Source organism: Acomys minous (genome assembly GCF_964271855.1).
Source record: "Acomys minous genome assembly, chromosome: 5".
NCBI lineage: Eukaryota > Metazoa > Chordata > Mammalia > Rodentia > Muridae > Acomys > Acomys minous.
The window spans coordinates 9,756,133-9,828,221 of NC_140494.1; the positions used below are offsets into that span (position 1 = coordinate 9,756,133).

General features: G+C 40.4%; 1 long non-coding RNA gene across 2 annotated transcripts; it reads right to left on the bottom strand.

Annotated features, from left to right (window-relative positions):
* Window positions 1-4,480: 4,480 nt before the first annotated feature.
* Window positions 4,481-38,747, bottom strand: LOC311597460. Of its 2 annotated transcripts, none has more exons than XR_014779244.1 (5): window positions 38,642-38,747; window positions 15,348-15,396; window positions 14,351-14,419; window positions 12,756-12,887; window positions 4,481-4,993 (listed from the first exon to the last, which is right to left on the bottom strand). It is a non-coding gene; the product is annotated as an uncharacterized lncRNA (long non-coding RNA). The 2 variants fall into 2 exon arrangements; XR_014779245.1 differs by having other exon boundaries at window positions 14,115-14,419.
* Window positions 38,748-72,089: the final 33,342 nt, after the last annotated feature.

Genomic DNA, 72,089 nt, shown 5'->3' on the forward strand with positions numbered 1-72,089 from the left:
CCCACTGCTCATGCCTTGCTGTCCTTCCCCAGTAGAAAATCTCTTCTTTAGTTTTCTTTGAAAGAAACTGCTCCCTCAGATGGGGCTTTTATCCTCTAGTCGATCGGTCACTGTTGCAGTCAGGGACTCTCCCAGTCTTAGAGTCCTAACTACCTCCTAAGCTGGAACTTTCCTCTCTGCCCTTTGCCACCAGCTTTTGGCAAAAAGGTAACTTTTTCTCTGTAGCAGTGAACATGGCGCTGGTCGCTGCTTACCTTTCCTCAGCCACCTACCATGCTACCACCCCGAGACCTCACTGCTTAAAATCCTGCCTTAAAAAGGTACTATGGGTGGATGGGTGAAGTCTTTACACTGAATTGCTTTATAGCTAAATACTTAATTTAAAAAATAAATGCATAAACTCTTTGGATAATAAAAATAAACCATTTCCTTGTCCTATAATTTTACTTTGATTAGTGTATTATCGTGAAACATCTTTTCCCAGTTGATTATTTCTTATCTATGTGCATCTTTGAAGCAGGATGCTTTGTTAATTTTTCTTTTCTAATTGCTCTGAAAAAAACAAACAAACAAACAAACAAACAGATGATAAAAGCAACTCCAGGAAGGACTGGTTTATTTTGGCTCACAGTTTGAAAGCACAGTCTCTGCTGATAGGGAAGACATGGCTGCAGGAGCTGAGGGTAGCTGGTCACATGTCATCCACAGCCAGAATCAGAGAGAGATGAACGTTGGTGCTCAACTCATTTCTTCTAACTTTTCAGTCTAGGACCTCAGCACATGGGGATCCTGCTGTCTACATTCTGAGCAAGTCTTCTCTTCTCAGAAGGACCCTTCTGGAAATACCTTATAGATACACCCAAAGTTGTGTCTATGGCCTAGGGATACTTATTTTTTTTTTTTTTAATACCAACGACATTAGTTTTTCTATACTATATGCAGTTCCCTATGGATCTCAAGGCTTTCTGTTCTGGCTCTCAGAGACAGGCATTATTCCTGACCCTGTTTGAATGTCAGACATTATGACTTTCAAGTGCTTGTGTGTGCTTCTTTGCCTAGCATGGGGCGTTTCTCATAGGCATAGGCTGACCACAAAGAGGATGGATATTGTCAGGGGCTTGGCATATTTCTGGCATTTAATTTATGCTCAGCTCTCTTTGATATTCTGTACTTGGAACATTAGCTGCCTTTGTCCCTCAACACCACAATTTCATACCCCCAACTCACGGATGAAGCTGCGCAGTACCCATACTGTGCTGCTCAGCACTGCGGCCTCAAAATGCTCTGCAGGAGTTTCTGTAAGTTTCAACTCTGTGTTTCTCTTCTCTCAGGGGAGAAATGGTTCTGTACATCACAGAGTTTTGTCCATTTCCATTTCTTGTTGTTTTTTATTGGAAGGAAAGCTGGTACCATTGTTCCATCTTGACAGGACTAATTTATTTAAAATTGTAGCTCCCACATTTCTCTGAGAATATGTGATTATTACGCTAGACTTAAGTCCAATATCCTTGTAATACTTTTATCTTTTAAAGTAATTTCCCCTCCTTTGAGGAAGATTGCAAATTGCTAAAGAAATGTTATTCATCCAAATTATAAGCTGATAGTCCTTGCATGGCTTTCCTTTCACCTGCTCCACAAAGTGTTAGGGTTATTGTAATAGAATTTTAATCCTGGTCTGCAAATGTCCTTGGCAAATTGTGGACTACCATATATCTCATTACATGTCACATGTTTCATGGCATGTAGCACTTGAACAGACCAGAACTTACGGGGGAGGCTATTTGAGAAGCTATGAGTCACGTATCTAATGTTGTGTCCTCAGGGACAATGTTACTTACTGTCTCCCCCCATTGGATTATTTTCTCTTCTTCTCTTTTGCCCTATTGGATACCAAATTGTGTTAACTACATCTTTATAAATTTGTCCTCATCAGTTTCTCTTTTGCATTACTCTTTCCTACTTTAGGCCTTAATAAGATATCTTTTAAAATAGCCTAATGTTAAACACACACACACACACACACACACACACACACACACACACACACACACTATTACTACTAATTGGGAACCACCATACAGTGCACACAGCGCATTAGATCACTAAAACATAGTCCCTATTCCAATGGAATCTTTGTGCCTTTGAGCAAAATCTCCCCCTTTCTCATCATTTTCTATCATTCATACTCTCTGGTAACTGTTTTTGTATAGTAATGGTTTTCTTTTATCTGCCTCGTTTCACTTAGTGTCGTACTCTCTAGTTTCATGTTAAGAGTGACAGAAGTTTCCTTTTTTATGATGTCTTTCTCATTCTTTCATCCATTCACTCATTCATACGGCATTTTGAGGCAGGATTAGGATGACTTGCATCTCTCTGTTCTTTTACTGGCTTTGGACTGGGTGACAGAAGCATAAGTAAATATGGAAAATGTGTGACATGAAGATGATAAATCATTTAAATCAACTTCACCAAAATATTTCTATATGAACATAAAAGTTCGCCAGCTTGATTTGGCACCCGCTTATGACCACAAAGAGAAGAAAATCATGATTCATGTTTCATGGGCTTGGGAAGGGAGAACAAAATCATGTAAGAATGTTTTTGATGTTTTCCCCTTGAAAGTACAAGTTTTTATGGTATAATGTGTCAAAGGCTAGCCTTGACCTTGTTATGTAGCCAAAGATGACATAAAGTTCATCCTCCTGCCTTCGTGTCCTGAGTGTTGGCATTACAGGCATGTGTTGTAGTATCCAGTTTACCAAATGCTAGGGACGGGACCCTGTGATTCCTACATGTTAAGCAAGTACTCCAAAAACTGAGCATATCCCCAACTCCTGAAGATACCTAACTAAGAACTTTGGGGAAAGCCCATGATGCTTGCTGTAGTGGTGCTATGTAGCTTAACCTAGATCATAGCTGGATCATTTCAGGCACTGAGCCAAGAGCAAGGAGCCATGATAACAAATTGAGACATTGTGTGGCATATTGTAATGAAAATGGACTAATTTTTCTTTTAAATAAAGGTCATCACTTGGTACCTTAAAGCCATAGAAGTGGGAAATATTGAAAACATTTTAAAAAGCGTTCACATCTCATTTAATAAATGCTCTTCCTGCTCCTTCATTTTCCACTTATAGGACTCCGAACAAGCAGCTTAACTAAATCTCAACTTTTTCCTCAGAAAAATGAGAGCAATGGCACCACAGTGTTATCTCAAACAAAGATTTAAACATCAGGCTTTTGTGAATCGAGAAAGTACAATGTAACTTTTCAGTTGTTATACATTATAGAACATTTATGCTTGACTCTTTCCCTTGCTTGGCTACAGGCCATAAGAAATAACTTAGCCCCATACTCTTTGCATGTTGGAAGTACTCAGACTATAGCTACTCATCAAACGAGTGCATCTAGGTCCTGTGTACTGAGAAGAATGCATCAAAAACCTTGTTACCGGGAACACAGACTGGAGAGTGGCATGAAATACCCCAAGGAGAGTGAACGAATCCTTTGACTGAGATCTTTGGGATTAGGAGAGTAATTCTTTGGGATTAGGATAGTCTGAGTCATTTTAGATAGAATCTGGTTGGAAGCTTTGAGGAAGCTAGAGGGCAGACAAAGTCATTTCCTTCCGCCATTCATTTAAAGCTGCAAATATCAACAGTCCAATGGCACAAGCAATGTGTATTACTCATATCTGAGATTCGGCGACTATTGACCAAGCACCTTGATGACATAGCATTTGCTACACCCTACCAGCTTCCTATTTACTATCAGTATGTAAACTATAAGCCAAAAGTGAACAAAAGGAAACAAAGAAAATAAGTACACAAAATAATCAATAGTCATTTAAAATGAGAGTGTCTAGCCAGCTCAGCCTGCATGGTGAGAGTTCACTTTGTAGATAGCTGCCCCTTTTGTATCTACGTAAGGTGGAGTTAAGAGAAAAGAAAGAAAGAAGGAAGGGGAGAGAAAAAGAGAGAAAGCCAATAGGAAGAGAAGGGGAGAGAAGTTCTCTGGTTCCTGTTTTGTTTTGTTGTCCTTGTTTGTTTGTTTCAGGACATTATCCCTACTCTGAAGCTTTACTCTCATAACCCCGTTACCGCTCGAAGACCCCACCTCTTGGTAGCACCACAGCGCAGCGAGTGGTTAGAATTTCAACATCTGAATTCGAGGTGAACAAACATTCATTCTCAACACCACCATATTGGCAAATGCACTTCTTTTTGAGTTGCCCCAATGCCTGCATTTCTATCACTATGGATATTTTGGGGGAGGTGAAAGGCCTCTTGAGCCCTTCACAAAACACAGCACTCACACCGGAAGTGAAAGGATTTGATTAGTCTTACTGCTTCCTCAACCACTCTCCTCTCCGACCACACAAATACGCTTGGCGAGAGGGAGCAGCAATGATGGGCAGAGACTGTGTTCCGTCCTTTTGCTATTGCTCTGACAAAATACCATGTACGAAGCAATTTGGAAAGGAAGGATTTATTTTGGTTTACATGGCCAGGAAAAGATGGCAGTGGGTCTGACAGGCTGCTGGTCACGTTGCACAAGCAAGTAGGCTCAAGTTATGAAACCCCAGTGTCTCTTCCAAGTCTCCTACTTCTTCCAGTGAATCTCCACCTCCCAAAGGTTCCATAGCCTTCCAAAGCAGCATCTTCATTCGAGGCCCAAGCAGTCAAATGCCTGAGCCCATGGAAGACCTGTCATACTGAAGCCATAGCAGAGCCTTGGACGTCAGCTATTGTGAGTTTATAGAGTATCCCGTGTCCTTACATTTGCTGACTTTCAAGTACTACACATGTGGTTGGCGTATGGAATCCTGGTGCGCATTTTCTCCAAGGTCACACCATCAGCTAAAGCATGCTTGGATTCGGTGAATCATCCTCCAGGTAATATCCTTCCCTATGCATGTGCTAAATTCATCAATTCAAGATTTACGAGCACTCGTCTTCTCGGCAACTTAAAACCACTATGCAGGTAGATGCACCTGGGATGTGATAAATTGAGTCAATTATAAACACAACTCGGGAGAAGCAGCACAAACAAAATTTAGCACCTCTTTCTCACTTATCTCTTTCTCTCGAGTGACAGAGGTTTTAGGGTCTAAATTATCTACATGAATTGTATCAGCATTTTTTTTCCATTTCTATATGGAGATACCCCCAAATTATGGCCAACATTACCGTTGCCCCCAATCTCTTCTTGGCTTCAAGATAATAAATATCCTCTTACAACTTAAAAAAAAATCGAGATGCCCTTTTCACTTTGACCATGCAGATGGAGGAATTGTAAATAACCCATCCTTGACACTCTTCAGAAATAAAATGCGATGAAGAGTTCAGTTGTCTGATTACATTCTCCCAATAAAATCTCACCCAGCCTATTCTCTCCCCAGGGATATGGAGCAAGCACTCAATCGACATCATTTCCCCTTTGAACAGACTCGTATCTTGTCAAGATGTCATCAATACAAATACTTTGACATTTTTAGTACCATGATGGGGAAGCAGGTTGAATTTTTCAATGCCCCCCCCCCAGCCAATATAAGTCAGTCTGAGATACTTAATTTCTATTCAAGATCCTTTGCTTCTATTATAAACAGATCCCGCAGTGGGAGATAAATTTCATGGCAACAGTTTGGACTTTTTTATGAACCACCTGCAAGTTTTCTGCAAACAACATGTTTTATGGGAGCTCAAGGCAATGCTCACCCATCAAGGCCTGACAGTCAGGGGAGGATGGATGAGGCCTTATCTCAGGCACACACGTAACCTTCCCTGTCCCCTGGCCTGACCTCCCTCTGCACTCATTTATGAAAATGATTCATCTTTAAAGAGCTTCCTCGCTCTGCCTGGAGGCAGTAGATCTTTTTGCACTGGACTTGTGTAGGCTGAGGTTATAAACTTCGATGTGTAAGCTATTTGGAGGGGCTTAATTTTGAATATTGGGAAAAGAAGAGTGTACCATCCACGTATTTCCTTAAAGAAACAGCCTCATTCCGGCACTTCCTTCTACAGAAATATGGTTCCATGAATTTCACGGAGAAGGCATTGTCAGGGTTCAACTTTTATTAAGTTTTGCCGCATACTAAGCACATTGAAATAGTGGTTTGGCAACTCTTTCTACCACTGTGCTGACATTTCACCTAGCTCGCTGGTTAAAAAAAAAAAAGATGGCTTTTGCAGTGTAGATGTGTTGCTGTAGGGGACAACAAGAAGGGCACGATTTGTGTCAATATTGGTAAATATTGCTAGGCAGCTTTTGAATATTTCTTAGAGCTGAAAACACTTAGCAGGAAAACAATTGAAACTGAAATGAAGGATCCAAGATCTCAAAGTGTAAAGGGAGGAGATGGCTTAATTGCTCACAAGGGCAAGGACCTGAGTTCAGATCCCCAGCACCATTAAAAAGCAACATCCCTGTAATCTCATCATTGAGGGGCACAGAGATGGGTAGATCTGTATGGCTCATTAACCAGCCAGCCTAACCTTTGGGTGAGCAAATTTAGCCTGGTTCAAAAAGTAATGTGGAGAACAATGGAGGAAGACACCTAAGGTGTGACCGATGGTCTCCACGCACCTGTACACAGATGCCCACACCTGTATACAGTGCTTACTCATGTGACCAATGGTCTCCATGCACCTGTACACAGATGCCCACACCTGTATACAGTGCTTACTCATGTTACCTGCCTCTCCTCATACACATTTTTCAAAGTTACAGTTTGAGAAAAGAGAAGATAACACAGATTGATCCATTCCTTCAGGAAGAATTTGTGGACTAGAACAACCGGCTTTATTTACAAACTACTTGAGGACCGAATCTGATGTTAGAAATATTGTAAGAAGATGTACCTGGGTCATAGTTGTAGGAAAAAAAAGAAGAAGAAGGAGGAGGAGAAGAAGAAGAAGAAGAAGAAGAAGAAGAAGAAGAAGAAGAAGAAGAAGAAGAAGAAGAAGAAGAGAAGAAATGTCTAGGGATGTAACCCAGGGTCAGAACAACTACCCAGCATGCAGGAAGCCCTGAGTTCAGTCGTCAGCACTGTAAATAAAGTAATAAGTAAGTAAGAAAAAAAAAAGGGAAGATAGAAAATCTTTAGATAGTGGTTTTTTTTTAATTCAAAACTTTATGCAGCACAATTTAAGAACAAATAGGACATTCTAAAACAGTGGCAGATAAACATTGTTTTAAAGGGCTGATGTTAAGTTTTTAGTTTTCATGGGTCTTATGTTCTCTGTCAGAGCTATGAAACCACCAATAGAAGCATTATTTAAATTTTGGCTGTGTTTTAATTAAGGTTTATCTTGCTAGAAGAGAATAATAACTACGGTCAGATGGCTGGGAAGGTGGCTCAATGGGCTGGAACACTTGCTGCCAACCGTGGTAACCCTGGAAGAAGAGCGCTCACTTCAGCAGGTTGTTATTTGACCTCCACATGCATGGCATGGCAAGTGCATGTCCGTGTGAATGCACATGCACAATAAATACATGTAACAAAATTAATGAGTTTAGTTAATATGTTAATTGCTAATCTCTGATATTCCCATGGTGAAGTGTGTACTGGTGACTGTGAACAAGCCTGCATGGAATGTTTGCTTTTAAAACATATTCACAACCTCAAAGTGGGTGATAATAGAGGGAAACATACCCCAAGCCTACACAGAACCTTTGTACACATGCTCTTTACTGTCTGTTAAGGTTTTATTGCTGTGAAGAGACACCATGACCATGATACTCTTATAAAGGGAAACAGTTAATTGGGATTGGCTTACAGACCAGAGGTTTAGTACATTGTCTTCATGGCTGGAAGCATGGCAGCAGGTAGGCAGACAAGGCACTGGAGAGTTAGCTGAGAGCTCTACATCTTGATGCACAGGCAGCCGAAACTGCCTGCCACACACTCAGTGTGGCTTGAGCATATGAGACCTTAAAGCCTGCCTACAGCAATCACTTCCTCTAAGAAGACCACGCCTACTCCAACAAGGCCCCACCACATAATAGTGCCACTCTTGCTCCCTATGAGCCTATGGGGACCATTTTCTTTCAAATTACCACACTGTCCTATGTTTGAGACTTCAGGGTTCTCTGCAAGATATTAGCAGTTAAAATTAGCTAAGTCACTTTAACTTAGCTCCCTCAAAATTCCATTTGTTAAAAGTAACCATGCCCAGTTCTACGGGTCTGGCTTGGTGATCCTTGAGGGTACATCTACCTAGAAGGTGTCAAATGACATCTTACAATAGCAAAGGCTGCCCATGCTTCTGGTTGGCAGTGATCAAACACTGTGGCTGTGGAAGCCCATATAGGAAGGTATTTGCTGTTCTTTGGAGAACTGAAAATTCAGCCCATCTCTTCTTTAACCTTTATTCTCTGAGGAGATTAAAACGAGGCAGAGGTCAAAGGATTATAGGTGTGGGCTAGTTTCCAAGTTGGAAACTCTGAAAAGTCTTTGAAGGATATATATACACAGACACACATACATATATACATACATACATACACACACACATATTTCTCTTCTTTTGTTTCTTACTGTCAAGAAGTAAACAGCTTTGCAAAGTCTTACATTTTCATTATTATATTCCAACTCACTACTGGACTAGGAAAAAAAATGGAGCCAGACATTTGTGAACCAAAACCTCTGATTACTGAGGCAAAATGAAATTTTCTTCTTTTAAACAATTTCTCTCAGGTATTTGTCTTAATGACTAAAGGTTTTGCCTAAGCCTCCACCCATGCACTGTCTAATTAGATGACTTGCCTCTAGTCTTCATGTGCATAGGAGAAAATTCCCATACTATTTATAGATGATTAAAATGATAGATCAAGACAAAACTAAGGGATAGAGGCTGTGTCAGGAGGTCTTTAGGGTTTAAATATAAGTGCACAATCCACTTACATTTAGTGTTATTTCCTCAACTGAGGGGTCCATCATGCATGTTGTAATTTCTTTTCAAACACGTACAAAATATGCATGTCCATCCCCAGGGCTCACACAACATATCTGATGTAGGTTTATAGCTTTCCCCACATAACTTCTCTGTGAAAATACAGAATCATTGCAGTTCTGGGAACAGAACAACCACAATTTCAACTCACAATTGGTTGTTGACTCCCTTTCCCATCTCACCTTTCCAGTTATAACTAAAAAAGTCCTACAAGTATTTCAGAGGTTCCCACAAAATAATGCATGCGTTTTCCTTGGAGTGAGGGGATTGTAATTTTGTCAAGATTTGTCCTTTGTTTTTTTTTGGGGGGGAAGTCCTTGCCATGTCTCTGTACTACTGTCATATTCTGCAGCTGGCTTTTGCTTTGATAGCAAGCTATTCGAACATTTTCCCCAAGAACTTAGTTTATCCTGAAACATGCTGCCATTTGTGCACCACTGTAGGCCTCTTTGTGTTTGCAATGGTTTCAACTACACAGTGTTAGCAGATGCTCTTCTCCACTTGTGTGACATTCATAGTTCTACTGTGGACCCTGGAGGAACGAGACTACACAATCCGAGAGTTTTAGTCACCAGAATCTCTTGCACCTCTGAAACTTCGGGCTTTTTCAATGGGCTTAAGGAACTTTCTTAATGGACTTTATTCTTTCCAAGAATTAAAAAAAAAAAAAAAAAAGGATTCAACAATAGTCTCCTTGACCATCAGGCAAATAGACTTTCTGTTTTTGCATTTATTCGTTATCTTAGTATATTTGGACATGTCTTGGAAGTAGGGACAGTTTAGACTCTACCTAATCTATATAAGGATGAAGAAACTAATAACTACTATCACCTTGTGGTCTTGTGCCCCATTAAATTTCTTTATAAATTAGAGGATGGAAAGATAGATGTGTTTAAAAATAGTTGTTTTAAGGGCTAAAGATGTGGCTTACTGACAGAACATTTTGTAGAATAGGTAAGAACTTAGATTTGGTCTCTGGAACTGCAGAGAGAAGTCAAAATGTTTTAGTCTTGAAAGGAGCGAAAGGAGCAGGAGCAGATTTTCCTACAAATCCTGTTTTTTTCTGGCAGGGAATGATGAATTATTCCAATTATCTGTTGCTTCCTTGGAAGAATTCAGAACACTGTGTTTACAGTAGTCCCTAATGCCTACTATTACACTCTTAAAATTGCGTAATGAATTGATGGATTGGGAACCAAATGCATGCAGATAAAACAAGCCTGGAGTTATTGTTTTGAAGTGAAAGATGTTTGAAAGCATTTTGCTCTTCCTTAGTTGTTATGAAGGTGTGAGATGCCGCTGTTAGACGTTGACTGCTTAGTGTTAGGCACTAGTAACTTTAAATAAAGCATTAATTGCATTGGAACAGTGAGGGTCTTTGAGCATTGTTTTATTTGAGTTTACTAAGAGGAAACTGGAGGCATGAAAATATTCTCAAAGAAGTAGCTGGCAGAAAAAAGACGAGGATGGGACAGTGTTATAGAAACTTGTAAGTAAGTGTGTTAGAAACCAGCTCTGACATCTCAGAGGAAACAATAGGAGAGAATTATATATCGAGTGATCTATCTATTCATTCCTGAGGGGGGCCAGTTTTATAAAGAAATATAACCAAAAAGAGATTAGTTAATTGACTACGTTCACTGTTGGTTGTTTAGTTCCTTGATTACCTTTTCAGTGCTAGGAAAAGTGCTTATTGAAATAATCGAGCAATAGACTTGCTGAATATATGCTACCTACAAGAAGCACCGACTTGATTTGAAATATTGGGATCAGCTATAGCAAGAAAACTGAACATCTATCTGCTATATAGACACAGACTCATCTCCACTTGCTCCAAGTTTCTTTGGTGGAGATCTTTAATTGTTATGACCATCTGAGCCACGATTACTTGATTTATTAAAAAAGATGCCATCAAAATTATAGAACTTGTTTCTTCCTCACAAGTGGCCAGGGTTCTTCTTCCTATTCAAACTATCGGACCTGACATTTGGCTCCTGCTATACAGAAAGCTCAAGAAGACATGACACGTCTTCTGGGAACTATCGCTCATTCTCCCTGTTCATGAATTGTCATGCCCTTCTGAGAACATACCCCATCAGTCCTCTGAAATAGAGCGTCAGATAACTAAGTCATTCTCAGCTGATTCTCCAACAGATAAATGGTGAGCTTCACCAAAGATACCTGCCCACAAGTCTTTTGAGACGAAAACAATCGGGTCTCAGATAACAAGGGAACTTGATGACTTTTAGCACAGTCATGGTTTTCCTTGGCCCACACATAGACAGTGGTGATTTCTGGGTCTTCATAAGCATTTTATTTGCATATCTCATCTTTAGTAATTTATGCTGAGGCCACAGAAATGATTAGAGAATCCATGATGCCAGACACATAGTATATCTTCAAGAAATACAAGAGGGGCCAAGGAGAGTGAGAACTAGTTTTTGATATGAACAACTGGACTTTGATAGGACTGTTGCCTTTGTTATCCTCCTAAAGAAGTGTTCTATGTGCATGGATCCCAACTAATTGATAGAAAACTAGGATCCTCCTAGTCCTGAAAAATTCACTATGCAGATTTTTGTGTCTCCTATTCTTATTGGGGCTCTCCAACACTGAAAATGAACAACCAAATAAGCTCGAGAAATAAGATAGCTAGTCACCGACAGAGGATCCTGGGGACAGAATTGTGTTGGGTGACAAGCACAGATTAATTTTTCTAGACTCTCGTCTAGAGTAGAGTATGGCAGAATGTTGTTGTTTTGGAAGGAGTGCAGACTTCTGGATTGATAGAATAATCTTGTAGTAAGAACCTTGGAAAAGAGACTTAAAGGACTTTTAGTTGTCTTTAAGGTAGAGCATCTATCCACAGACTGGCAGAAGTGAATGTCAAGTGATGTAATATTTTAATTTTCTTATCTGGGTTGGCGATTTTGACAATAGTAATAATAATATGAGCAGTGATAAGGGTTAATATTTATTGAGAGTTTACAACCTGCTGGGGATCCCTGATAATTTCTTGACATCTATTTTTTTAATGTAATGCCTACAACAATCAACCTGTCAGATAACTGCTTATTACAATGAGGAAACTGTGGCTTAGAGTTAAGTAAACTGCCCAAGGCCACAGAGCTTGCCAACCATGCAGATCTGCACTGGATTCTAGAAGTAGCTTGTGCTGGTTTAGATCAGTCAAAGCAGAAAGACTGGCAGTAATTTTAGGATTTAAATGGATGCAATGTAAACATAGCAGACAAATAACTGCAAGTCCTATTTTATGCCACATGTCTTTTGTTTTAATTGCATACGAACCTTTTTATCAAGGGTCTGCAAGCTATGGTCTCTCACCAAAATCTTACCTACCCCTTGTTTTTATACAGATTGTGAGCTAAGAATGACTTGTGTATTTTAAGTGGTTGAAAAATTGAAATCATATTTTCTGGGTGTGAATTTCAAATCCCAACATCTAGAAAGATAGGTCTTTTAAAAAATATATTTAACTAATTTATTCATATTACATCTCAATTGTTATCCCATCCATTGTATCCTCCCTCTCTTCCATTTTACCCTTACTCCCCTCCCCTATGACTGTGACTGAGGAGGACCTCCTCCCTCTGTATATGCTCATGGGTACCAAGTCTCTTCTTAGAAGCCAAGAAAAATAGGTCTTAAAAGAGCAATGTTTATATATTATGTACAGTGGTCCTTGGTCTACACTGGTAGAAGTTGCATAGTTGAAACAGGAATTTTGTGATGGGCATAATCTAAAACATATAGAGTATGGTTCTTTTCTGAAAAGCTTACCTGGAACCAAGGATGATGGTGCATATCTGTAGTCTGAGAAAATGGGACATGGTCATAGGAAAAATCAATTGCTCAACTTCACCCTTGGCTACATCATGACTTCTAGGTATCTTGGGCTATAAGGATTCTTGCCTCAAAACAAAAACCAAAGACAAAACAAAACTAAAACCAAAAAAACCAAACAAACAAATATAAAAACCAAACCAACCCCCAAAAAACTTCCCAAATCTCTGAAAGTAAAAAAGAAAAAGAAAAAAAGACAGAAAGAACAATTATGACAGGTCTTGCTTTTAATTTTCTGTAACAAGGTTGTGGGAAGAAAGACTTTGAAGGCAGATCAAAGTGTGAATTTTGTCTTCCTCACTTTTATAATCACTTGGGAAGGGCTAGTTAACCTTTGTGTACCTCAGTTTCTACATCTGAGCAATGGTGACAATGGTGCCAACCTCACAGAACTGTGGGAAAGGGTACTAATCAGTCAAGAATAGTGCCTGGCATGTGGCTAGTGCTACCATGGTCCCTATCATGCAAAATTTTTATGAGATTGGTACTTAGTACCTTTGCTACCATCTTGTAGCTCCACCACAGAATAGTTCAGTTAGAGATGGTGACTCTTTTCTTGACCTACTTTGCTTAGTCCTTTATCAGAACTGGACTGGTTTCCTTGGCTCCTCTTGCCTTGGGTCAGAAGCAACAAGGAGCTGATATCTAGTCCACACACCCATCTCAAGTACAGCTGGTTCTGTCTTCACTGACTTTGGCCTTGGGCTCCCTTGGCTGGTGTAACTGCTTGGGTGGGTGTGGGAAAACCCTGTGGACTTGGGAACTGAGGCAAGACATGGTAAGGCTCACAAGGCTTGCCATGGGTGGAAAGATGATATTGAAGCCAATGGGTGTTTTAGGAGTGAGTGGGCAGAGTGGCTGCTTCTATGAAGTGACTTTAAGAACCTTTTCTGCTTCCAGATTATGTCAGCTCCCTGGGAAGGATTTGTGACTTCACTGTATGATGGGTATACATGTGGGGTGGGGAAAATGAACAGAGGGTAGAAGAGAGAAACTTGTAGCAAAATCCAGATGTGCTTACCTTAGCACGCCAGAGGCCAACTCTAGTCAATGACAATACAGTGTGGCATGAGGAGACTCTAGCTGTGATAGATGCTAGCATCTGTTTCTTTCTTTCCTTTTTAGAGCCCTGAGATTGGGGCCTTCTAGAATATTCTGTATCTGACTTTACTGCGGGGCTATGATTTGATGTGACTATTTTAGAGTGTTAACTAGCTTATCACAGTAACTGGATCACTTATGATTTCAAAACAGTAATGAAGCTCTCTGGTTTATCACTGAAAACCCACTACTTACCTATTCATTCATTGGTTCTGTCTTTTTTTTTTTCTTCTTTTTCTTCTTGTGCATTTTTCTTTGAATGGCCAATTGAATTGCTAACCTTCCACCTAAAGGTCATAGGTTCTGACTCCATGACTTAGCTCAAATATAACTCTAAACTTCTGCAGCTTCAAGGTTTAGATTTTGAGGAGAGAGAAAAAAAATATATGTGGTGGTTACTGTTCTTTAATGTGTAGATTCCAGGATCATACCTAGTTCATCCAATTCATATTTTCCTGATCTTGAGCCAATATGACCTTTCTGTGTCTCAGGCTCCTCATCTGTAAAACAGCAGTGGGAAGTATTGTGATTGAGAGGCTCGAGTGATCTACCTGATGAAAGCAGTTCACGGTGCTCCTTGTTATCAATCAGGATGATGGTTTTGGTTGCTGTGATCACTACTCAAGGAGGTGTTGTTGCTTAGGGCTGTGCATATTATTATATGCACATGAGTCCCCGTGACTGGCCTCTGAGAGATGTACGTATTATCCTACTAGATGGAGATTGGTTAACTTGCTTAATGTCATGCTACAAAGTGACAGGGCATGGATTTCCTCCAGGCTCACTAGCTGCAGATCCCATGCATTTTCAATTCTCAGATTCATTGATTCTCTACTCACACTACACCTAATCATGAAAATTAAGTTATTTTTTTGCATAATTAATAAGGTAGCATTGAACACTTGAATAGTTTCATGTAAAGAACTTTTTTTTTTTTGGCATTCATCCTGTTAAAGAATCAAAATGTGAAGTTAAAATGCACAGCAGTCTACAGTACTTTTAAGGCTAGTTTTGAAGAAAAACATTTTCCTTATACCCAGACACTTAATAGGACGGCATAGACATTTTATTTCTTATCTCACACTGGGAGTGCCAAGCAAGGGGACCTTATAGGATCTTGTAACTCAGAGTGAGTGTGTGACAGTGGTACGTGGGGATGTGTGCCCTTTAGAGGTGGGAGCAAGAAAATATAATTAATTGTTACCAGAGGGAACAGCTGAGCTGGGTGGAGGCTTACTGTGATTCATTGGGTCCTTGACTCGGGTGACTTGATGAGTTTCTACAACGCCTTCTGATAAACACTTGCTTAGGGAGATTGTGTATTGCCCAGGGTGTAACCAATGCCACCTCTCAATTGTTGTTTAGAAGCAAGGAAACCATGTTGTAAAGGGAGATTCAAGGATAGAAAACTAAAGGAGAGTGGCTCACCTCAGTAGGGCTTAGAGTTCCACGTGACCATGGGCTTCACATGATGAGCCTATCCAAGAATAAAAACAAAAACAAAAACAAAACAAAACAAAACAAAAAACACATTTAAAGATACCAGAAGATAAACTGTCCTAAAAATGAGAAAAAAAACCAACTCAACATCATAGGGAAATGAGGGTTCTCAGGAAAGCTGACTCTGATAGAAAATGATCCAAAGCAAACAACATAGGCTATTACTAACAATGGAATTGCTTTCCCACAGGCACAATGGGTTCAGCAAGCATTTGTGAATTTCTAACAGAGCTATTACTGTAAAAGATTTTATTTAGGAATTATGTGTATGTGTGTGTATATTATTGTGAGACTATAAGCCTGTTTGTGTGTATGTACACTGTGGCTAGAGGCACCAAATTGCCCCTTCCTTGTGTGGGTGTGGGAGTTACAGTTTCGAAGCACCTGGGAACTGAAGTTGGTCCTCTGCAAGAACAAGTGGCCTTATTTGCAAAGCCATCACTCTGCCCCGACACGTGTTCTTCTAATACTATTTTTACCTTGCTGTATTTGTTACCATTGACTTAGCCTACAGAGTGTAGGAGATGGCACCTGGTATTAATTCTAAAACTATTTATTTTCTGAACTTAATTTCCTCTGATAAGTGTCCTTAAAAGCAAAACAAGATCTTTTTATCTTCTGGAGGTGACTTTCTAGAGCAAAGCAGTGGGTATGGTTAAGTCTTTTAGTGAAAAATAGGAAGGGCAGCACATTCTAAAGTCTGGATGTTCTAAGAGAGTCTAGACATGAGCATATTGTCAAGAATCAAGGGAAGCCATGATATCTACATCATACCTTATCCATCTTCCTGTGATCTCTGTAAGTCAGGATGAGTGACCTCCTCAAGCTGCTGTGGTGTCCACCCTTAGGCTTTTAGTCTCTGCACATATAATATGTCTGCCTGTATTATATTGCAAGTCCCCATTTGAGAAACTTCTGTTCTGCCCTATTAACAGAATGCAGATCAAGACTCTTGCAAAAAGCTTTTCTTTAATCTAAAAGATTTGACAAATTTATACATCTCTACAATGTGTTATGATCATATTCGCCCACCATCTCCTTCCCTGGTCCCACTACAATTTCTGCTAGTCCTAGTCTTCTTTTTAACTAAGCCCTTCCTGACTTTTATATTTTTGCTTGGTTCAAGTCTTATGTAGGTGGCCACAGCTACCGTATGTCCTTGATTTCAATAGTCATGTCATATGCAAAAGTCAGCATCTTGCAATGTGCTCCTATCTTCTCCTCTTCCATGATATCCCCTGGCCCCTGGAGGGGCTGATACAGGTGCCTAACTCAAGGATAATCACTCACTTAAAAGTCACTTCATTCTCATTAATTTGATCAGCTATGAGTTACTACATTAACCATTTCCCACTGGGAAAAAAAAAAAGAAGATTCCGAGAGCAGCACTCGTTTATTGATACAAATGTACACATTTAGAAAGTAGTATGTTCTTTCTCCTAGGGTTTGTGACTTTCCTGGCCAAGACCTTTTGACCATATTTACAGTCCCAGGTATGTACTCGTTCCCATGGATCACTCTTCCAATCCAAGCAGAAAGAGGTTGTTCCCCTCCCAGTGATGCCACTCTTCTGCTAGTGGGTACCCAGCATCCATAGCTAGGTAAGACCACACCTTTCTATCCCAGCGGCCTCAACAGCACCTTCCAGCCCCATGAAAGATAGGAGAGATTCTCTCCCAGTTCATCTCCAGCTTGATTTCTCTGTGTTCTGTATCCAAGGTGCATGATGTTGTCAGCAGTCGAGTTTTATCAAGAAGTTCTGGTGGGCAATGACGAATAACGATTATAGTCTGTATTGTTTGGGAGTCTCTGAGGAATCCTGGCCAGCAACCCATAGGATGGTATCATATGGCACTAGAATTTTCATGAGAAACCAATGGCTTCTAGAAACAAGGGTAATTGGTGAGTTAGGATTGTCACCATGAATTTTAAATTTTAAATGGTATATACATATGTCTGAGTTTCACATTATTTAGTCCTAACATTTAAAAAGTGCTAAAATGGTATGTATTCATTTAATAAATGTATCCAAAATGGGTAGAGCAGCAAGGGATACCAGGGAGGGTCCTTTAGGAAGATTTCCTGAAGCCAACAAGATTGACAATATGGAATTGTGTCAAAGAGGTAGATTGTTTTATAATTGTGAAGATGCGAATGGAGGAAGAAGGCAGAATTGACCTTTTTGTTTATCGAGAACAAGATGGGTGTAGCTCAAAGAGCCAGGGGGAACTCAGAAGAGCTGGTGATGAAATCGCACTCTCCTGAAGGAGACTTCAGGCTGCCAAGCGCACTGTCACTGGGCTAAGTTCAGGCTTGTTAACTGGAAGTGGGCTAATAAGAAAGTCTTCCAAGAGATACTGACATTTCAAATGAAGCTGAAGAACGGAGAGAGAGATTATCTTGGTGGGAGGTCATAGATACCACTGGGAGGAATTTGAACCTGTAGCCCACCTCACATCTCCCTTGCCGAAGGAAATGAGGTGTCAATGAAAGACTATAAGGCATAGGATTACTTGTGCATCTGAGAGAGATGTCTGTGCTTACAGAATGAGAGGAGTTTAATTAGAAGCCTTGTGATAATCCAGCTGTCAAGGGGGCAAGAAGGTCACCTGCATGCAGTCATAGAGATGCATATGAATTGATGAATGTGATGAATTGGGATGTAACAGAAGCAACAAGGATTAATAATGCTTGTGGTAGCTACCACATTTCTGGGGTTAGGACTTGGGTGGATGATATTCATGCAAGTTCTGAGACGGACACTAAAGGTTGTAAACCCTAGGATGATTTGAGTAGAAGACATTCCGGGAGGAGCTGTAGTAGTTAATTTTCTCATCCGCTGAAAGACTGAGAGGCACGACTTAAGGGAGGAAGGCTTTAATTTGGCTCACAGTTTAGAGGTTTCAGTCCTTCATGGTGAGGTAGTCATGGCAACAGGTGAGGCTGTTCCATTGCGGTAGAACCTTGCTGTGAAGTCTGTTCATGTCTCAATGGTTCAGCAAGATGAGCAGGGCAATGACCTTCACTTGACAGACAGGCCTGCTTTTCCAAAGGTGCCACAAATTTCCAGGAATAGCAGCACCAGACAATAACCAGTCATTCAACTCTAGAGCTGGTGAGGACATTTTATTTCCAAAACCATTAGAACCAACAAGGTTAGTTTTCTTCTGTTTCTTCATTTAAAAAAATATATATTTGGACAGTCTTCTGGAACATCCAAGTAGAAGGCTCTTAAAAGATTTTAACAATAAAGAATCAGTGAGGAGGGGCTGGTGAGTTAGCTCAGCAGGTAACAACACACATGCTTTTCTAGAGAATCCAATTTTGTTTCCCAGCCCACAGGTCAGGGGCATCTGCCTATGGTCTCCTTGGACAACTGTATACACACACACACACACACACACACACACACACACACACACACACACACACACACCCCTCCACATTATCTAAAGACAGTAACAGAAATAAATTAAATAAAAAGAAACTGAATATTTGAATTTAAAAACCAACAGACTAGGATTTAAGGATGAGCAAGAGGGAAGAAAAGACATCTGAAGAGTCATCACCAAATCATGGATCCAGCGGAGCTGTTAATGTGACTGTAGAGTTCCTGGAACTGCAGGGAGACTGGTGTGTTTGGCATACTGTTTTGCATCCATCTCTAAGAAACAGAATTTGAATGGCACCTGAAGAATGGCAGAGGAACAGTGGCCTAATTGCAGTTAAGCTCAAAGCTACCAACTAGAGGAGGGAAAGGGTCTCCCTCGAGTGCTGCCATTTACTGTACCTTAGCCATTTGCCTCTTCGTTGCTTCAAAATTTTCACTGAAAGAGGAAGATCGTTTTTTCATACATGCCACAGTTTTAAAGGAAGTCAAACATATCCAAAGACGACCAAGAGTGCATCATCTTGGGAGCTTATTATCATTGTAGTTCTCATGGGATTTCTAAAAATCATGTTTATTTTGAGAAATGTAGGCATGGGGGAAGGTGAGTATATATTTGTAGTGTGTTTATGTTGGGTATATATTTGTATGTGCATGAGAAAGAGAGAGGAGGGGAGGGTTAACTCGTGCATGTCTACATTTAGAGGCCACAGATCAACCTCAGGTGTCATTCCTCTGGCACCACACACATTGTTTTTGAAACAGGGTCTTTCACTGCTCTGGAACTTTCGAAGTCCACTCTCCTAGCTGACAAATGAGCCCTTGCTTCTGCCTCTCCCGATCGGGAGTAATCATACGCTACTACACAGGTTCTTTTCTTTTCCTTCCTTTGTTTTGAAGATTGAACTGAACTCAGATCCTCATGTCTGCACAACCAGCGTTTTGCCAAGTGAGCCATTTCCACAGCCCGCAAAGTTCATAGTTTTAAGGTGCTAAACATTGCATAAACACGTTCTAAGGCATCACACTTAACTATCACCATAGTGTAGTGAAACAGGAAGTCATTATTCTTCTTTTAGTTTTGCAGATGGAGAAAATTGGAATTTTAGGAGATGATCTAGTCAAGATAGTCACTCTTGGTTAAGTGGCCAATTCTGGAAATCTGTTTCAGGCATTTGGGCAAAAAATATGATTAGAAAATTTACAAATTTTCCACAGAAGTCTATCATTTCATCTTCAGATTAAAATGAAAAGATGTAGCCTTACCAGTTAAATATTCATATTAGCTAATATTATAGATGCCAGCCATGTGTAAAGTGTTGTATGCAGTACAGGACAGATATATAGAAAAATATACAGCATGGTTGAGGACTGAAAGTCTCCACATAGCATATAAAAGACAAGCACAGGTCCAAGCATAATATGATAATACTTGAAAAGTGAGGGCAATAATCCCAGAGAAAGCATGATATGTACACTGGGAACTGCTAGGGCAGCGTTTTACAAGATAAGTCATTTGCAAAGACATAATGGAGAAAATATGGCTTGAACTTAGTTTAGGAAATGCTCAATGAATACGACTGCCACATAGAGAGAACAAGAGTAAAGAGAAGTCAAGGTCAAAGTAGGGTCAGTGAACTCTCACTGTGTGCCAGAAACTCTTCATGTAGTGGTGCCAGGCAGAAAATTTTGCACAGGCAAAGCGGTCAGGTCAGGTATTGCAGAAACTTGGATTGTCAGCCTAGGAGCCTCACTCTGTGTGTGTGTGTGTGTGTGTGTGTGTATACTTGTGAGTGTGCATGATACACTTGTATGTGCATATGCATACCTGTGAGTGTGGAGGCCAGAGGTCAACCTTGTGTGCTGTTCTTCCTCAGAGTTCATCCTCCTTGTCTTCTGAGATATGTTCACTCACTGTTCTAGAACTTGCTCATTCAGCTAGGCTGTATTTCCCATGAGCTCCAAAGAGGCCTGTCTCCACCTCCCTATTGCTCTTCCCCTCCCTCCCTTCTTTTTACTAGCATAGATTCCCAGTGTTGAGCCCACGTCCTCCTGCTTGTGAAGCAACCCTCTATTGAGTGAGCCATCTCTCCATCCTATTCTTAAATCTGAATTATTTTTATTAACTTAGTGACTTTAAAAATCAGGTGGTTAATTTAGTGGAAGAATTGCAAAATTTCACAGCACTTCTTGCCTGGTTGTTTTGGAAACTGGTTTCTTTTTGTTCTGTTTGCTAATGACAGTTTGGAAAAATAACCAGCAGGCATTAACAACTTTTAAAGAATGAAAGCTTAGGCAGTATGCATGGGTTATTTTCTACTAAATCGCTCAGGTTTTCATAGAGCAATTTACGAAGGCTCATTTGCTAAGGGCTTTTCTGTTGAAGGGGACATACCCTCAGGCTCCTCTTGGGACTTCCCTGAGAATCTCCCCAAGGTTGGCTTCCTTTTACATCACTGGATTGAGGACTAACAGTGAAAAATATATTTCCCCAAAAGGCGAAGCAAATGTCAAGTCAGCAAAGTCAGAAAGTGTGGTGAGGCTTAGGCATTTACCGAAGATGATCACATCTGACATTTAAAGTCGCTTGTTCTAACACACACACATACACACACATGCACGCATGTGCATGCACACAGTATTACAGAAGTTAATGTTGAGGCTATTTTCAATCTTATCAAAACCACTATCAGGAAAAGATGACAAAGTGCTGCATGCTTACTGGTAGCTCCAGTCCTGACTAACGTTTGATGAATTCTATAGCCAGTAGACAACTCTATAATATCTGCTTGAGATAGCCGTGATGTTACAACACTGGGCGTGGCTAAGCATAGTGAAGAGAAGTTAAAACTCTCTACACTTGCATAGAGTTGTGTAATGTTCAAGGTGTGCCAAGAGCTTCTCATTAGGATGTGTTCCCAGCAGTGAAAAGGAAAACATACCATCTACCCTCACTTGGACTCCGAGGTGTACATTAGGAAATGAATTTCCTGGGCTCACAGATGCTCCATGGTGCCCTCAAAAGGATGCCTACCAGCTTAGCAACTGTTTCACTATCACATGAAGTAAATCTAAAGCCCATAGAGTAGACAATTTAGAAGAATGTCACTTGAAAACATAATTTTATTATGACTCCGTGGGTCACAGTGTCAGCTGTGCAAACAGAAGGATCTGAGTTCAGATTCCATCACCCATATCAAAACCTCGGCGGTGCAGGGCTGTGCATGAAGAACCCCAGCACAGAGGGGCAGAGGCAGGTCAATCCCAAGAGATCACTGGCCAGCAGGTTTAGGCATACAGTTAGCTCCTGGCTCAGGACCAGATCTTGTCTCAAAAACAAGGCAGAAAACCATAAAAGAAAGCAACCAATATCGACCTCTACCCTCTACACATGTGAGCATGGGTGTGTTCCCACAGACGTGTACACTCCCTTCCCCCCCTCCCCCCTCCTCCCCCCCCCCACACACATACACTTATACAATACCTTTAAAAAGCTGAGCTGGGGAGATGGGTCAGTGGTCACGTTTACGGAGTAAACATGAGGCCCCTAGATGTCACATAAGTACCTGCAATTTCAGCCTCGGAAGACAGAAAGAGGATCCCCAGAACAAGCTGCCAGGTGAAACCAGCCATATTGGCCGGCTCTCATCTTGGCTAAGAAATCCTGCTTCAACGACTGTGATGGAGGAACATCCAAGGAAGAGTCCTAACATCAACCTTGGACCTCTACATGCGCGCGCGCGAGCGCACACGCACACACACACACACACAAATATACACCAGCACACACATATACACCCACACATACATTCAAGCATATGTGTGTGTGTAGTGTGTGTATGTGTGCATACCAATACACATAAAAAGAATAGTAACAGGAAAAGACTGAGTCTTATGAGGGAGAACTACAAAGATTTTGACAAGTTACATAGGTATCTTTCAACTCTAACTGGCATCTTGGTGGATCTTTACAGATTTTGGAGGTAAGTATCCGGATACCAAAATGAATGAACTGAACAGCCACTGCCATCATAAATAACTCTGAACTTGTGGGTTGGAACCTTTTGGTGATATTGCTGTTTGACCTGTGTTCCTATGCCTCCCAGTAGTTGAGCTATCTCAGATACAACCAGACCCTAGATGTTACACAAAACTCAAAGCAGACTAAAACAAAGACACCAACAAAATGAATCTTGTATCAGATGTGTGACCCCACTTCCATCTCGCTCTTCAGTGAATCACTGATAGGCACATACTTGAGTGGTGTCAGAGGAGGTCAAAAAATGTTCTAATTTCTAGTCTTATGTTTTTCAAACCACTCTATCATGTTCTCAATTTTATTTCATGTATTTTGTCTCTATTACAATTTATTTTTCTTCCCCCTGGGGTCACTAAATATCTTTGCCTCTTAGAGATCTAGATAAGGAAAGATGAATGTGAATAAGAAAGAGTAATGATTAATCCCAGCACTTGGGAGGCAGGGGCAAGCTGTTCTCTTGAGTTCGAGGCCAGCCTGCTCTACAAAGTGAGCCCAGGACAGCCAAGGCTACACAGAGAAACCCTGTCTTGAAACACACACACACACACACACACACACACACACACACACACACACACACATAAACACAAAGAGTAATGAGGTGTGAATACAGTCAAAGTATATTAGATCCATGGGTTCCATGGATGGAAACATCAAAGCAAACCCATACGCCACTGAACAATTGATGTAGACTGATATAAAAAAGTCTATTCATGTCCCAAACTGATTTAATAAAACTTGGCTTCATAAGAATGCCCATCACATTTCTTATAGTTCATATAAAATGTTGTAAAGTAGCAGCAATGAAAAGAAAGGAACACAACTGTGTGAGGGGGAAGCATTTATCTGCTCTCTTTACAGTTTTTTATCCCAATAATCACCTGAAATCAAGTACTTTGGTTAAGGGAACCACAGGTATGCTCAAAACAAGTATCGTGAATTAATTCAGCTGGGAGTTTCACTCATTCTGACAGCTCTTGTATTCTTCTGTAAAGGACCTAATTAGCTAGGCATCCACCCATCCCTGAGATGACTAAGTAAGAGGCAGATACCTCAGTGCCATATTAGAAGCCTATACTCTTCATCTGACACAGAAAATGAAGGGAGGGGTATGAGGAGATAGTTTAGTGGGTAAAATTGTGGCCATATCAACCTGAGGACCCTACTTAAGATCCTTGGCACCCATTTAAACATCACCAGCATGAGCCTGTAACCATAATACTGGGGGAGCAGAGACAGGCAAATCTTGGGTTATTATTGGCCAGCCAGACTAGCCAAACTAGTGAACTTTAAGTTCAGCGAGAGATTTTGTCACAAAAAATAAGATGGAGAGCAATAGAGGAAAGTCCATGATGCTGACCCCTGTCCTCTCCATATACATACATGGGTGATTGTACCCCCATATGCTTGTGTACACACATGCACACGTCACAACACATCCAGTATGTATATACACACATGCATGCAGACACGCACAGAGACACAGAAACAGAGAGGAATAGAGACGCAAGAAAGAAAACTTCAGGCATCTTTGCGTTTCATCTGGTTGGCCTAAGAGCAGGTCTGTGATAGGAGTAGGTTCAACAGATGAAACAAACTCTTAGACAGAAGAAAGAGTTTTCTCTGTGCGTTCTGCTGAGCAAAACCAAGTAAGCTTGTAGCTCCAGCTGCAAGCGAGAGCCACCTGATGGCTGCCAGGCAACACCTAAGGATGAAATCAGTGCTTGTGGGGACAGGCATCAAAGAATGAAGCCTTTTGCAGCTGAATGTGAGACAAGAGCCCTCCTGTTCTCTGCGTTTGCTCTTATACAGAGCAGAATGTTACCCTTTTATTCCAGCCACTTCATGGTGTACCAACAAAAACATCATCATGAATATTCTAATAGTGCCAGGAGAATATGAAGACAGGAAGTCCACCTTTCTTTTCTGTCTTAGCATGCCAGTGGGAATTACCTCCATACTAATAGAAACACTTGAATGGGGATGGGCAGATTGCTCAGATTTAAAGTGCAGAGAAGCGAACATGAGAAACGCAGTTCAGGTCCCTGGGATGTGTGTAAATTCTGGGTGGGAATAGCATTGTACCTGTAAGTCTAGCTCTCCAAACCCAGCAACAGGCATACCCAGAGCTACCTGGCTGGCCAGGGTACCCATTACCCGTGAGCTATGAATTCAATTTCAAGATCCTGCCTGAAAGGACAGAGGTAGAAAGTGATAGATTAGGATTCCTAGCATCAACCTTGAACCCCCAAATGCAAGAACACACATGTGCATGTGTACCACACAGTATGTGTGCCCCCACACATGCAAATGTGGATATACAAATGTACACCCACTACCCATGCAGTTTTAAAAATACCAGAATAGCACAACAAGTCTTGGAAGCCTGAGTTCCAGGACTGACCCCCATGACATAAATGTGTCATGGGGCCCAAGCTTCCTTCTTCCTCCTTTGAAAGGGCATAATAACCCATATTCCACCCACTGTATCGTGTGACTTCCTTAAAATTTACAAAGATAATACATATGAAGACTCAGGCTCAATTTAATGTCTTTCAGCTATTCAATGAGTCAGGTTCTTTAAATATGTTTCTACCTAAATTCTTTCAGTAAATTCCCCAGGTGTTCCCAATTGCAGGTGAGAGAAACCAGGGATAAGAAAGTCTGAAAGATGTTCATAAAATCCATGTATGGTAAATGACAGGAAGGAATTTCTCCCTTACATCTGCCTCATGCCAAAAACAATTACAGAGCCCATGTTAGTCACTTTATTTTATTTTATTTTTTTTAAAATGTTTGGTCATTATGTCAGACACTTGAGATAAGTAAGTTAGGAGAGAGAAGACTTGGCTCATGATTTCAGAAGCTTGGTTCATGTGTCAGTGCTTTGGACTTCTGGTGAGACACAGATCAGGGCAACGGAACCGGTGGCGTTCATTTTACAGCAGCCATGAGCTGTGGAGTGAGGGGAAGAAGGAAGCGACAGAGGGAGGATGGAAGGATGGAGGGAGAAGGGGACAGAAGGCCTGTGTGCTCCCAGAGCATGTCTTATGTAACCTGCTTCCTGCCAATAGGTACCACCTCCTGCCTTTTGTCACCTCCCAATAATACCACCAGGTTTAGAATGTGTCAAGAGATTTTATGTTTTTGAGTAGGTCAGAGTTTTCAGGATCTACTTACTTTCCCCAAACCCCACAGCATACCACCAAGTTGCTCCCTGTTACATATATGAACCTGTAGAGGACATTTCATGTTCAAACCATACTAGCTCCTAAGTGGTGAGACTATGTCTGTTTGAGAAGACATTGGACATCTTACATGCCATTGCCTAGGGCTTGCCATTATGTCTTCAGTACGGCTCACATCCCTGGACTGTGCTCTGTGTCCATTCTCGCATTTATTCTCCTTGATGACCCTGGGAAGCAAGACATTAGAATCCACAGACTAGTATGAGAAAGGGATGCACAGAAGTATTTTTGATGTCTCATTCAAGTGGCTGAGACAATATTTGCATCTTATTCCAGGTCTGTGTGAATCCTATTGCCCAAGTCTATTACCTTCAGGGTTGGAAAAGGAGCTGGATTTGGAATTATCTTACTGATGTTGAGGTGTGGTAGGAGTTTGATATCAAATTTATATAGGAAAGCCTCCCCCTGCCCCCTTTTTAAAACACAGGCTACATTTCTTTAACACAGTGCTGGTTAGCTGGCTTGCTATTCTCCTGCCTTATGCCCACTTCCTTCCTGGGAGACCTGAGCCATTCCACACAATCTTCCTACATATTGTGGGGTGCCAGAGAGACCAGGTCAGGAGATACAGGAGGGTAGAACCTCTGGGCAAAGGTTTAAACAGTAGTCAGTGCCGTTTGCCCTTAAGGAAAGTGATCAGAACACTGACAATCCTGAGCCTATAAAGAGCTCCTGTGTTTGATAGAAGTTATTTAACTCTTGGCCACCGCCTTGAGCAGTGTGCTCAATGTAATTAAAATTGTTTTAATGACTTGGAGTCATGGTGGTGTGCATAGACTTTACTCTGCGATAGCAATTGTTTACTCTCTCATCCCCTAATCTCATGCTGCAAAGGCTCTTGTCTGCCAGGTGTTTTTCTTCCAGTATTCTTTTTCCTTCTTAATTTGGACATCTAATTTGCTGTGGCCTAATACATCAGATAAACACAATTGTTAGAGCTGCATGCAAAATAAGAACCCATAAGACCAGCAGCCCGGTGGGTAAGTGTTGGGAAATAAGATTTGTAGCTGCAGACATTTTTTGGGTGTTCAAGTTATATGCTGCATTCCATATGGTGGAGTTTTTCCAATGAGAAAATCCATTAGGTCACCCAGTAACCTTCTCAAGCTATGTGTGAGGACAGAACTGTGACTCAGAGCTAATAACAATGGCTAATATTTATTGAGCACTTATGATACCTCAAACAATACTATGCACCCTATCTCATTTGCCATCCACCACACATCTGTGAACTAGGAACTATCATTATTCTTGTTTTAAAGATGAGAAGACCGGGGTGCGAGAAGGTTAAGCAACATGCCTAGTGTTACACAGCTACTAAGTGGTTGAGAAACAATTCAAGTCAACACTAACTACTGTGGTTGACTAAAAGGAACTTGCCTGGAGCCAGTCAAGAAATCAGTGAAGGGTGAAAATGAGAATTCAGGCCATCAGATTACCAGTTCAGATACTACAAACTGTACCCTGATGTCTAAATCCACTGTAAACACACACACACACACACACACACAGAGAGAGAGAGAGAGAGAGAGAGAGAGAGAGAGAGAGAGAGAGAGAGAGAGAGAGAGAGAGAGAGAAGAAAGAAACGTGGGACATGGAAGAGATGCAAAGACCACACACACACACACACACACACACACACACACACACATACATATACAAATACATGCACAAAGACAGACAAATGCACACACAAACATATACATGGGCATACTCACACACACACACACAGACATACAACTATTTATATCACACAGTTTCCAGAGTTATTTTTCAAATTACTTATATTTTTCCTTCTACTCTCTTCAAATCATCTTTCACAATCTTTCATATAAGTAGATTTGGGCTCATATAGGAACCTGGGCGATGAGGATTCTGATTTTTGATAGAATTGTCATGAAGATAATGACTTTACAGAAAAATAAGGAGAGACCTAAATCAGTATGAAAATTTTTATCTATTTTTTTTTACAATTACATGTATGTCTAGTGTATGCTGTGATCATATCCACCCAGGTTACCTTGACTCATTCCCCTCTCATTCTTGCCGATTCCTTTATTTCCAGCTGGCTCCCCCCGTATCTCTATGCCTTGTGTGTGTGCGTGTGCACGCATGTGTGCATGCACGCACACGGGCAGGCTCTATGCATATCTGCTGTGTTTGTATTTTTACAACCATGAAATACTCTGATGATAGCCCTTCACAGCACTCCTCTGCATCCTCACTTTTATGATCTTTCTGTCTTCTCTTCTGTAATGCTCCGTAGACTGTGAAGGGGGTGATAAATATGTTTTGCTTAGGGCTGAGAATTCCACTGTCACATATTCTCAGTACTTGGATAAGCTGTGTGAGTCTCTGCATTAGCTGTCTCTCTCTGAGTACACAAAAGTCTACATCAAGCTTCTATGTGTGAACACTTTAAAGATGATATTTTTAAGTGATACAATCAACAGATATCAGGCATTTCAGTCTTTCCGCTTTTACATCCACACCAAGCTCTCTTTTGCTTTAAAGCCCCCTTCTTACATGAGACAACATATGATTACTTGCCCGTGGTTGTGGTGGTGGTGGAGGTGGCGGTGGCGGTGGTGGAGGTGGTGGTGGTGGTGGTGGAGGTGGTGGAGGAGGCGGTGGAGGAGGCGGTGGTGGAGGAGGCGGTGGTGGTGGTGGTGATGTTGTTGTTGTTGTTGTTGGTGATGTTGGAGGTGGTGGTGGTGGTGGTAGTGGCTGTGGTGGTGATGATGGGACTGACTCAGGGCACTTGGCATGACGATCTCTAGCTCCATGTGTTTCTAGCAAATCACCTATTTTCATTTTCCATTACGGCTGACTGAAATGGCATTATGGACATGTACCCTATTATCTTTATCTATTCATGTATTGAAGGGTACCTAGGGCGAGTACAGAGCTTGGTTATTGTGAACAGTGGCACAATAAATATAGCTATGTGGGTATTTTTATAGTAAGCTGTCAAATCAATCTTTAGTTATTAAAAAAAATTTGTTCTCTTCATGGTGGGTGGCATGACAGAAGTCCAGATGTGTGAATTAGGAGAGGTTCAGTGTTTTTAGTATAGTTTTGTTTGTTGATGCTGTAATAAATTTTATATTCTGGGCATTGATAACTCTCCAAGCAGCCTTTCTAATTACCCATGGAACTCTGAGAGCATTGATTGTGCTCCCCCACCCCATCCCAGAATGACTGCAGCCAGAGAAGAGGGCCTAACAGCTTCCTTGCAGGACTCTTCCCATGAAGGGCGCAAGCCCCTTGCTGCACACGTTTGGGCTCCCTACTCTACTTTTTCTTATGTCAGGGTAGTAGAATCACCAACCAGGAAGGAGGAGAGTTGGTAGAATTATGCTCCATGGTTTCCCATGCAGAGTACGGTGACTGAGTCCTCCTCGTATTTGGATGAGCCTTATCTAATTATAACTCTGTGGCTGGAGCGTTCTCCTCTCAGTCAAGGTGTGTATCCAAGTTTCCACCTCTGTATCTGCTCTAACAGATCTTTCTCAAATAACTTTCCCCATCGTTTGTAAGTACTTCCTTTGAAACCTGATTATTAACTCGAGGGAGTTCTCGCTTGTGTGCTTGCTATTTCCCAACAGGAGTCCTGTCCAGCATATCATTTTCTAGCGTTGTGGTTGGTTTAGATGGGTGGGTGGGAACACTCATTTCTGCAGTAAGCGAGACGCTTAACGTTAGATCTGATAATGGTGAACAAGTCGGGGGGGGGGGGGAGGTGAATCCATTAGTAATTATAAATAGTAGCTACTGTCTATTGATCACAGGCCACAGATGGAACATTGCAGTGGGTCTGCATTCATTAGCTTAGTCCTCTGAACTGTGTGGATGAGGAAACCGGGCCTCAATCTTCCTCAAAAATTTTTCGTATGAAACTTATTTTTTTTTCAAAGTAAATTTCATAGATTGAAAACTGTATACATGGATTTAGATTCTCAGAATATAATGTGGATTTTGGAAAATAATTTTTGACTCCATTTTTTCCTTCTGTGACTTTTGCTTCTGGAGCTTTTATTGGACCAGATTTTAGAGAATATACTGAGTGCTACAGAGGACATAAGTAAGCAATATTCCTTTATTGCTTTATGTGGGGGCATGAATTACAAGAGTATATACTTCTATAGCCTGATTCCTTGGATCTCAATTCTGAGATGCCATTTAACTGCTGTGTGACCCTGGGCAAATCAATTAACTTTTCTGTGCCTTAATGGTTCTGGTCTGTAAAATGGGGTTAATTATAGCACCCACCTCATTGAAATGTAATGGGGATTAGATGAGTCAACACAGGCAACATTCTTGGAACTGTTTGGCATATGGTAAGCAATATATCAGGTTAATTATGATTACTTTAGTTTTTATTCCCATGTTTGTCTCGAGTTCCCTTACACGTTCCTGTGGCATCATTTTTCCAGATGTGCGTTTGAACACGTAAATGATATATTCTTTTCTATATGCCTGGTGAATTCCAATCACATCATAGTCCTTCATTTAATAATGGGCTTAAGGGACCTGTGGTCCTAGGGGGTCCCTTAACTCCAGAAACAGCTGATTAACCGGATTGTCTGGCAAAGCCTGTGAGAGCTGAGGCAGGGGCAGGAGCGTTCAGGGCCATTTCATTGCTTTTGTTAAATACGATGAAAGTTGACTAACCAGTTGCCTGTGGCAATACAGGTTAGTCAAACTGAGACTTGACTAAGAGGCCCATCATAACAAGCTAACGAGAAAAGTGAGCGAGGCGTTTGAGTGGCAGGGTTGTGTGGGTGGCAGGCTTGTTGTTGAGGGAACTGATGTTAGAACTTTATTGCACTATTATTGCAGTTGAGTGAAATAGCTGTGACAAGCCAAGACAGAGCCCCGGAACAATGCATGCACACTCTTTCTTTCCTTCTCTTTCTTGTTCTTCTTTCTACGCTCCCTCCTTCCTCATGTCTTACCTCTCCCCTTCCTTTACAGCTGTTTCTCCTTCCTTCCCTCCCTCTTTTCATCTTTCCCTATCCTTCCTCCCTTTCTTCCTGTTTCCTAGCCTCTCTCTTTCCTTCCTTTCTGAATTTGCGTTCCTTTCCCCCTACCTCTTTGTTTTATGATGGAGAGGCAGGCCTTTCCTTTGGAGATAGACAATGCAGTGACTTTGGTGGTAGGAAGCTAGGACGGTGGAGGTTTTCAGCTGTCCTCAAGGTTATGGAGACTCCCTCGTCAGCCCAGACTGTGAAAAATATAGGTTAGACAAATAGTCTGAGCACACTACATGAAGTTCATGCAAGTGACAATAATAAAACTGCAGAGAGTTGGGGTTGAAACGACTGCACTTGACAGAGCCTGCAACACAATGTCAAGCTGATCGCAGTGTGGTCTCCATTGACTGTGTGTTTATGAACCTGTACCAGTGGTTAGGTTGATCATTACTGCAATATTGGAATAGGACCCAAAGAAAGCAGGGTGTAATTATCCCATGTACACAGACACTGTGCCTAGTCCTTCCTTAGAAGTTGGAGAACGTGACACCTGGCACTCTGGCAGTGAAGGAATAAATCAAGACCAACAAAGCAAAACAGAGCAACAAAACAAAACAAAACAAACAAAAACAAAAGCCAAACCAAAACCAAAACCAACAAATCCCAAAAAGAAACCCATCGAAAGTAAAACCTCTGCTCCTGCTTTTTTTTTCCTGTTGCCACTTTCTCAGTGCGTATGAGCTCATGTGTGCATTTCTCTTTGCTTGGAGTATGTTTAAAACGCAGTGAGGAGAGCTGGGAAGCAGCAAGGCACGGAAGCAAATACTTACATCAGAGATAGCTGTTGTTCTGCCTCCAAACGGCCTCAGACTGTGGGTTGCCTCACATCTGATTTCTTTCTTCCAGGACCCTGTAATCTTCTCTCGAACCTGGCAGTATGCACGTATTGTTATATTACTACTTAACTCTTATTCTCACGTGTAGTTTTTCTTCTTTTTCTTTTGGTCCAAGTCTTTTCATGGGCTAAGTCTCATTAACTCATAGAGATTATGGACCCCTTGAAGGTGGGCTGTATCCTTTACACTCTCTCTTTTCCCGTGGCAATCTGCTACATATAATAACAGGTTCTCAATCAGTATTTGTCACTTGACTGACAGCATGCTTTGGCCCTCCTTCTCCCTGTGGGTTCATAGCCAGTGACCTCAGCATGAATGTCTCTTTTGCAGGGGCCTCTCTGCTGTAACTAGATTTTCTTCCCCACATAAAAGGAGAGGGTTCAGAGCTTGTCCTAATTTCGCTTCCTCTTTGTCCCAGGAAAAGTGGCAAGTTAGAATAAAGGTATTTACACATGGAAACACTTCAAGTTTGTTATGTGTGTTAGTTCAGTAGAAATCAGAATCTTATCTGCGGACTCTCAATGGAGTCGGCATACACTCCCGGGTCTGAGAGGTGAAGGCAGGATTATGACGCTGGGTGGGTGGTATGCTACTTTAACTGGTGACAGGCCTCATGTCCTTTCTCAGGCAGTCAAATCGAGGGAAGCAAGTAAGAGGCAGACGTAGCTTGAGGTGGAAAATTTATAATGACAGAGGCTTTCTGGAGGCTGCAAGCCCTGTCTAGGGGTTAAGGGGAATAACTTGGGGGGAGAGATGCGTCTCCTTTTATTTACCTTCCGGAGTCAGGGCTCGCGTGCTTCCCCTCCCTTCAACCTCTATGCTCTCAGCGATCTTCCAGACTCTCACTTTTAATTTGAAAACCAATCTCTGAGTGGGACGTCTCAGTCCCGATACACAGGTAACAAATAAGCAAACAAGCAAGGCTGAATGAACTTCTCCCTGGGTTTTCAGGTCCTTCACTAACCGTTCCAGGCGTCCGATTCCAAAGCAAACATATCGTGTACCTACTAGGATCTCCTTGGGGGCATTTTAGAGTGAGCAAAGATCTGTTGGGCAGATTGCAGGCCAAGCCACTAAGGTTTCTGGAGGTGAACGCTTCATTTTCTTAACTTCTGCGTTCAATTTTTCAGACTAGATTGTCCCCCTGGTGATGTCTGAGGGAGCTAGTTAATGGGGTTGCCCGATAGACCTAAACACGGCGGCAATTACTGCCCTGTCCGCAGTTCCTCTGTGGGTACTTAGTAGCCGTATCTGAGATGTCTTACACCTCCTGCGATCATAGGGGGTTCCCTGGCCCCAGTTTTTTCCATTTACAATAAGGTGACATAAATTAACGTGTTTACTAAATATTGTCCTTAGATTCATTAAAACAGTAACATTCTGAACAGCAAAAAATATTCTCCATAAAACCAAGAGATGCTAATAGATACAGGAAATACAGAAAAAATTCTTTGGGTGAAAGATCGAACTTTATGCATCTTTGGTGAAAATGGGAAGTTGGAAGGGGGAATGGACTCAAAGAAGTCCCAAGTCACAGAAGGCAGTCACAGACTGTGTGAGCTGACCTACTTAAACGTAATTTTTTTTTTCCTTTCAAAACTTGTTATGCAAGCAGCTGCTTAGGAAGCCTGGTGGCTTCATACACTCCATTAAAAAACAAAACAAAACAAAACTTTGTTATTAATTGCTGTGGTGGGTGGTACTGTTGAGTACAGCTTTCTCAGTTAAAAAGTGAGACAAAGCTCATTTTAACTATTATATTTATTAGCATCTCCTGCCTTTATTATAAATATCCTTTTCAACGTAGAAGCAATGAGCCTGGAAGTGAGTCATTGGTTTCTTCTATCTCACCCCGTCCGGCATACAGAAGCTTATCAAAGCTGCAGGTTTTTACCTTTCAGAGCTCCCCTGTCCCAAAGCCATTCTGCACGAACACGTATGTACTTAGGCCCTTACCTGTGTAACATATGTCATTTTCTAGGCTGGGGCGGAGTCTAATGAAGTGCCAAGTGGCTATCTGCTCACCGTTAGGTGACTGAATCACTTCTCTTGGTAATGAAATACCACTTAAATAGTTTGGTTTACCAGGTCTGAATTTCTCTAGTGATGGTTCTGTGCTCCTACTGACTTCCCTGGGGATTTGGAGCTGAAATATTTGTACACGTGAGCTTATGAGCTTTCCAGTTGGACACCAACTGCTCACTGTCATGCTACCTGTATGTCTGGACATCTGATCTCAGGAAGTCTAGAGAAAATGAGTGTTATGGTTCGTGAGGTTCTGTTAGAGGGCTCTTCTCTCGTCTTCCTGCGCGTCTTCATGGTGTCAGGAGTCTGAAGCCAGGACTTTGCACTAACTACATGTATTCTTTACTACAGAACCATACCTCCAGCTGGTTCTTTTTATTTCAGCTGAAACACTCTTTTTATTTCTTCCCTTCAATATTGAATCTGTTCACATGGATCTGGAATCTTCAAACTTTAGCTGCATTTGGAAAACTTGCTTCACCATAACGGTACCTATGGAGTTTTCCAAAACCAGACTACTTGGGCCACTCCTTTACTCAGAGTCTTCTCTAGAGGGTTTGGTTCATTTGGTTGAGGTCTTCTTAGAAATGATTTAAGCATGCACAGTTAATGCAGCTGGTCGGAAATACTTTTAATGGGGCTGAGTAGATGGCTCAGCTGGGTAAGTATTGCTCTGAGCGCATGGGGAACTGTATAGAGCTTTCCAGCACCCATCTAAACTCAAGGTATAGCAGTGAGCGCTTGTCAACATAGCATGGGGTAGCTGAGATTGTGGCAGGCTGGGGGTTTGCTAGCTGATCGCCTTAATTAAAGAGTAAGAGTGAGAGAACCTGCCTCAAAAACCAAACTGGAAAAGAAATGGAAGAAGAAACCTGACATTAACTTCTAATCTCCATATATGTCCACATAGAAAAGTACACACACACACACACACACACACACACACACACACACACACACACAGTTTTAACTTAAAAATTAAAAATTTTACACATATATAATAACATTTGGGTACACTTCAGTCCTTTTTGTTTTTGCAAAGGTGGACCTGTGACCACATCTTTTTAAACAAAATTTTATTTTTGTGTGTGTATAGATTTTTTTTGTCTGTATATGCACCACATGGGTGTCTGGTATCTTTAAAGGTTCAAAAAGAACTTTGGAACCTCTGGAATTGGAGTTCCAGACGGGTGTGGGCCACATCTGTGTGCTGGGAACTGAACCTGAGTCCTTTGAAAGAGCAGTCAGTGCTCTTAGTTGTTGAGTCATCTCTCCAGCCCCGGTTGTGGCCTTTTATAAGGACAACCACCTATAGAGTTAGAAACCGCTCCAGTGGTTCTCAACCTTGCAAGTGCTGCTAGTGCTAGTGCTACTTTGTAATTTTGCCACTCTTATGAATTATAATGTAACTATTTTTGAAGATAGAAGCTTGCCATAGGCGTCTCAATCCACAGGTTGAGAACTGCTACATTAAACTGTACAGTGTTTATTCTCCTAATAATTCTTGATGAAACAATCCCAAACTGGTTGTTAAAGTAACCCAATTCAGTTTTTCCACTTGTCTTGTGGACCAAATGCTCCTCAGAAGTAGATCCAATGGCCATTCGGAATTTCATTTTGTAAAACACCTTTTAGTTTATTTTGAAGGGAATGGACACAATCTAGAAAACAGACTCCCAGAATTTCAGTCACTCATGAACTATGATTATTATGGCTGAGCGCAGAAAGGCTATGCCTCCCTGGGTGACTGTGGAGTGGTTGTTTTTGACTCTCAGCAATTCGTTATGAAATAATGGCCAAGCTTGTTTTTCTTGCCCCGACTTTACCATAGGCAAGCCCACGTGGCTGTGGCCTAAACCAACTTCCTCACAGCGCACAAAAGGGTTTAGTGTGTGCATTCCCCCCAATTTTCACCATTTTATTAGACTTTAATAAGCGTTTTCTCAGAGCTTGGCAGTTTGCGAATGTTTTAGAATCGTTTTTTATTAGTGGCTTATGCAACACACCTGTGGAGGAGTTGTTCCGTGTTTTGTGTTTTTAGCCACGCTGTTGTTTTAATGGGGATGTAGATGAGCAAAAAATGCAAAGAGCAGAGACAGCACTGCAGCGCTGTGCTTCTTCTTTGCTCTAAACCAAAGCAGGAAAACAAAGGCTTGCCTGCTTAATCCTGTTTGCTGTAAATGGTGCAGTTATCCATCTCCATTTAAGCTTCCTTCTGCTTCTGTGAAGAAAATTCCTCAAAAATTTAATTTATAGTTAATTTAGGAAAGCAAATACTTTAGCTTATAAGTGAATGTGTCGCTTAAATAAGACCCGAAGAACTGCAGCAGAACGTAAAGTAAAGTAACTACAGTGCAATATCAGTTGGAAATAAATTCACGTCACCATTTTTTTCCAGTTCACTCATATAAAAAAATTAGTGTAATGATATAATAGCTTGCGTACCACTTTTTTTAAAATCACATAAAGGGTATCTAATTTCTTGGAATATAAACTCATGATTAAGATCTGAGAATGCTCATTAATAATCTTCTGGTTCTCCAACTTTTTCTTATAAGCACTTCTTTACATTTAGGCTGTTTGAACCTCACAAAAACTAATTATCACAATCCCAAATGAGTCCAGGAGATTTAGTTTGTTGACCCTTCTCTGAAACAATCACCTTCTTTAATCATGTGGCTATGTCATTTACTGAATATTTTAAAATTTGTGTTGAAAGACCTAAAATCCACCCTATTCCTTTCTTTTACAATAATTTGTGTGATAATTGTTAGAAATTGAGCCATTAACAGAGAATTAACAAAGGTTTTACTTACATAAAATAGTCTTGTAGTGAAATTTGTTCACTTATTAAAAATAAAATGTTCTTTCTTTATCTAATCTATAAGTAATTTGTGGCTCCTGACTCATTAAAAAAATTCAGTAAGATTTAGTCATTTGATAGAGGAAAGAAAGGTTCAAAATTATGGTAATAACCATATATATTTAATTTGCCTTTTAAAAAATGTTCCTTTTGCAACTTTAATGCTGAATTTATTTCTGCCAGGGCAGCTTCTTACATTTTATCTTTTATATGTAAGACTGGAAAACACACAGCCAGCAACTGGGTGCCCAAAGTCATTTTAAAAGCTCCAATGTATAGACTTAGTTAAATTAGAAAATACCTATTTATAATTAATAACTATTTATTTGAGAGAGTTAATATCCTTATCATTTCATACTGCACACTCAATTAGTCCTTTCCTATTTACTGGTTTCACAGATCAAAAGTAAGCAAATCCATATATTTTTGGGAAGTATAAATGTAGATGCATGTATTTGTACTTGCATATAATAGTTCAATTATATGATAAAATGAACCAGAGGAGTTTTTGACCATTTCAATGAGACTGCACAGTTTTCCAATATATATTTATTCATTTTCTCACTTTGTGCCAAATATATTTCTATTTACTTTGTGATTTATAATTTTTTAAAATATTTATTTCAAAGGATCAATTTCAGAATGGTGCAACAAAACATCAATATATATATTTTAGTGATTTTCCTATTGAGCGAGTGATGCTGAGACTTGAAAAGAAGGTAATTCCAGAAAACATGAATAAACTAAGCTTTCCTAGGCAATTTGAGTGGATTTTGTAAATAAACAAAATGTAGAATCACTCCCTGAAATTTTAGATAAAATATGTTGCTCTGAGAATAATTGGTCTTTTTTTTTCTTGTTTGGCCCACATTTCTACTTTAATTAGTATGAATCATCACTGTTGGTGAATAATTGACACTCCTAAGACACTGTCTTTTCACAAAACTTTTTTGGAACAGCCATGGACGGGCCTCAGGAACCGCTGACTTCTTTTATTGCTAGGATTTCTTCACGTAGCCTCATCTAGGCTCTCCCAGGTGGTTTTGACTCATCCTACCAAGATCCTACATGACATTTTCCTATGTGGCTGAACTTTTGAACTGATATTTTTTACAGTATACAACAAATAAGGAATGGGATTTCTTTCCATTTACCTGCATGGAGACAGAATGAAAGAAAAATGAAAGCGAATTCTACCTTGTAGGAAATTGCTAGATTCGCTTGAATAAAAATAGTTTACTGTAGTATTTACATTGTTCAATGTACAGTAAAGACAACAAGGCTTTTTAAGTTTGAGGTAAAGTGCTCTCCCAAATATCATACGATCAAATATTTAATGCATTATTCAAGGACAATAACAGTAAAGATATAATTAGTTGCTATTATAGCCAAGCTTACAGCACTTCCCTAGCAGTAAACACGTTCATGGTTTTTAGTGTCTTTGAATCCTGGGTCCAGTGTGTGAGAGGCAATTCCTTTAGGTATTTAGAACAAGCACTCATGTTCTATGGGGGTCAGATGTGGAGTACTAGTTTACCTGCGGTGGAGTACTAGTTTACCTGCGGTGGAGCACTAGTTTACCTGCGGTGGCAAGCGTGATGGGTCAAATCAAAATGCTAGCTGCATGTCCCAAGGACAGAGAGTGGAAAGCGTAGCCGAGCCCCACTTCATAGCAGTGGTTCAACACACAGGTCAGTGATATTACCCCAGAAAGAGACCCAGTGAATACCTCTAAAAATTCATTCTCAAGGCATGCACATGCAAACAAAGCGAACCCCAAGACTCACAGTTCATTTGAATTCACAAGGGAAAAATTTCAGGACGAGTGTAGCTTTGACGCTGTCTTACTGATGTAGAGGGAAGCCAAACCTGTTTTTAATTGCAAAACCAAATGGTTTATGCATGGGCTCTGCCATGCTTGTGCGAACATGTTGCTTTTATAGTCCCCTGCCCCCTCCCCCAACACGAGACTAGGCTTGCCAACATTGTGTTGGAGCACGGTCACATTTAAAATGAGAAGCCTTGCAGGGATTTTTGGGAGGTGGGGGCGGGGGGGGGGGAGTGGCGGTGTCAATCTGTCAGAGATGTCGCCAGGAAAGGATCTAACTGCCTATCTGTTACCACTTGCTAATTAGGGATTGGAGTGATCATTGTCATAAACCTTGCCATGAAATGTGCAATAAAATGCATTTTCTGGGGGGCCAAGGGGTGATATTTCGAGAGGGTGGAACAAATTCTAAAGACCTCTAATAATCAGAACATCGCAAAGCCTGGGTCTAGAATTGTTTTACTGTTTAATGTCCCAATGAATACACACATTGTTGCATGTGTTTAGTTGCTTCAGGCACATTGCTGGAATTCCAGTACAGGAAAATTAAGTCAACTCAGAGTTGAGTCCATGGAGAAGTTTATCTTCGTAGGGCCAAGAAGAGCCTTTAGGAATATTCTGTTCTTATTAGAGCCAAGCTGGACAGGAGTGAGAGACAAAACAGAAATTAGCAATAAAAGCAGCTTCCTTGCCTCTGACTGGGGTAGACTGAGCACGGAGCAGCCAGACTGGAAGACGTTTTGAGATGAGTTGGCTGAGTTTGTTGTTCTGAAGATTACTTGCAGATAAGACAGAGTCAGAAAAGGAGGTCCAAGGTTTGGGAAGGAAATCTACGTGCCGCTGCCTAAGTTTGGCAAATGAAAGGTTCGCCTAAAATGGTTTCTGCTTCTGTGTCCAGTGCTGGAGCCACTGCCATGGCCAGCTGCTGATTCATTGACTGTCACTGACTGTCACCTTATCTCCTGCTACTCTTATTGGCTGTTCGTTACATATTACTCACACACACACACACACACACACACACACACACACGCGCGAGTGTGTGTGGAGGAGTAGCTTTAAGCATTATTTTTATGAACATTGTGAACCTGAATCCAAATTTTAAGTTTAAAAAGTATACTTGTATTTACAAAAATATCATGGAGAGTTCCCTTAACTTGTACAAACAGTATGCTAATAATTAGAAAGTATAAAAAAAGAATTAGAAAGGAATCCATTCTTTCCTCAGTCAATCAATTTGGCATATCTTTTTGATATTCCTTTTTCTTCCGGGTTCTTTTGAGACAGGGTCTTGCTATGCAGCTCTTGCTGGTTTAGAACTTTCTAAGCAACCCTCACTAGCCTCAAACCAGTTATCCTCCTCTATTTCCTCCGGAGTGGTGACACTGTAGGTGTATAAAACACTTTGACTATGTCAAAGAGTTTTCTTATGGCCAAAGATCTTGACTTACCTATTTGTTCATCTTCAAATTTTTGTGGAAGAAAAGATCTTAAGGTGCCATCCCTTGAGAGCTTTGGAAACCATGGCCACCAGGAGAACAGGAGCTTAGTGACCCACTCAAGGACCTGGCTAGTTGGATGGAGGGGAGCAGGTAATAAGGGAATGGGCAGTTTTACCTATCTATAACCTTCTAGAGATGGGCTACACAGTATAGGATATTCAAAATTGTCTATTGACACATAGACACATTTACGAGGATGGATCATTCATCTTCTAAAGAGTAAGAATAAGAGTATTCTGGTCTATACAGGCTGATTTTCAGTTATAGGTTTTTTTTGGGGGGTATGTAACATCCTTTGAGTCTTTTTTCATCATAGTCAGGTTCTATAGTCACAGTGCTTACACTTGAAACAGGTGATTGACAGGATGTTCTGGTCTTTATTTCTTCTAGATGATGTATTCAGAAGACATAGCATTAATATGGATCCTAAAACAGAATGTAAACTCCCTGAAGGCAGAAATAAGAATTACGATATCAGTTATGTATCATCTCAACAAATTATATAACAGATACTGAAAGGATGCGTTCCTTTAATCAGAAATATGTAGGAAGGATTATAAAATCACACTCTTTAATAAAATGAAGAAATATAGGCTCCCACAACTTGAATGAGCTTCCTATAAGCATTTGCCAGAAAGCTAACCTGTGACTCAAATCCATATTTTTAAAACTTGACACTTCATGTCTTCCACTTCATCCTAATATAGGATGCCATGGAAGGAAGAAGTTTGGTGCTGGGGAGTGTTTTCTGGGCTGAATTAGATGATGTGTTTTTTAGTTCAGTAAGACGATAAAAATACAGCACAGCTCTCTTCTCTGTAAGTAGAAGCTTTGGGGAAATATTTATTTACCATTTTATACACACGCACACACACACATACACACACACGTATACAAACACATATATAATATCTGAGGGACATAAGGAGGTGGATACTGGGAGCAAGAAATTGTATTTGCCACCTGTAGGGGTTGGGCATATGAAGAGGAATAACAGCATCCGCTTCTCGGTTTCGCCACTCCAGAGAAAATGCAATAATGTAGCCAGTGTAGGATAAGGGGATCCCTGGAGAAGCTTCGGAGGGATCTGGGAACATTGAAGAAGGGAAGGGAGTTGTAGGAAGTTAGGCAACAAGCATGATGGGTCCAGGGCCGGCAGAGCTGGGGATGGAGAGCTAGTCTTGCCTCCCAAGACACACCAGGAGCTCCCTGGGCGAAGCAGTGACTCAGGACATGTGGCAAGGAACCCAGCTAGAAACACCCTTGCTTTCGGGCACAAAGCACTTTTCACTCCTTGTCAAAGGCCATATCCAGTATAAAACTGGAACAGTTTTGTAAAAATTTCCTTCCTCTCTTTCTCTCTCCCCCCCTCTTGTTCTCTCTATCTCTCTCTCTGTGTGTATGAAGAGTCCAAAAGAAGACTTAAGATGTCCCATCACTCCCCCAGTTTATTCCTTTGAGGCAGTGTCTCGTACTGAAACAGGAGCTAGGCTGAATACTCAGGAGGCCCCACAGCTCCTTATGTGCATGCTGGGGATTTGACCTCAGGTCCTCAGGCTTGCACAGCAAGCGCTCTTAACAGCGCCCCGCCCCCACCTCCCATGCCCCAACCACAGTTCTTTAAAGAAGCTAGCCTCTCATTCACAGAAGCAAGTAAAAGGTTTTGTTTGTTTGTTTGTTTGTTGTTATTTAAATTACTTAACTATAAAGCCTTTCCATTATTCTATGGGCGGCTAACTTGTGGTGTTTTTCAAAATCTCCTCTTTCATGTCAGTCCAGGTATGCAAGCTTAAAAATTTCAACGATTCATAGATTTTTATCATCATTTTTATACTACACAATGGCAGTTTTCAATAAAAATATTAGAATATTAAAATTACTCCCAATATGCTAAAGCATCAACATCATGTGATGCACACCTTGCATGTCTTGTAGCCAGTACCCATATGTAGCATATTCTTACCAGGACAGTGAAAATGATACTTAGCTGTATTTTTTTTTTGACAGTGCTAAAGATTAAACCCAGGCCCTTGCACATGCCAAGCATGTGCTCTACCACGGAGCTCTGAGTCATTTGTTTTTATTTTACTTCTGGATACACGCTTACTACACCAACACCATATGTTCTATTGTGTTCTAAAGTCTGGAGAACCACATAGGTTGTCACAAGAGCTGTGTGGGAGTTGAGCAACTGGAAGGCAGGACGTGTCATGTATGTTTTCTCTGCGCGTGAATATCCTCCACTGACCCATTGGATGTCACTTAAATGACTTCACTTCAAAGATGCAATTGCCAAGAATTTCACGACAGCAGCAGTCAAGCTCTAAATCAACGGTAGGTCCCTTGTCAGCAAAAGGTTTTGTGCGTGGGACTGGCTGCATCAGCCCTTGAACCTGGTCCCCCTGTCAGCATGATGTCACCTTTGACAGCAGACCAAGGGTAAAAGATCAAACAGGAGTTCTCTGCTGCCTGACCCTGAGGGATCAACCATCTTTCATTTTGCTAAAGGCCAGACCAGGAATACCCAAGTGAGCGTTCTAAAGGAAGGATAAATCTCCGCCTACTGCATTTGGATGAACTTGAACAGAAGACCAACTGGCCACATACACACTAGGTCCGCATCTCTTGGCCCCTTCTTTAGATTTTCTGCACCAGGTGGCTTGACTTGCACTCTTTAGTACTCACAGGCAACGGCTGCATGATGGCTTATATTGTTTTTTTCTGAGGATCTAGAAAAGCCCCAGGAAGATGTTACATTCCTTTCTTTTAGACACACACAAACACTGATAAATTGGTTTTTCTCCTGGGTTAGATTTCATCTCACGGTTTGTCCTAGCAAACCTTGCTCTGGTTTCCTTCTGGTTAATACTGTCTTTTAGTTTCACATCCTGTGTTCATCTTTCTGCAGTACTAAAATTCTTAAGTGGTCAAATCTAAGTTGTTATCTTTGCAAACTCTCATATTTAGCAGATATTGCTTATTCTGTTCTAATGCATAGTCTATTTAAAACACCAATTTTTCTGCTTTTATTTCTTGTCATCTTTGTGGTTTGCATTTGGAGAGACATCAGACTATGATTTTATCAATAATGAGACAGATATGAGTTAATATTGGTTAAATGCTCAATTTGTACTAAACATGATTTTAAACGTTTTTGCACATATCAACTCATTTTGATACTCACAATGACCCTTTGAGGTTGCTGTTATTAAAAATAAACTTTTTAATGGCCCAAATTCTTCAGTCAGGGTCTGGATCCTGATTTAGTTCATCACTAGCGGGGAGGCTGTAGAATACTCATTCTCTTATGTTTCGTTAATGCTAAAATAGCATCTTCTGGCAATGCCGATGAAGAGCTAGAGAGGTAACGTACGCAAAGCACTCAGAGCAATGCTAGTCAACATGGTATCTTTTAACATTTGTTAGCAAGTATTATAGTTATTGTCATCTCTATTATTATTCACCAGTTTCCTTCCAAGAAGGACTTTCTTTTCAGTGGCTTTGTCTTAGCAAAGACTTTGTACTGTTTTAGGGCCTCTTTTTGTTCATCACCAAACCTGTGCTAATCTGGGATTTTGATGTTTTAAGTTGAGATATGGTAGATATTGATTTACATCCAGAATTTTAGATGCATCAGGAGAGGAAACATGTTTCCTTCAAGGCTGCTAAATACAAATAGCCAAAACACTATGAATGTAACATTTATATAATTCCTGATTGTTTCTTGGCTCTTCTTGATGTAGGAAGTTTATTCTATGTATATATATGTAATAATATTAATATATATGAAAAAAAGAGTTTTTTAAAAAAGTTAGTGACTATGTGGAAAGGACTGAGGAAAGAGCTTAGCAAAGAGTACATACTTACCATCAATTAGGAGGGTTTTATTATGGAACTCAGGCGTTATCCTCACAACTTTATTAGTTTTTGACGAAACATCTTTGTTTAGTTTTCTTTCTTTCTTTTGTTTGTTTTTGAGATAGAGTTCAATGCAGCCCAGCTGGCCTTGAACTCACTATATAGCTGAGAATCTCCTTGAACACCTGATTAAGATCACTGCTATGTAAAACCATGCCAAGTTTATGCAGCATTGGGGATGAAATACCCTAAGGCTTTATGCATGCTAGGCAAACTCTCTGCCAACTGAACTACACTGCCTGCTTTTATTTTTAAAATAGCAATATTGCTGTGTTGCAGATAGTCCCAAAGTCAGCATTTTTCTTCTCTCTGACTAGAGCTTGACTTCTGTCTCCTCTGCTGGTCTTCCTCATCTCTTGTGAATTCTATGTTGCTATTGCTGTTGTTGTCGTCATTGATACTATTATTGAGGCAGGTTCTTCCTGTGCAGCAGGCAGTTCTTCAACTCACTGTGTGGCCGGCCAGCCTGTTCCTCAGTTTACGATCTTCCTGTCTCTAGCATACCTGGCACTGAGATTTCCACTTGTATTTTCCTGGAATATTTTCTTCTGGTATCTCCAAAGACTCCCACTGTCTGTACCAAATATTGCTATTTGTGTCCAACGGTTATTCTAATTTTAAAATCAAGAGATGCCCCTGAGCTCTGCCAATATGGCTTCCATTACAACGGATGCAAGGGAGGGTGAAGAAATGTGCAAGTTAGACACTGGCGCGTAAAAGCTAAAATATCAAAGTGCAGTTGTTTGTAGGTGTTTTCATCTTCCTTCCTTCTACAAAGTTTCTGCTAACTTTTTCAACTATGAACTACAATAAGAATAGCTAATCCTGCCTGATCACCTCCTCCACTCATCTAATTCATTGATTTCTTTTCTCTCTTTAGAAGTAAGACAAAAGGCACCTCAGTAGATTGTGTTCCTAACATTTCCTTGTGTAGTAAGCAGGTTATTTCTGTCTCTTGAGTTGCATAGTATATATACTGTATATACATTAACCAATACCTTACTATAAAAGTATGATTTTTTAAAGACATTCTTCTCTAGGCAGTTTGCCATTGGAATTAAATAGCACATTAATATTTTGTAACTGAATGTAATTTAAAGAAATTAGTGTGTAAAAAGTGAATTGAACCCAATGAGAGGATAGAACTATTTCCATGTTTCACGACGTAAACTATAGCTTATGCTCCATAGCAGGTTAATTCTGTGGTAGTGACTTCAGGTTCTAGGCAATGCACCCCCACCTCCTTAACCTCCCTGACTCACCTCCCAGCACTGTAGGCCTCCTGTGCTCAGACTTCCCCAGCAATGGCTCATTGACTCATCTAATTGGGTCATGGAACATCACCTTTTCCACACCTTGTGTCACTCCCAGTATATAAATATCCAATTCATCACAAATGAACTTAAGACTTTCTAAGGAGCCTCATGAAGCAATACTTTCAGTCTTCACTAAGGACTTGTTTTGAAAAATATATCAACAGAGGCCGGAGGAATGGCTCCATCAGTTATGTGTGTGCTGTTCAAGCAGAAGGACCTGGGTTCATATCCCAGGACCCTCACAACACGACTGGCATGTGGTACCATTTGTAACCTCAGTACTGGGAGGTGGAAATGACGTGTTCCTCGAGCTCGTTTGTTTGGTCCTTCCACTGAACTGGTGAGCTTTGGTTCAGTGAGGGACCTTCATCTCAAACAATCAGGCATTGAGCTATGAGAAAGACACCTGAAGCCTAACCTAGGCTTCCATGTACAAGTGCGCATAAACTCATGTTCATGCCTCCCCCCATGCGCAATTCTTCGTCCTAAAATGCCCACTCCCCCTCCACATGTATTTTGATATCTATAAAAATAAGTATGGTGCAGTAGAGTTCTCTTTTAGGAATAAAAATCTCAGCCTGCTTTTCATTATGCGAGTATGTAGGTGATCTGAATTTCCTCCCTGTGAAATTGAAAATGTAATTTGACCTGTTTTTATTTTTTAGACATAATATGTATCAGCCAGATAAATATGTAGGGAAAACCTCCAACCCATCAATCACAAGGCTTGTGACTATATTCTTATGATAACTAACTATAATCTACATATACAAGGTAAATTGAAGACTTGAAAAGCTTAGCCCCACTTTTCTGCCGTTCTCCAACTGGAAATATTGAAATATAAAAAGTATTAGGCGTCTAGAGTGAAGTACACTGGAAAACATTTCAGGCTTGGAGTTTCTTGACTAGCTCTCAGTTCTCTATTTTATATGCTGCGGTCTCCCATTATCTGTAATATTTGTTGCAAAGGTCTGGCTCAATGTTTGATTATTTCAGCAAAGAACTAACAACGGATGCTGAAGTTATCTTTAACAAAAATCTAACTTGCAGGGTTTTCTTCTTCTTTTTTTTCTTTTTACAAAATGCAAATTACATTTAGTTGTTAGTTCTTTTCAGAATGGACATTTAATTGAATTGGCCAATTGAGAATTAACATTTTTTCCCCAAGAGAGCACAGTGGAGTGCTCTTTATCTTCAGGCCACAAGCTTACATAATAAGGATAGGAGCACATCTGCTGAGAGCCCTCTTCCTGGACCCCTAACGGTCCTGAACGACAACAGCAACAACAATAGAAACAGCAATAAACAGAGCGGTGCTACTCCAGTGGGTGCATAGTGCTTTATGGTTGGCTGTGTTCTCACATAGCTTCTTTAATTTGCTTTCATGTATGGCTTACTTAGGTAAAAACCCATTTTACAGTCAGAAGATGGGATCTCCATTGTTTAATCAGAGACTCATACACGGCAGGTCTTGTGGTCTCAAATTAAGTGTGTCTTCTGCCATCTAGCTTAGCTGATGCCTTGTGCTTGAGCCGCTGTCTTGATAGCTCGCTCTGTGTCTGAGTCCTAAGTCTCTATACTGCCCTGTCTCCTCTATTCATTCAGCAGCTAGCTCTGCTCCAGGAAGCCCCATCTCCAAATACAGTCAACTGCCCTTTTGCAAAAAAGTCCTATAACTGCCCATAGTGTTGGGAAACGAGTGCTTACTGAGTACTATGGCCTGTGTGAGACATTATATCGTCCCTCTCAAGGATCAGGGAGCACCGTCTAGTGAGACATTATATCGTCCCTCTCAAGGATCAGGGAGCACCGTCTAGTGAGACATTATATCGTCCCTCTCAAGGATCAGGGAGCACCGTCTAGTGAGACATTATATCGTCCCTCTCAAGGATCAGGGAGCACTGTCTAAGAGGAGGGAAGAATCCAAGAATGAAGAGGTGGAGAGGAGGCCTTTTAACATGCTGTCTTCTGGACATGGCACTGTCCTTACACTCCTGAAATCAGCAGCTGTGCATTCCTCCCCAAAACCCGACTCTTCGACATCTTATTACAGATGGGGGAGGGGGACTTGGAGGCCCCACCCCTCCAAGAGGAGCCATTGACTGTTAAGGTTGTAGAGGAAGAGGAAAAGGGGTGGCATTTTCCCCTCAGTGGTGTATCCACGGATTAGTTGCCCATGCTCTAGTTGATAACACCACCCCATCCACACCCCCTGCACTTATGCAAGCAAACTTAGAGGATGGTAAAGTAGGATGGAAAATTTTTTAGGAAGGTCATATACCTGCATGAAATTATCAAAGAAAACATTTAAAAAGTCCTAGTGCCTGGTTGATGATTCGTGGCCTTTACCATTTCCATATTTCCTCACTTTCTCATCGTCTTGAGTTCCCATTCACGGTATCTCGCCCCTCCTTCAGAATAGCGAGCAAGGGAAGAAATCACGGATGAGAGTAGGTTGGCAGAGGCTGTGAGTGAGTAAAGAGTGATGTATAGACGTTAAACAAGAAGACGGGGGAAGCGCGGTTAAGGGAACTGGGAAAGGACGTCAGATGGACATTCTACGCAATACAGACTAAGCAGATGGCATAGGCAGATATGCCAGGGCACTGATTAGCAGAGTTTTCACTCAGGAAAACAACACAGGTCATAACTGTGGTCTTAGGGGCGGTGCGTACTACTATGGATGTAGTCGCAGGTGGAGACTGAAATATTTAGAAACAGGAGCCACGCTTAAGGAATTTATTTACTTACTTATTTGTTTTAGGACAAATACTTCTATCTAGCAGCAGTCCTTTGGTCCCGTATGAACTTGTCCTTCATTTCACACACGTCTTGACGTGTTGCAATCACCTGTTTGACTGTAAAATAGCCAAATGATTCCAGCCACTCTGCAAAACTGTTGCCAGGAATGTTCTCTTGAGGTAACGCAAAGCCTTTGCCAACTGCTTTCTGGATGCCTCTGTCCAGTGGGCTGTGCATCCTTTAAACAGTTGTGTGGTTTAGATTAGATCTCCCCAGTTTGTTGATGAGAATGTCAGGTCGGACAGAATCAAAGGCTTACAGAAGTCTGGAGAGATTACATCTTCTGCATCCTTTTTATCTACAAGGTCTGCCACTCCATCATAGAGGGAAATTAAATCGGTCTGGCATGATTTGTTCCTTTAAAAGCCTCGTTGGTTGCTACCCAGTCTGTTATGCTCTTCGGTGATTGCAAATTGATCATTCTGATGACTTGTCTCAGTGACTCCCTTGGCATTGTGTTTTAGGGTGGCCAATATTTCTTGTTTCTTCTTCTGGAAGATGGACACTATCTTTACTCTTTTTCGATTTTTTTTTTTTGACGATTTACCATGGTGTGCTAAACTTTTTCTGATTGGTGCTTGACAATATATTCTATGATATTCATTTTTATATTGTTATAACTTGGCACTTGGGCAATTTTAAATAATTCCCTATTATTTTCACCTATATTAATCTAGTTCTGATTTTGTCATTTATTCAAAATTCATTGAGAGCCTGGGAGCTTTGAAAAAAATAGGTAAGCATTGAATTAATAGTCTCTTTGAAACTTTTAAATTAAATGTATTTATGTATTATTACTATTGCTATTATTATTATTTGGTGTGTGTGTGTGTGTGTGTGTGTGTGTGTGTGTGTGTGTGTGTGTGTATGTGTGTGTGTATGTGTAGGGCAAAGACAACTCACTGGAGTTAGTTCTTTCCTTATATTGTATTGGTTCCAGGGCTTGGTAATAAGTTCCTTTACCCACTGAGCCATCTTACCAGATATACTAGTTTTCTTCTTGAGAAACTAAGACTTAAGCATAAGAGACCTACTAATAAAGATATGAGTAGAGTGTCTTCCTGAAAGTGCTGCTTTGGGGTGACTCAGATGGAATACTGGAAGGGGTGTTCTTTTGTTCTGAGGAAAGGTTTCCCAGAGGGAGTGATGTCAAAAATGAGTTATCTTGGCTGGTACAAGTCAGTAGGTGTCAGGGACCATAATGGGCAGAAAGACCTAGAAAGATCAGACTTGTTCAAAATAGGGAGAATAGGATTCACAGAAGTCCAGTTCCAAAAGTGGTGTTAGGTGAGGATTGGGGGGCAGTATTTCAACAAGATTTAGAGCAATATGTGTGTGTGTGTGTGTGTGTGTGTGTGTGTGTGTGTGTGTGTGTGTGTGTGCGTAAGACACTGGACAAATTGGACTGTATTGAAGAACTGGACAGATGTCGTTGGTAGGCCAGGAGGGTCTTGATCATTAACAAAACAGATTTGTCCTACTTGAATGAAAAGGGAGTGCTCAGTCCACACTCAATTTTTTGAGTTTTTATTATTCTGATTCACAGATCACACATTATACAAAAGTTAACTCAAAATAGATTGTATGTCTGAGTTCTATTTTTAAAAATATTTCTTGTATATTTTTTTACAATATGGATTTAATCTGGGAGCCTTAGGTACACAAGGCAAACGTTCTGTCACTGAGCTTCACCCTTCCCCGAGACTCTGAGTGTTATTTTAGTAGCCACTGTGACTACAAACTCATTCGAAGAAAACATAGGTTAAACTGGTTTTTGGTTTTGTTGTTGTTGTTGTTGTTTTAATCAGTGAATTCAATTGTTTGAACTGCTCAAATAAAATTCCATGAACTCTAGCTTAATGAGAGTTCCTCACACTTTTGAAGGTGGTCAAGTTCAAGATTAAAACACTAACACACTAGCTGTCTGGTGGGGGCTTACCTTCTGGGTTGTAGTGTGCGCTCTATTGTGTCTTCATGTGAAGATGACAGAAAAGGGAGGAGGGCTGTGTTCTTTTTCTTATGAGGACACTAATCCTACTGATTCAAGCTCTATCCCTTTGACCCCATTAACCTTAATCATCTACAAATGCAGTCCTGTTTGGGGTTAAGTATTAAACATATACATTTGGAGCAGGTAGAGTTGAATCCATGGTACCTAGGATTAGGCAAAGCTTTCTCAGCTTCCGTAACAAAAGCATGACTCATAAGAGAAAATAGAAGACTGTAATTCAATTATAACTTTCTGAATATTTCAGGGTGGGTGGGCTAGTGAGAGAGTTTTAAAAAGAACTTTTAAAAATGCTTAAGAGTTTAAAAAAGTTCTGAAAGCAAGAGAGTACACCTATAAGGAGACAAAACTTTCAAATCAGTATTTGTCAAAGGATTTGTGTATATAATATATAAAGACTTGAAAATTTAATAAAAAGAAAGAAAAACTATTCAGTAAACACATTGGGTAAAATATTTGAATATATATTTTCCCAGAGAAATTCAATGAATGGAAATAAACTTGTTACATGAATGTTTGCATAAATATTATTAAGTAGAAGAATTAGCTAAGATATATTGACTAAATTTAGTGAAGTGGAAAAAATGAAGAGGACTGATATTCATGTGGACCAGCAGAAGCTCTCTGATTGACTTATCAGAATATGAAGTGATCCCAACACACAATAGCCCCTCAAAGTTAAAGTATACCATGTGCTTTATTCAACCCACATGTAGGTATTTATGCATGAAAACCACAAGCATGTGCCCGTACACAGACCTGTCCACAGATGTAGCTTTCCTTACAATGCCCCAACCTGGAAACAAATCAACTGCTGAAAAATGAATAAATGGACAAAGAAATTGTGACCTGTCCACACATGTGATACTTCTCACAAACGGAGGAACTGATCTGTTTGTGAGGCAACAACTTGAGTAGATCTCAAAATAACTAAAGTGAGTGAAAGAAGCCAGACTAAAAAAAGGTGCACTCTGTATGTCTCCATAAATAATAGAACTCTAGAAAAGGCAAACTCATATATAGTTAAAAAGAAGTTAGTGCTTGACAAGGGGCCGAAGGTCATGAGGGAAGGGTTAGGAGTGTTACTGAAGGGCATTAGGAAACTTTAGGAGTGATGGATATGTTCATTATCTTGACTTTGTGACAGTCTCTTGGGTGCCTGCATGTGTCAATACTAATCACACTTTACATTTTAAGCATGTATACATTATTGTATGTGAATAAAATCTTAATAAATCCATTAGACTTGAATTTCTAAATGTAAAAGTATAGACTTTTATAATATAAATTATAAAACATTTATGTTTTTTAGGCTTAGTAACATGAAATATATAAAAATAAAATTGAAAAATATGTTTAAAAATCTTTCCTCTTTTTTTTTGCTGGAAAATTGAAAAGATTGTTGAGAAAATGTAAAGACCTAGATACATACAGGACATATCATTAAAAAGATTCAAATATTATTAAATTGCTAACATTTCTATTTTTTGAGAATAAAAACCTCACAAACTGTGTGTGCATGTGTTTATGTGTGTGTATAAAATAGCATGAGAACAGAGGAAAAGTAGCTGAGGAAGAGAAGCAGGGATTTTAAAAAACTGAATTATAAAAGTAAGAGAAAGATCAGACTAGAAAAAATATATGAATAAGAAACAGATGGGGCATGTGCACTACTAAGTACCAAGCTATTTTCATAAATGTATGGACTTGTATTGCAACGAGGAAATACAACTAAATAGAATAGGGTTTATAAATACATATATGAATATTTTCTGACAGTGATGGATTTATTTTAAAAATATAATAACTTCTCTAATTAAAGATACATCTACTTATTTGTGCATATGCATGTGTGTATAAGTCAGAGGACAATTTGAGGGAATCAGTTCTCTCCTTCTACCATGTAGGGCCCACAGACTGAACTCACTTGTCAGGCTCAGAGGCAAGCATCTATACATGCTCCGGCATTTCATTAGTCCAAGAGTTTCTGTTCATCAAAAGACATCAGAAATGAAGAATTTATATCATGGAGAGGAATTTTAAGAGCACATATAATACATAAAAATAAAATCAACAATGAACTCCAACAAACCAAATGCACAAAAGGCACATAATGGAACAGGTAAGTGTCAAAGGACCTTACATTTGTACTTTTAGAAATGAAAGCATCCAACTGGGCACTGGTGTTAGCAGATATGTTCGACATCACTAACAATCAAGAACATGCTGCTTAAGAACACAAAACATCCCTATTCTTCAGAATGGCCCAAATGAAAGCTAAGCTCTGGGGACAGCTACTGGACACTGGAAGTCTGATATATTGCTGTGAAAACTTTTCAGTGGGTATTTTTGTATCATGCATTAAAACTAAACCTTGGCATTTACTGTTACCTGCAGTTTTGCTCTTTGGTGTGGGGACAGTGAAAATGTTTGACATAAGTAAGCATATTCATTGCAATGTGATTTCTCCATGTAAAAACCCAAATATTCCACCCAAAATGGCATTCTTATAAATAAAGCCAAGTGAATGTATACTTGGATCAAAATAAAGGAACTCAATTCCACAAACATATTCTTGAGAGAGAGAGAAAAAAAGGATGAACTCTAAATCAAGCTTAATAAGCAATCTTATCTATGTATAACAAAAAATGGGCAAGACTTCATGAAATAATTTAGTAGTGCGTGCATAGACCATAGATGCATAAAAACCATAAACTATTGCTCTATAGAGAGGCAGAAACTTACTTCCTTTGTGAATCCAGCAGGAGTTTGGGGGTGAGTGTTGAGAGAGGGCCAGCAAAGTTGTATCTTACAAAGATGAGAATGTTTATTTTCTTGAATATTAAAGCGTTGACACTTTCTGTGTGATAACTCTGTGAGTTAGCTATATGTTTCTATCGTCAGCATTTGCTCTTTGTACAGTGGGCTTTACTTAGATGTAAAAGAAAAGACACGAAACAGAGAGCTTTCGAAGGAAATAGCCTTGGTTGTAGATTTCTAGGAATCGTTGCTTGTTGCCTAAACTCTGCTCAGCACACTGGCTATTTTCCAGTGCCTTCTGAAACATTACACATCACTTCACTACTTCTCCCTTCGTCCTGGCACAGTAAGCCCCTTTTATAAAAATTCAAACACGTCTGGTAGTTTGAAGGGCTGTCACCACAAGTCTCCTATTTCTAGGTCCCAGAATTCTGTCCAGCAAGTCTACAGTGATTCATTTACATCACGGGTTAAATTGTCTTTCCTATACTGGGAAGGAATTTAACTGCCATTTATAACATTGTTTCTGTAGGGATTAAATTCAGGTTTCAAAACAAAGTATGGGAATATGATCTACCTGTCATTTGGGGAATGCCTGTACAGATACTTGCATGATGTGAGGGAGAAAGGACAGAAGTTAGATTTTGGCTAACAAGGCTCAAGTTCTAGTTCTCCTAGGTAAGCAGTACTCACTGCTAGAAAAAAGTCACTTTCACTCGCCACTTGCCTGATTTGAATTGAACTCAGTACAGCAATTTGTAAGTTTGGGAAAATGTAAGTACATCTATAAGATGTTACCTGGCCTAAATCAAAAGGAAATACTCCATGAAGAGTAGAAGTGAAGGCTTATAGTAAGAATAAAGTAGGGCATAAGAGTTGGAGCCGACCCATGGGGGCTAGACACAAACCAGCCATTCAAACATGTTTGCCCAAATCTTGCTGCATCTTCATGACGTCATTCAGATCTCAAGACGGGATGCCAACTATGAGCCCTGTCTGTTAATATATGCAGCTTTGTCTTGAAAACAACACTGTATAGATTTATTCAGTATTTTCCATACAATTAGGTTATAAGGAAGATGGTTCATAATAATTTGAAATTGTATTAGATCCTAACAAAGATTTTCAGTTTTCTCAGGTATGAAGCAAGATACAGCATATTTATACAGTTGCTTGTCTATAGTGTTAGTACTTTAAGGAAGTGGTATTGACTCTCTGAAGACCTTACAGCTTAAGCCTCTGTGAAATTAATTAAAAATCATGCCAGTTGTCAATTCAGTTTGCCCATATTTATATCCATCTGTGGTATGGCAACTGAGCAACTCAGAGCCAGAGCATAGGGAACCCATTGTGAGGAGTGTATTTTCCCATGAGTCAAAGGTGTGTGTCCAACATGGCAAGCAATTCTATAACCTGTCCCTGTTAGCTTCTTGCCAGTCAAACCCACTTGCCATCCCCAAGACATTCTTACCAGCAGGAATGGAAGCCACACACCTCCACTTCCTCCAACAAAACATTCTCCAAAAATCAAGAGCAATAATAGTACAACAACAACAAAATACTTAGCGTTTCCAATACTGTAAAACTTCAAAGGTTTTGTGAAAATCACCTAAACTCATACTTGGGTTATTGAAATGCCTGTTCTTCTCCTCTTCGCCATATGGCTGAACAATGGGGATAGTAAATGTTGTCTTCGAGTATCTGTAGGAGCTGTAACGTCGGAGGATGATTGGGTTTGTAGGCTGCCAAGCTTGTGTAGATAGCTGGACAGACAGAAGAATCAATAGCGTTATTTCTGTTATGGATTTCATAACTGTCTTGGAGAAGTACTTTCTAGAGCAGCAGCTTTCAACCCATTAGGAGGTTGCACATCAGATATCCTGCATATCAAATACCTGCATTATGATGCACAACGGTAGCAAAGTTAAAGCTATGAAGTAGCAATGAAATACTTTTATGGCTGGGGTCACGACAACATGAGAACTGTATTAAAGGGTTACAGCAACAGGAAAGTAGAGAACTGCTGCTCTAGAGAGTCTTGGATGCCTATTGTAGTTGCTACCGGTCTTTACATCAGAGGGAGGAGCCTGCCTGTGACTATTAAATTCATCAAAAGCAAATAACTCATATTTTCTGGAAATCTTTGGTTCGCAGAGCTTTGCTGTTTTCTATCTTCCAATTGTATGTTCAAAGCAAATGCATTCTACTTATTACCCACAATGCTGTGTAGCTGATTCCCCCCCCTCCCCCAGGATCCTTTGCATGGCAGCCAAGTGCTGTGCCATTGAGCTACATCCACAGCCCAAGCTTTTAATGCATCCGCTTGGAGTTCCACATCCATTCTAATTGAATACCTGTTAGTTTAAGGAAGGAGAAAGAGCCAAGGAAGCGTTCCCAGGGAGCTGCCTCTTGGTAGTTAGGGGTTTTAAGTCTTCTCTGCAGATTTTACTTCCCATTTTTATTCAAACAGATGAAGGGAGAAGAGAGAAAAAGCACCTCGTTGTGGTCCTATTGTTTCTGGTCCAACAGGGTCAGAAGTGCTTGTAGACAGAAGCATGGCCGATTTCACAGTGACCCAGAATTAGCCCGACTTCAAAGAGCTTCCTCTTTTCTCTGCATGAAGAATTCTTTAAAGCCGTCCTTTTCCCGTTTACAAGGTGAATGCTTCAAAGCCCCCGTGGGAGGGTGTTCCCTTCTCAGTGTTTACCTTGCAGAGGTGAGGAGTTCACAGACATCTCTCTGTTTGTACAGTAGAACCTAATCGTTGGCTTGGAGGCAAGGGCTCTCCTCAGCCCTGTTCTACTGTCAGGAGTTTCCCGTGCTCATTTTTCACTTACTGATGCACGAAAGAAACTGTGCCAGGGACCCAAAAAAAGCTGCATTAAATTCCTCTGGAGTATATTTCTGTCAACATTGTGTATCCCTAAGAAAAGGCCTTGATTCTGTTTTCAAAGCTTTCCTTCTGTTTCACAGGTTACAGAATGCTCTCAGAGTGACTAGGAACGACAGGCCAAGTGGATGAGTGGGAAAGTGCACACAGGGATTTCACTGAGGACCGTGAGGCTAGGTAACAGATTTCAGACTTCTGCACTTGAAGCTGTGCATCCGATGTGAGGACCAGCCTTCCCAAGCCAGATCACTTTGGAATGGTGTGAAAGATGGTCAATGTTGGGTTCTGTGGTGCACTGACAGGTCAGACAGCATCCTGAAATTGCAATCAGATCTGGCAATGCTTCCTTTCAGACTATTTGTGTCCTTCCAGCTGTTCTACCAAGCACTATGAGGCTGAAGACAGAGGCTGCATTTTAGCAGCCAAGAATCTCTTTTTGAGCAAAAGAACACAGCCTGATACTTTGTAAGATGTGAGTGAGTATGTGTGTGTGTGTGTGTGTGTGTGTATGTGTGTGTGTGTGCTTGCTTATGTTTGCATATATGTGTAAAATCTTTAACTCTTATGTGAAATGAACTTTGAAATAGCTAAGGATCATTTTGAACTAGATCTGGAAGAGCACACTGTCACTTTCTGCAATATCACTCAGCAAAATCAAGAGATGATTAAAAACAAATGCAAGGTGTACATAATACATATATATTCATGTATATATGCATATGCATATATGTACTATATATATATATATGTATGTGTGTCTATACATCTATATACGTGAATATGTACCATAGTCCAGCGTCGTATCCATTATAAGAAAATGGACGTAAACACACCAGAAGCTAGTGCGGGATGATTAGGTTGTAAATGATTCCATACATTTATACTTGAAAAGACTCAGTTCCTGGTTTCTTTAGATATGATCTCATGTAGGCCAGCCTTGCCTCAAGCCAGGTATCTACCTACACTAGACAGCCACCTAACTTTGACGTTCTGGTCCTTCTGTTTCTTCTGCCTAAGTTCAGGGGTGACAGGTGTGCACTACCACTCTTAGCTGGGCAATTCTGGGATCCAAATCAAACTCTCTATCAAATGGCATTAGTTCACGATTTTAAAATTATTTAAAAGCGTGATTTTAAAATGTGTATGTACGTGTGTGTCTGTGTGTGTGCGCTCACGTGCATGCCTACGTGTGAATACACTGCCCTTGCAGACCTGAAGATGGAGTCAGTTCTCCTGCGCCTGTAGTTACAGGTGATTGTGAACGGCCATATGTGGGTGCTGGTAACCAAATGTGAGTCCTCAGAAAGAGCAGTAAGCACTGTTAACTGCTGAACCATTTCTTCAGCCCTCTAATTCATGTTACAAAACCTAGCAAAAATGATTTTCTTTTGCAAAAATACATTGCCTCTGAGAAAACACAGTGAGAACATCAAAGTCATTTTATACAATGAGACCATCACTGTGATAAATGCAAGGAGATGCAAAAATAATTGTATTTTATCAGTGGTCTTCTGTGTCAAACATAGTGTTATTATACTTCAGGCAAATGATCTCTAGCCAACAGAGCAACGTTCAATATGATCACTTTATATCAGTCACAGAGATGGGTGTGTATTGAAACCAAGTTACTTGCCAGACATTATGCTTGCTATATGTGGCTTTGATGGTATCAAGAGGATCCTGTGTCCATCCTATCTTTTCATGTGACAAAGACAAGTGTTGGCACTGTCTGTCCCAGCCTGGCCTAGCACTAATTTTGACCTTGTGCATTCTTTTACTGGTTTGCATATGCGTTTTCACATCCATATTCTCTTCCTCTCTGTCCCTAAAAAAGCTTCCATGGCTGTCTTCCTTTATTTCTTCCCTTCCCTTCCCCCTCCTTCCTTCCTTTCTTCCTCTTTATTCATCTTCCTCTCTTTTTAATTATTTTTCTTTCCCCCTACCTTTCTTTCTTCCTGTCCCCCTTCTCTCTTCACCTTTCCCTCACATCCTTCCCTTCCTTCCTCTCCCCTCCTTCCTTCTTTCCTTCCTTCCTTCATTACTTCCTTCCTTCTTTCATTCTTTCCTCTTTATTAATCTTTCTCTCATTATTTTTATTTTTCTTTCTCCTGTGTTTCTTTTTACCTGTCCCCTTTCACTCTCCACCTTTCTCTCATTTCCTTCCTTCCCTCCCTCCTTCCCTCTTCTTTTCCTTCCTTTCTTCTTCTTTTTATACTTGTGTATTTCTATAGGTGTGAATTTGCCCACCGGTGTATGTGCTCATTTGCGTGTGTACATGGAAGCCAGAGATCAACCTCAGATCTTCCACAGGTAGCCCATCCATTTTGTTTGTTTGTTTGTTTGTTTTATTGCTTGTTTGTTTGATTTTGAGTTGGGTTTTCTCACTTGCCTGGAACTTCTACAATTGGTGAAGCTGAAGTTGTAATGATTTCACTATCTGCTCCTTCACAAGACATGTTGGCTCCACATTTTTCTATACTTTAAGTATGTATGCTTTTCATACCATAACCAGAATTTTCTTTAAGTTAAGTGTGTATATTTCATATATGTGTATGCATTTATTGTGACACAGCATAATGGTAAAGGCAATGGAGCATAGAGTTAGTGAGTTTGTGGCTCTACCGCTTTTGAAGCCTGTGACCACTTACAAGTTATTGAATTTCATTATATTATAGTTTTTCCATTGGGAATATGTGGCTAATATTACTAGATATGGAGAAGATTTGTTGGTAAGATTGACTAGCAGAATTGTAAAGCTCCACTTGCTAAGGGCCACTGAAATCCTTCAATAAATACTGTTGTTAGTCTGAATACAGTTATTATCATTGCTGGTGACAGCACAGGAAACTATATAACAAACAGATGACAAATACAACTTGAAAGAAATGTGATTGTTTTTGCTTTGATTTTTGAGTACTTCGGAATTTCAAATACTGGCATGGGCCACTACATCAGCCACTTTAATGTGTGTGTGTGTGTGTGTGTGTGTGTGTGTGTGTGTGTGTGTGTGTGTGTGTGTGCCACAGAACAGTTTCAGCTGTCATTGTCTGTATCTGTGTGGGAGTTTTTAGTGTGGGCTTCTCAGGTCATCGTGTTTGTGTGACAGGCAATTTATAGACTGAGCCATCACCCCAGGCACTCTATTGTCACATTTACAGAATAGCTTACCTGTACTGTGGCACTAATATTCATGATAGCTGTTAAATATTTTAAAGACTCACCTGATAAACCTTTTTCAAAATGCAGAGGATTATAGTCTTACATGCTAGCCCCAACAAGAGTGGAAAAAGTAGAGGAAAAGAAGGAAATACGTTTCAAAACAGTATTATAGATGCTGCTATAGCAAGGTGGGTTTCAAAATCTAGGTCTACTGAAAAAAGAACAGGATCCTGGGTGGGACTTTGTATGAAGGATGGGGTCCTGAGAGTCGGGTCTTTTTATATGAGCATGTTCTTCATCTTGGAGAAGTTCGTAGGGAAGGAGGTGAGAGAACCAATTGGCTTTCCTGCCTGTCTGATACCCAGGCCAGTGACTCACCTACAGTCAGAGCATTTGCCTCTTTCAGGGTGATTATTAGTAAATGATGACTAACGTTCCCAGGCTAATTGGTGATTCCAAAATGTCTTCCAAAGAAGTAAGATGCTCTGTTGTGCAAGTCCATGTCCTCAAACCTTATCAGATAAAACAAATGATCTCATCACTCTTGTCCTCACTGGCTCTAGAGCGCATTCCTGGTCAGAACAATAGCATTTCAGATTCAGTTTGTTCAGAAGTCACGGATGAAGCTGCTTCTCTGTTGCTGACACCAATGTCATGCTGCTCAGCACAGCAAGACGATAAGAGAAGCATCTGAACTCTAGATTGTTGGTTCCATCTGAAGTCGGTTCTGTGTGGGTGTGTCTTGTCTGCAGCTTCCACCTCAGGTGGTGGCCTTTCTGTGAATGACAGCAGAAAGATGGCCATTTAATGTTCTGATAATGGGTAGTGAGGGTGGCCAATGAGTGTCCCCTGTTACTGAGAAGAGTTAAGTATTTGATGTGCCCATCTGAGTCGCAGGACCTCACAATGATGGGCTGATGAGGAAACGGAAGCTCAGAAGCCTTGAAGCCCAAGTGCCTTTGGAGCCTGTCAGTAGTCACTGGCTATCTCTCGCAAGTTACCTTGTTGAAGTCACAGTTTCTTCCACTGCTCAGAAACACAATTTATGGATGTTTTAGAAGATATTCACTGTCCACCAGCCAGGGAAAACTCAGAGGAAAGTACTCCCCAAGGAGAGCGGATGTGAGTACTCCTCACGGAGAGCGGATGTGTTATTCCGGCCATTAGGAGGTAAGAGATTGAATAAACAACGTGCCACTTTTCAGAACTTCCTGGATGACTGACGATGTCTATCAGACCTGACTTTCAATTCGGTTAGTGTGTGTTCACCCAGGTGCAAAGCCAAGGATGTTGCATCCCTCCTGGGTACTGCCGAGTGACTTTTTGTGTCTTCAGACCATGAAACCAACTCTGTCAGGAAGGCATGTTCTTCCTGGTCGGACTGCTTCTACCACTCCAGCATCTACAGTGGAGTCTCATCCCATCTGTCTGCCTCACGTCATACTCTCACTACACCCTTGTCTGACTTGAGGCCGCCTACTGGCAAAACTTCAATGTGCCACACTCTGGAGTTCCCCCCGGGGCTTACTCTTGATGTCCATTCCATGGTAGCAAGACCTTCCAGCCCTAGTCCTCATTATAACACTCGTCTCTCTTTTCTTTATCTGTCTTCTCGGATGCTAATGCCTCTGTGAAATCCTCCCAAAGCATTCCTTCTGGCCAGTAACAATTTAGACTCTGCCCTTAGGTGCTCCTCCAAATCTTTGTTCACTGTCAGCTCCGCCAAGAGCACTTAGGACATGTTAGTAATAAGAGCACATGCTTGCTATGGGTTCTCCCCGAAGACTTCACACTGCCTGTGTATCACAAATGCTCACCCACTGAAGAGCTCAACGAATGTGTGTAAATTAGATACAAGAACTCATTTGATACATACATGACCATACTCATTTTGTGAATATGAAAACGGGAACGTACTCATTACTAGTGACAGTAAGACTGTGGAAGAGCTATGGTTTCCTTGAATGTAATCAATGGCCATTAGCATTTGGGTGCTCCCATTCACCCCGAAGTTGAGGAACAGGTGAACACATAAAACTTAATATGAGTAATTATTCAGGAAGTTGATTTTAATTTTATAAATACTATCTGAATGAGGAATGAATGGACAAATGAGGCTAAGGGAGGCTATAAAGGTCATGCTGACTCTAACCTACAACATTCCTCTAGTAAAGTTGAGAGTCAGTGCAAAAGTACACAGTTACTCTTGTGAAGCTTAGGCAGCAGCAGGTGTTCACTCTCTGCTGACCTGCTACTCACCAGTGAGCAATATCTTGGCCATAATAATAGAAATAATAACGCATAATAAGAATCCCCCCCTCCAATTCTTCCAAGTCACCGTGGAGATGAAGCCTGGGGTTTTGCACCAGCATGGCATGATTTACAGGACCTGGGGGACTATGAAGTGAGAGACTTAGGAATGAACGGAGGGGATGAATTGACCCAAATGGTTATTCATAATTTAGATTATCTGCCAATCTCTTCATTCTCAAAAGTACAAGAATTAGAATTCCTGTTTTCCTTTGTTTTATTGTGTCTTATTGTATCTAAAGTCTTGTTCCGTTGGGGGATCCAAGTGTATCCTGAATCACTACAAAGAAAAACAATAAAGACAACTAAATGAAAAAAAATTATTTCTTTAAACCTTGTCAGTCATTTATTTTTCTATTTAGACAAAGTTATGCATAAGATGAACCTGTAAAGGAGACATGGGCAACTCTTTGTGCATACAAAGGTGGAGTTCAAGTTCACTTCATTTTGGTGTCATTTCTTTATACGTTCCAACATTTTAATGAACTGGAAGTCTGTGCTGGGGATCTGGGAGCTATAGCGGGAGTAAAGGGCAAGATCCCACCAAGTGTGAGAAGCCACGGTGAGGTCAGGCTTCCCTGGGAACCTGGTGCCTTCTCCTCCCTCCTCTCTCACCCTACGGCAAGGATTTTGGGCTGTCAGTAGCTTGACGGATGAACTAGGAGGGGAGAGAATGTGGCTACGTCTCTGGAAGTTTACTTTTTTAGGACAGTCTTCTCTGGAGCCACTGAGTAGAGGGTAGGACTAAGCCACTCCCATATTTTAGTACCTTTATTTTCAGAGTACTTAAAATGATGCTTCAGACTTTACCTTTAATAATTTATCTGTATTAATATATGTGTATATATGTGTGTATGTATGTATGCATGCATGGATACTGGCATGTATTTATGTATGAAATATGCCTGTATAGTCCCAAAAATGTGTTGGATCCTCTGTAAGTAGAGTTACAGGTTATGAACCACCACATAGATGCTGGGACGGAAGCTGGGTCTTCTGCAAGAGCAATAAATGCTTATAAATCCTGAGACATCTTTCCAGTCTCTAGCTTTAAGAATTTTTTTTTCAATTCCAGTGATCAGAATGGCCTAAGAACTTGACTTTTAATAATCAAGATAATGTAAACTTGGGTAACTTATTTCTTATAGCTTAGAAGACATAGTCGGCCTTGTTTTCGAGATTCCGAAGTGGCTTTGGGGATTAAAATAGTCATACGACTTTGTACTTTTCTTTCATGCATAAAGTTAGAGGCTATTAATTATACAATAGCGTTTAATTTAAAATATATGCTGAGAACAAAAGACCCCTTTTTGTACATCTAAAGGAGACCTCGCTCATCTCAGTGTTGAAAGGTCCCTAATAATGTTGTGCTTTTTCTGCAAATAATTGGCATTGTGACATTCCTCTATCTTTATTTTTTAATGGCTTAATATGATTTTCTTCCTGCTTTGGCTTCCCATTTAATCTGCTGCTCCTTGCTGCATCAGCCTCCTTTCACAGCAGAGCGTGAGGCTGCTGTTGTGAGATTAGCATTCTCTTCCTTGTCCCTTTATGTTTCAGCTTTTGGCTCCATCCATGTAGTTATGCCATAGTAGGGGACAGAAAATCAACTCAGGCAGGAAGACCCAGTGTCGAGAATTGCACTGTGGAGCATCTCTTCCCCTTTCCAAGCTCATCTGTCACTCAACAGCTGGGTGTTCTCCTCAAGGCTCAGAAGCTGTAATGGCCCTCATCTTCACTGGCAATGTCCTGTCTTCTTATATTACAGGTGAACATGGCTCATTCTCATCTTTATTCTGCAAGAGAGACTTGTCCCCCAAAGATCTATCATTGCAAAATAAAAAGGAGGCTAGTGGCCAGGTCCTTAGAAAATACTTCTCCCCTGTTCTGGAAGGCTGTTAAAATGAACACTCTGTACCATGTAACTCAACATCTGATAAAGAGCAGTGAGTGGTGCCCTGAGATCATGCGTTTACATCTGTCATCCCTCTCCCAACACACAGCACATCTCAGCCTTTGGCTCGCGCCTGATCGTCCTTAATCTGGGTATATGATCATTTGCAGAGAGCGTGACAGCTATAATATTCCTTAGGGCTATACACTTTCTGAGGTTGGATGAAAAAGTTGTGTGTGACTATGTGCATTTTTATGAGATCTTTCTTCGACTGTAAGAATTTTGCAATGAGAGACACGATACCAAAAAAAACTAAGTCTAACTAACCATTGGAGTCATGGCCCAGCATGCTGGGTTGTAAACAGAATCTTTTGTTGGAGTGGCACTCTCCTTTCCGAAACTTGGGGCTCATTTCTGCATAAACTCAATTTAAAATGGAAGACTCTTACTCTTTGAGAGGATTACTCTTGTTTTGAGAGGATCATTAGGATTCCCCCTGACCCCTCAGAGCCAGGGAGTCATGTCATCTACCCTGAGTTAGCTCCTGTGTCACCACATGGACCAGAGCCAGGATACGTAGTTGTACTTAGCTCCTTTCTGGGGTTTGTTTGTTTGCTTGCTCTTTTTCTTTTGGCGCAGTGCTGGGGACTGAACCCCAAGGATTTGCTAGTGCTAGGCAAGTCCTCTGCCAGTATCGCCACATTCTACAACGCACTTTCTAAAATGTATTCTGACTATTGATAGGATTTTGAGGATGAAGGAAAAAAAAGCAGACTATTGGAACACAAACTGTGTGAGAATTTCTCCACTTCTCACCTAGTCTACAAAGCTGCTTGACACGAGGCAGAGAGTCTCTACTGAAAACCTGCTCCAGCCAGAGAGTAGATTAAAAACTCACTTGTAAAGGGACCAGCCTTTAGACTGATGCTGAAAGGGATAGGAGATTTCAAAGGTCCCGCCAATTTCTTAGTATTTATTACTCCAGAGTTTACCGAGTTTCACCTGAAGAAACTCACCAAGCTTGTCCTACAGAATACAGATCATAGTTAAAGCGAGTGCTTCTGTTTTCTTGTCTTTTAAATGAGAACCCTTGCACCAACTTTTGCATGCAGAAACAGCCTAAGCAAATCATTTATTTAGAGCAAGGCCAGACCAGTGTGCATTTGATCTACATTTACTATTATAATTACAGTCAGGATCACAGTGAAATCTGCGGAGAAGAAAACTGAGAAACATGGAAGCAGGATGCCTGCATGAACAGTTGCCATTATTTCTATATCTACTTCTTCGATCTTCATTGGGTCTAAGTTTTAAAAATGTATCTTATTTATTTATATAGTTGGTGTATGTTTGTGTATGTGTGTGTATGTGTCTGTGTGTATGTATGTGTGTGTATGTGTATATGTGTATATGTGGGTGTATGTGTGTGTATGTGTGTGTATATGCGTGGATGTGTATGTATGTGTGCATATGTGTGTATGTATGTGTATGTTTGTGTGTATGTATATATGTTTGTGTGTATGCGTGTGTGTCTATGTGTGTCTTTGTATATGTATGTGTGTGTATGTGTGTGTGTGTGTATGATGTGTGTGTCTGTGTGTGCATGTATATGTGTTTGTTATTTTATGTTTTTCTGAGACAGTTTTCCCTTTGTGTCCTTGGTTATCTTGGACTTACTTTGTAGACTAGGCTGGCTTTGAATTCAACAGCCAACCGCCTGCCTCTGCCTCCCTGAGTGCTGGGATTAAAGGCGTGCGCCACCACACCCAGCTCTTGAACATTCTTTTCTAACATCCTCATTCAATGCCACATTTTGGTGGATCCTTTATCCTTATCTAAGAAACTTACTGGTCCTATATTTCCTCCAAGATTCTGTGCTTTAGAGATAAGAGATTTAAAAGAAATGACTGCCTTCCAACTTGGGCCGAGCAGAATGGCTCCTGCAAACAAAAGTAGCGAGAAAAAGAAGGGCAGTTCTGCCATCGATGAGGTGAAGATCTGAAAACACACCATCAATATTCACAAGCACATCCATGGAGTGAGCTTCAAGAAGCGTGCTTCTCAGGCTTTCAGAGGAATTTGGAAATTTGCCATGAAGGAGGCAGGGACTCCAAATGTGCACATATACTATTTGTCTTGGCCAAGGGATAAGGAGTATTTGGTATCGAACCCAAGGACGTTTGTCCTAAAAACATAACAAAAATGATGTTTCACCAAACAGGCTCTACTCATTGGTAACTACTTGCCTGTCATCACATTCAAACATCGACAGACAGTCAATGAGGATGAGAACTAACCTGCTGAATGTCAAATAAAGTTGCAGAACTGCCAAAAACCATAAAACAAAACAAAACAAAATCCAAGCAACAACAACAACAAAAGAAATGGCTGTCCAAATCTGCTAAATATTTTCGGCTACTGTGGAAGGTTTTGTGTCTTTTTGATAATTTCTTACAGTAACTAGAGACTCTACTGAGACTCTTCCAACTGGGCTATTAGTTGGAAGGATAGCTAGCTAGTAGAAATTTGGAACACTTTGAGGAAGATAGTGTGGTGTATGTATGTATATGGGTGTGCTTGCCTCTGTGTGTACATGTGAAGGCCAGAGGTCAAAATCCCAGTCTAGCTTTATTGCTTTCTCAGTACTATGATACAGAGACCTCAGTGAACTTTGAACTCACCAATTACGCTAAGTGGCTGACTAGTGAGGGGCCAGGATCCACCATCTCCATGTCAAATGCTGGGGTTACATGTACACTGCTCCATATGGCTTCTTTAAAAATTTTACTTAACTTTATCTTGTGTGTGCTGGTGTTTTGCCTGCATGTATGTCTCTGTGCCCCATGCATGCATCTGTCTGCTTGTTACATGGGTTGTGGGGCTGGAACTCAGGTCCCCAGGGCTGTGCTGGGAACTCTTCACCAACCGAGCTATCTTCCCATTTCCCTGAGGAAAATATCTATAGAGGTAATACTTTTCAACCTGAAGGCTTGATAAAAACACAATTTCTCTTACCTTTAGGCTGGATGACCAAAGATAACACAGGCAGTTGAATGTCAGCCTTTGGTTTTATTTGTCCGGATTTTGAATTCTAGCCCCAAATTAAAATAAATGACCTCAAACCAACGATTCAGCCTCAAAATGACTACATTTTTCAGTCAATAAAAGAACAGAAATGGGCACTTATGTCAGAGAGGTTGCAAGAGTGTGATCTGTGCAAACGCAAGCCTTAAATTCACCTTAAAAGCTAGGGGAGTGTGGTTTCATAAATGTCACTGTTGCTATCTCTACAACTACCCGAAGTTCAAGTGGGTTTCCTTTAAGCTGCATTTCAAACTAGAATTGACCCCTCTATCAGATGAAGTGCCTTGGTTCCGAGCTCAGCTTCATCAGGACACGTTCTGTGTCACACTTAAGTCTTGTTTTCATCACATCTGTTAAGGTAAAAGAGATCCAGGGCAGATAGAATTACAACTGCTTAAAGTTTCACTAACCGTGAAGTGCATCATGCCTACTGTTCCAGAAATCACCAGTTCAGTATGGCCACATTCTAATATTTAAAGACCCCCCTTTTTCATCAGGATAGGCAACAAACAGGTGCAGTGCTACTTAAAGAGATTGACAGGGGTCAAGCAGCCAGTAAGCCAAATGCAATCAAAGCAGAATCAACAAAGAGCGTGTGTCTTCATTAGAACTTGCCTTGAGTGTAACCTGGTTCTTACAGTGCAATTTGCAATTCCTTCATTTGTCTTTTTACATTTTACTCTTGATTATATTGTACAATTAGAAAGATGAATAAAGGCACATTAGTTGCTGAACTCCAATCACTTGAACTACCCACTTACTTGAACACTATCACACCCAAAATTTATGCTTGATCTCAATATACAAAAATGTCCATTCATAAGTTTCCTGCTATTTCCTTAACTTGATAACACCTGCAACATCTAAGTTAATAGACAGATCTTTCTCTTGGCTTTAAGCAATTGGTTATTCACCTGTGGAACCCAGAAAGGCAGGAAGTTTTCCTCTGGTGTATAGAACAGTATGTTTCTGGAAGGGATTAAAATTTTTGTATATGAAATAAAACAATCGTGGTATGATATTTCGGGTAAAATTTCAGCTCCATCTATCTTAATGTTGTGAAGGGTGAAATCAGCAAGTTCTGTGCCCTCTACAGAATATTGTGTTGTCTAGAGGTGTATTTTAGGAGCAATGTTCCTGAAAGTACTAATTACACAGAATCCAGGCATCCTTCCGATGGCGGTGGGTGTCTGTGTCACATCTTCTTGTGCCTTCTCCATCTCTGCCCTTGGGCACTGAACTTGATGAATCACACGACACTCTCCCCACTGTTCTTTGTGGACATCATTCCAGTAGTTGACATGGCTCTGTATGTCTGGGTATCTGCGAGATAAATAGCCCTCGTTGTGAGGCAATGGGAAGAGGTCTTAGTGCTTTCTGTTTGCTTGTTCAGGAGGGAAGGAAGGGATGAAACTAACCATTTGATGGTTGGGTTTTTTTTGGCCAATCATCTTGTCTTTTGTGGAAAATTTAGTTAAATTATTACTAACATCGAACTAAGAAACTAGACCCTTTTCAAAATGTGTCATCAGTCTTTCTTATCAGAGTGGTTTTGGTTGTTGTTACTTAGAAGTGTGTCAAGATGTTCAGTACAGTAACTCCTAGTCCCAGGTAACCATTAGTTGCTTGAAATATGAGCAGTTCAAATCCAGATGTGTTTGTAAGCATAGCGAGGTTATACACTGTATGTTGCAGACCTCATATGAAAGACAGCTCAATGAGTTGTGTATTGCAGGGTGAAAGGAAATATTTTGGAAATATCTTTCAGGATGTCATAGACCTCCCTCATATGATATAGCTCAATAATTTCTGTTCATTGTAGGTTAAAATGAAAAGATTTTTGAAAATTCTACATAAACATGTTATCATACTCAATATCAGCAATCTCTTTTTTCCCTCCATATGTAGCTATAAGAAAATTTAAATTATACCCATCACTTGCATTATATTTCTGCTGGCTAGTACTCTTCATCAAGTCACCCGAGTGAGCAGCTTAGGTTTCCCAGGTAGTAATCTTAGCTGGAGCTTGGACCTCTGATCACTTCTCATCAGGAAAACAAGTCAAAACACTATTTCTGTTCTGGTAGCAGGAAAAGAAGAAAACAATGGACTATGCAGGACATTGTCTTTTGCTGAAGGTGCCTGTTAAATTCCAAATGTCACCTGTGGAATATGTATACAATCATAAGGTGACTTTTGTGAAAAGAAATATTCTGAAGGCAACTAAGTGCTGTTTTGTGAAGATATGACTTCTGACTGACACAATGCATTAGTTTGTAGCTGAGAGGAGTGTTTGAAGGCAATCATTAGACAGTGATAAATTGAAGATGCATGTGGTGTGTGTGTGTGTGTGTGTGTGTGTGTGTGTGTGTGTGTGTTGTATTGGTGGGCAGGGGAAATAGATGTTTCTGTGTACTTGAAATTCTTCTGTAGAACAAAATATCAGAGAATTTCTTGATTATGTCTGGCAGTTTTTGAAAATGACACAAAGAATGCTCATAAGCTAAGTATTCTGTATAGGCTGTATTATTTAATAAAACTTATTTAATAAAACTTATTGAAAACGTGCTAATATAAAACTGATTTTAAATAGCAAATTGGAATCATGCTTTTAACATAGACGCAATTAATGGTATCACTCATTTTTGGCAAGCCAAGCAAATAAATGATGTCCAGTTCATATAATGATTAAGACAGCATCTGATATAATTGTAATTTTAACTGAGCACAGATTATACTGTCTGAGGTTCCTTATATGTTCCTAGAGTGAAGCTTGAGCATCTAAAATGATTTCTAGTTTCTATACTGAGCATGGCAATAAGTGCACAGGAAGCACCTTAGAAAAGTGGAGAAATGATGCCTTTAATTCATATTGAAGGGATGACATAGAAGATTCAGGAAGAGGGATCCACCAGAGAGGCCACAGCCCAAACTTGAGCCTTTTGCACTAAAACAAAACAAAACAAAACAAAACAAAACAAAACAAGACACTAGGATATCGTCACACCTTGTAGGTAAGAAGGCAAATTGATAGTCATTTTAGAAAACAGTTTGACTGTTCCTCAAAAAGTTAAATACTGTCATCAAATGGTATGACTTGCAAACTTCCTTCCTATATATGCTCCTAAAAGAGAGACACGTTTACACGGAACTTCACATACAAACACACACAGCAGCTTCGCTCACAGTACTTCACAAGTAGAAAGAAATGTCCATCAACATAGTCAAACAAAATGTGCAATATCTGCTCCCTAGAAGCTAGCTCAATAATAGAAAACAAACAAACAAACAAAAAAACCCCCCCCAAAAAAACAAAAAACCGAAGCACTGAAGATTAAACTAAGTGAGAGAAGGCAATCACCAAAGGTCCAGTACTGTTATCCTAAAACTAGATCACTCAAGAGATACGTATGCAGCAAAAGGGAATGATGAAAAAAACTAGGCAATTTGCTCAGCAACAGAAAACTCTTCCATCTACCTCAAACATTTTTATTCCTTGTTAACTTCTATCAATCCTGTGCTTTCTAAGAAAATTGGGAACAGCTCTACATCAAGGCCTGGCCAGGTATACCACTCCTGGGCATATACCCAGAAGATGCTCCATTGTATAACAAGAACATTTGCTCAACTATGTTCATAGTGCAGTTATTTGGGGTTTTTTGTGCAGTTATTTGTAATAACCAGAAATTAGAAACAATGCAGATGTCCCTCAATTGAAGAATAGATAAAGAAACTTTTGAACCTCCACACAATGAAATACTATTCAGCTATTAAAAACAAGGACATCATGAAATTTGCAGCCAAATGGATGGGGCTGGGAAAGATCATCCTGAGTGAGCTAACTAAGACCCAGAAGAACACGCATGGTATATACTCACTTCTAAGTCGATAATAGCCACATAACACAGGAAAACCATACTTCTATTCACAGACCCAAAGAAGCTAAGTAACAAGTAAGACCCTAGGGAGAATGCTTAATTCTCATTCAGAATGGAATGTAGACACTGGAAATGATTGAAGAGAGTGAATAAGACAGGAGTCTACCATAGTTGTCTTCTGAAAGACTCCACCCAGCAGGGGATTGAAGCAGAAGCTGAGTCTCACAGACAATTTTAGGCAGAGAGCCCAGAGTATTATGGAAGAGTGGGGGGATAGAAGGACCCCTAAGGGACAGGAGCACCACAAGAAGACCAACAGAGCCAACAAATCTGGACCTAGGGGGGCCGGCAGAGACTAAAGTACCAAAACAAGTACCATGCATGGACAGGAACTAGGCCTCCTGCTCAGATGTAGCTGATAGGAAGCTCAATCTCCATATTGATCTCCTAGTAAGAGGAGCAGGGAGTGTCCATGCATTGGACTCTGTTGTCTGCTCTTTGATCACTTCTCCCCTGGCAGGGTGCCTTACTAGGCCACAGAGGAAGAGGATACAGGCAGTCCTGATGAGACTTGGTAGGCTGGGGTCAGTTGGTAGTGGAGGAGGGCTCCCTCTCTCTGAGGATCATGGGAGGGTCATAGGGGGTAAGAAGAAAGGAAGGTAGGACCAGGAGGAGACAGAAATATATGGGGTCTTTAGCAATGGTGTCTTACCATCAACAACTTCAGGGGAGGTATTTACCACCTGGAACTGGATTTACAATTTGACAGCTTATGGCTTCTGGGATGAGCATTATACTGCTGTGTAAGTCAATTCTAATTAAACTCTTTTATATGAATGGGCTGTCATCCTTTTATGTATATTGTTTGTCTGGAGATAGATGCCATATCCTCAACATTCTCCCTTCCTATACCCAGTAGGTGAGATGACATAGGTCTTACTCTTGTTTCTGTTGGAGACAAATTCTAAACACCATAGCCCTACTTCTTGTAGGAAGGCATCACAGCTCCATTGCTTTCTCTGTACAGTGTTGTTCCCTCTTCCTTGTACTTCTGATGATGTTGAACCTGAGGACAATTCTTAATATAGACATATGTCTCCTGAGGCCAGTTTCTTTTAAAACATTCATATATATATACACACACACAATAAATTACCTATAGCAAGAAGAGCCATGACACAATCAGGAATTATATAAATGTTACATTCTTAGTGTTTTGGCTATTTGTATTTGGCAGCCTTGAAGAAAACAGCTTTCCTATCTTGGTGAACCTAAAATTCTGAATGTAAATCAATCTCCATCACATCTCTTCATTATCAACACAAAACATCTACCTAGACCTAAAAACATTTTAACCCCTAAACAACTAAGCTTAATTGTAAAACTAAACTACCTGGTTTTCAACCGCATCAGAGACTTGAAAACAAATAAAATTAATTACCTGAGTATATAAGGAGTGCAGGTTAGTAGCTTCCCAAATGAGAAGATGACAGAGACAGTTTGCTGCCTGAACAGTCACCCCAAAACTCTCCTTCCAGCCCAATATATCTGACAGACATATTTGTGAGGCAGGAACTATTAAGATAAAGTTTGGCCATTGACTCTGCCTTCATCTTAGCTTGCCAATTTTTAGGCACAGTTCTGTCTGTGGTAGAAATGAGGACATTTTGGCCAGTGGCTGCTTTGCCATATTTGCAGCCATGTCCATAAGGAAGTCCTTTGATGTTCATCATCTTCTTTGAGGTAGGCTAGGCACTGCCAGAAGTTAACCTGTCTCATTGTTAATTTATCTTTAAAATATTAAAAGCCTCCTTAAATTCAATGTTATGTATGTCTCTGAGGTTTTTGAAGACATTACCTAACCATTTTACCTAATCTTCTATAGA